The sequence below is a fragment of the Oryzias latipes genome, chromosome 23 (genome assembly GCF_002234675.1).
Source record: "Oryzias latipes chromosome 23, ASM223467v1".
Classification (NCBI taxonomy): domain Eukaryota; kingdom Metazoa; phylum Chordata; class Actinopteri; order Beloniformes; family Adrianichthyidae; genus Oryzias; species Oryzias latipes.
This window is the reverse complement of record NC_019881.2, coordinates 10,316,854-10,388,942: the sequence shown is the minus strand read 5'-3', so window position 1 is coordinate 10,388,942 and position 72,089 is coordinate 10,316,854. Positions and strand designations below refer to the sequence as shown.

The following is a 72,089-nucleotide window of genomic DNA, read 5'->3' as shown; positions in this document are numbered from 1 at the left end:
CATCAGACGAAGGAACAATGGTATCCCCCCAATTGTGTCTTCTTTGCAAACCAGCTGTGTGAAAGAACTGCAGCCAACACAGAAAGCACAGTAAGGCATCACATCTAAAACATGCTTCAGTCTAAAGGGATGTAAAAAAAAACACAAGAACACATTAAAACAGCAGTGAAGAAAATCTTGATAATTCATGCAGTTTAGCATTAGCCTGCATGAGGTTTGGGTTGTGTTGTTTTGCTAATAAAGGAACATTTGCCACCCTACTTTGATGCTCTAAAAAATAGGAATGAGATTCTTCATGGAAAATAAATTTTTTGTTGTTTTTTGTATAGGTTCAACAGTTTCTGAGGAGAAAACCTATAATACAACTTTTCTTTAGCATTTCTAATGTGAGTGATCTCAGAGTTTCTCCAAGTATGCAATAAGCACTAAATTGATGCTGGAAAGTCACATGATCCTGACCTCGACCTCCCAGAGCTATTGTAAGCAATTGTCCCAGACTCAGCATCATCTTACCAGCCAAGACAAGCTGAAGTTCCTGCAAGAACTAACTTTTTCTGCCACCTCCTGCAGGACATGTTGTCCTGAACGTTGACCACTTTTGAGTGTCTTAAAAATATATTCGGCGGCATATATTAGACAAAGGAAAAATCCCAGCCCCTCACTATTTCACCTTTGACTCTGAGAATGGGAAATTTAAGGTTTCTTATTGCTGCAGGTCCTTAGCAAAATACTATCAACATTTGGATCTTTCATTAAGTAAATTAATAGAAAGACGTCATTTTGAAGTTCTTTGTCGGGAAGGTAAGTTTGAGTCTTTCATAAGATTTATTTATTTTTAAAATTAGTTAAAAGATAGGCTCAGAAGCATCAAGATTCACTGCAGTTGTCGTCGACAACAGCATTGATGGACTACTTCTGAGACCAAACGCTTACAGGGACAGAGGCTAAAGCTTCTAATCTGCATGTTTTTTTTTCACACAACTCCTTCTAAAACTGTTACCCATCTGTTCAATCAACCCTTCAAATGGCTCATTTTCAGGTCACACACATGCACTGATAAATATGCGACACAGTTTTGCCTTCAGATGAGCTTTGTTGTAAGTGTCACTCTTTTTTTTCCTGTTTCCAGCGACGTCTTCTCAATTTTTTGTTTCAGCAGCCAGTCAGAAGAATGAAAGCTGCACACTAAGATGCCTTTTCAATATTCATGGCCAGTTTGTTTTGCAAGCGTAGTGAGACTATGCCGTATTTAGCAGGGTGGGGCTGGGATTGTCGGCATCAGCGGCTGAGGGTGGATGAAGGCATTGCGTGAGCCTCAGTGATGGCATGCTTAAAAATAGGCGCATGCCGTCATGCAGAACTGGTGTCTGGAGGATCTGAGGAGGTGAGCAGAGCAGTGTGTGGCACACTCTCTTCACTCTTCTAACTTGTGCATCAAGGCTCCAGCACTCCCAGTTAGAAATGACATCATTCCAACTGGAGGGGGCTGCTGGAGCCCCCGGGGTCTCTGAAAACCAAGAATAGAGCCGAGCTTCTTTATTCACTCTCAAGAAAGCGTGTCTGAAAAAGGCTTGAATAAGACAAATAAAAGATTCTGAAAGAACAGCCTTGAATATTGACAGTCCTCTTCAAAGTCAAATAAAAGCCAATATACAAGCTTATCTCAAAAAACTCATATCCTGAATGAATTCGTGCAAACACACCCGTGAGATCATCTTATCAACAATAAAGTAATTTTCTTTACAAGTTTATCTTTTAAACCTGGAAATTAATGTCCATCAGCTGGCTGCATAGAATAAAATGAAAATCCCTCAGAAAAACGTCTATCAAGACTTTTAATGTGATTTTAACGCACAATAGACCAGTGTTTTTCAACCAATGTGCCGCGGCACACTAGTGTGCCGTGGGAGATGGTCAAGTGTGCCGTGGGAAATAAATTGCCCTCATTAACTGATTTAACAACATTTTCCATCTCCAGGATATCAGCTCTTTGTTCATCCAAACAGGCCCTGATAAAACACTGAGAAATTTGGAATGTGAAAGATCGTAAAATACTTTTTTCTTTGTGTTTATTTGATTCTATTACAGACATTTTGATAAGAATGACGTTACCGCGATTTAGCTGCAAGTAAAGCCGTTTTCTGAAAAGTCCCGCCCCTTTAACTGTCTCCGCCAATCATTCTTAGAATCTGAATCACAAGTCATCAGTCTGACAAATCAGAAGTGGTTAAAGTCTTCACTTCCTTGTTCTTGTTCCTCAGTTCTAACATAAATACAAGCTAAAGCTCGTCTTTAGTGGTGTAGTTTTCCACAGAATCCGGTGTCAGACCGTGGAAAAAGTGAACAAAACAATGAAGCTCAGAGACGCTCTTTCTGCGTTCGGCGGATTATTGAACAGCGTGAGCGTCTCGGCGCACAAATGAGTGTCTCCTCTTAACGTCTTGAAACCACAACGAACACACATCAAACAGTTTTAAATCTTTTAACTTAACTTTTATTACATCTTTTAGAAAAAACAACTGCAGCTTCCAGCTTTTTCTGCCACAATAATCACAAAAATGCATGTGAGATTGTGGAGGGGCTGTAGATCAATACAGACTGAGTTTCTCCTTTTTTTTTGATTTTTGGAGGCTGGTGTGCCGCGGGGTTTTTGTCATTGTGAAAAATGTGCCGTGGCTCAAAAAAGGTTGAAAAACACTGCAATAGACCATCCTCTGTGTTTAGAAAGGAAATGAATAATTAAAGACTGAACAGTTGGAGATGATTTCAGGAAGAGAAGGATTGTTTTCTGCACAAAAATCTCACACTTGTGCGTCCTGCATAATATCCCATGTCTCCACCTGAATGAATATAAAATAAAGGGGGTTTGACTGTAAAAGGACAGTAAATAACCTGGTATGTTGTCATATTTAATCAAGACTAGCTTAATTTATGATGACTTGTGTTGAAAATACTAATAAATAATCCAAATAAAACCAATTTTTTTCTCAATTCGGACAAAAGATGAATAATTGTACTTTTAAGTAAAGAGCACGGGGAGGCCAGCAGAGGAAGTAAACCCTGCATGATGTATCTATGCCTGAGCACTATACGGAAATAGGGTTCAAGAGTGGCGCCAAGAATGAAAAGCAGTCTTCCCTGTGACGCTGTTAGCACCAATCTCCTGATGTCCAGTGAGAAGGCTCTAAAACCCCTCAAATCTCCTCTGGGCTTCTGTGATCACTCAGAATTGTTTTTTAACCTGCAGAGGTGTGTTCAGCACCTGAGACCCAAGAACGTTTGTGCTGCATGAGAACACATAACATGACAGAAGATGTTTTGACAACCTACATATAAGCAAGTCATAGATTATAGTTTAAATTTCCACAAAAGATTTCACCAACATCAGGACATAGGGATGTGGCAATTATTTACATTTACAGCACAAAAAAACTGACATTCAATAAGTTATAGGATGTAACAATCAGGCGGAGGCGCTGGGATCTGTATACAACTCAGTTTATTACAAGGCTGAGACCTGACTCCTCACATAGGGACCGTTTAGTCTGAATATATTTGAAATTCAGCAAGCGTCTTCTCCTTGTTTTAGTACATCAGTGAAGTTTGCATACGGTCACTTTGACTTTTTAAAATGTGTTTTTGAGTTGCAAGAGCAGCTCAGCTGAACTCTTCAAAGGCACATGTGATGGCACGATTTAGTGCTAAATACAACTCTGTTGTGTTGTGTTTGAGATGTTATTCTAAGATAATGACGATGAGTTTGGCTGAAATGTTCAAAGAACATAAGCTACTCCAATGCCAAGGAGACAATACACAGCAGGACAGTATGTCTGAAACTTAGTTACTGAACTATGACAAAGCTGATAAAGAGTTTAGATTAAATCAACAAAGGTTCTCATTCATTCAGGGGAGGTCTTGAAATTAAGAAATGGCAACTGTAATTAAAAGCTTCTTCCTTGAGGCAGCAAAAACATGGATTTATTGGACAGTTGTTCCCACAGACCATAAAAATCATGCAGAATATTCAGCAACCAGCAGTTCAATGTTACGAGGTTGTTGCTAATAAAGTCGTTTAAACGGTGGATTCACATTTATTAATATATTTAGAAAATAACAGTTTTAGTGACTTTTTTCTTTTTGCTATTCATCCGTCGCACCTTAAAAGTTGCACAAAGCTGAAGTTGGCGTTTGATTTTTTTAGCTTCCACTTTGAAAGTTATGGGTTAAGGGAAAATCTAGATCACATTTCAATGGTTCCTACATGAAATCTAGTAAACAAATAAAGTTTAAAGCAGCTGCAGAAAATTTATAGAAATGAAAATAAACTTTATCGTCAAAAGTTAAGAGAGACTATAGAGGCTAAAAAATACAATTCAGACTTAATCTTCATACAGGTCAGTCTTTGAAAATACTATTTGACATTAAACTCGTCAGTGGCCTCAAAATGTTTGGGACCCATAACTCTAAAAACCTGTTCAACATTAAAACACAAAAGGTGTCCAGCCTTAAACCCTAAAGGCTGTGCTCTGCATCATCCAGGAGTGAACAGTTTTCCACAGGTTTCCTCATAATTTTATACTTCAGAAAACAGAACAAGAAACAGTCAAATAAAAAAAGCATTAAAGAGTAGCTTAAATCATTTGAAATATCCAAACAACTGTTATGATTCTCATTAAATCTAATGTTTTTATGCATCCACTGTTATGGCTTGGTTCACAGTTTTCACTAAATGCTTTGTGCCAAAAACATTAGAGGAGATCAGGAGGAGGAAGCTTAACGAAGTTGCAGCCTTAATTACAGTCGTCAAGGTGTCTCTGTGCAAAGAACTTGACCCCCAGTTTCTCTGGTGGGCTGTTCAGATGTAAAAACATGAAAGCTGGGCCACATGCTGGAGAAAATGAGCATAAATGTGACTCTGCGAGACGCTGAGAGGAAAACGTATGCAATCAGTCCGAACTGTTTGATTAAATAAAGAAGAATGAGAGCAGGCCTTGTCATGTAGCTGCCCTCCCCCAGCATGGCTGACCACTCATCTTCCCATCTGACACTGCTTCACTTAACCCCCCCCCCCTCTCCATCAAAAATCTGCTTTACATGTATGAGGTACCCAAAGTGATGAAAGAGGATGAAATATGTGGCAGAGGGACAGCAGCCTTGAGCACACCTACAGTAGCAGCGGGATCAATCGCATATTTCAAAACCCCGCCCATGCTGAATGTTTCCAGCAGATGCGGGCTGTGTGATGCGAAGCTGCAGCTGATGCAGCTTCGCATCAGGAGAGGCTTTATTTCATGTTGTGTTTTCAGCCCATGGCAGTAATGAGGAACACCATTAACATTTTGCTGACGTGTTTCTTTGGCCTGTCTTGCTGAGGATTGTATTGAAGAGCTGCTGCTGCTGCCCTTTTCCACTCTCCCGTGTCCAGCTTCATTTATAACAGCATGCATCCTGCAAAAGCAGGAACAAACGCATGGAAAGGATCCCCATTTAAAGCATAAACTTTAGATTAGATAATAAATTTTGTTAGGTGTTTTGCAGCAACATTGTTTTTTCACTTGAGAAACAGCAATTTATTTTTTTAAATTAGTACTTCTACACAAACACAAACAAGGCTTTGTTCATTGCAATAATCAAAAATTGACTTCATTGCATACCAAAAGATTCCAAAATGAAAGAAAGTTGTTCTTGTTGTTTTAATGTTTTTCATGCACAGCATAACACAGTTTCAGTGGCTATTACAGTACGGGATGCTCTCAGGGAGACAACAGATGATGTGTCCGCTCCACCCCAGTGTTCAGTTGGATTGGCGCTTTCTGCATCTGCAGTCACTTCTCCTTACAGCTACTCAACCCTGGTGCTATCCTAGGCACTTTGACATTGGGAGTTGGGTCATCTAGACCCACTACACAGTGCGCTGAACCTTTCTTCTTCAATGATTTGTGATCTTCACTGGTTTCCATGGATTACATGAAATCTTTCCACCTTTATCCACCTCATGGTAGGGAGCACATGTCAATGCAAGGGTGGGGTCATCCAAGAAAGCACAAGGGTTAATGCAGGTAGACCATGTGCCATTGTTGGAAAATACTTATCAAGACAATCCTTTCAGAACACAATTTTAGCGCTGAAATAAAATCTCGAATCGTTTTCAGGCCTCAGACCAGTTTACTATCAGACTTCATTTTCATGGACTGTTCTGTACAAGGCTGAATTTGGCGTCTGATTCCAGTTACCCCTAACTTTTAAGGGTAACGTTTATTTTCATCCTCTGTAAAATATCTGCAGTGGCTTGAAACTTTATTTGTTCACTAGATTTCATGTAGGAACCCTTAAAATGTGATATAGATGTTCCCTTAACCTGTAACTGTCAAAGCGGAAGCTAAAAAAATCAGACGCCAACTTCAGCTTCGTTTGAACCATTTGAACATCTTTATTAGCAGCATCCTTGTAACATTAGACAGCTGCTTTATAAATATTCTGCATTATCATTATGTAAATAGCGTATACTTGTTATGTTCGTGTTTGAAATGATGAGGCCAAGTTAGCTTCCAGTAAACTCTTTAATTTGTTCACATTCACCATGTCATTTTTTCTTCCATTGTATATCTTTAATAACCTGACTACCAACTGGTAGCTAGTGGTCAATATCCGTTACTGCATACAATCACAACATCTCCCTTTTTCTAAGGCAAAATTCAATAATATAAACTATCAAACATCATTTTTCTCAGTCGTATTCCCATAAAGAATAAACAGTATATACCAGATTGCTTAACCCAAATTAGGCTATATGGCATTAACAACATTAACCAACAGACATTTGTCCTACAAATTAACATGTATCTCAACTTTTTTATTTCTTTTCACTCTTTTGTATTTCTTAATCACAAGTTCAGTCTATCAGGCTTTCTGATTTCTCTGAAAGATTTCCTCAACTCAGGAGTTGGAGTATGTGCGTCAGGGTCATTGTCCATCGCAGGTGTGGGAATTACCTGAGATTCATCACAGGTCACACTGAGCTCACCAACACTCTATTGAGGAGTTTTCAACAGACTGCGACGATTAAGTCTCAGGATTTGTCCCTCATCCGTTCTCACAGTGTATGATCGTGGAGTGACTTCTTGCTGAACAGTTGCTCTTGTACTCCATCCATCAGCATAAAGATGTTTTTTTGTCCTGTCGTAATGGTTTCTGCCTCATCTTCTGCTGCCGTCGCGTATGTTCAACCTTGGCAGTATGACTTTGCTTTGATGTGTCGTTTAGATGGCTCAGTAAGGTGGTTCGAAGTTTCCTCTTCATCAATGGTTCAGCTGGTGACAGACCGCTCTGAAGATGTGATGCTCTGTAGCTCAATAGAGCCAGGTATGGATCAGAGTCACTGTCAGCTGCTTTCTTTAAGAGTTGCTTCAGAATATGAACCTCTTTTTCCACTTTTCCGTTTGACTGTGGATAATGCAGGCTTGACGTTACATGTTTAAAATCGTACAACTCCGCAAACTTCTGCCATTCTTTGCTGTTGAAGCATGAGTCCTTATGGCTCATCACAATGTGTGGAATGCCATGCCTGGCAAAGATTGATTTTGCATGTGTTATGACCCAGGTTGACGATGAGTTTGTTAGTGGCGCCATTGCAGGGAAGTTTGAGTAGTAATCAATTACCACTAAATAGTCTTTGCCTCTAAGATGAAACAAGTCCATTCCTACTTTATGCCATTGTGCTATTGGTAACTCAACTGCCACCATAGGCTCTTTGCTCTGCTTGCTTCTGTGTTTCTGGCATGTTTCACAGCCACTTATAAATGCTTCAATGTCTTTGTTAATTCCAGGCAAGAAAACGGACTCTCTCGCCCTCTTTTTGCACTTTTAAATGCCGAGATGGCCTTCATGTATCCAGTATAACACAGTGTAACATCTCCATTCTCAAAGCCTGCGGAATGACAATCCTGCCCTTTTTAAAAGCAGACCATCCACAACACTAAGCTCACCTCTGACATGGTAAAATTGTGGACATGTACCAACTGGCCATCCCTCATCCACATTCCTCATGACATGCTGTAGCTGCACATCCTTTCCTGTAGCTTCCGCTATTCACCCCAACTTCATGTCCGGACACAGGCAGCGCAGTATGACACTGTATGTCTTCATCAGCTGCACTTAAACTTTGGCCAGCAGGTGTCCAGGATAGACTGTCAGCGAGGATCAGATTTTTTTCAGGAATATAAATCAGCTTCATCATTAACCGCTATTTCCGTGGATACATCTCATACAGGTTATTTTTGATTATGGCAACCAGTGGTCGATGATCAGTCTCAGCTGTGAAAGATGGTAAGCCGTACACATAGTTATGAAAATGCTCCAGACCAAACGCCAGTCCCAAGCATTCTTTTTCGATCTGAGCGTATCTGCATTCAGATTTGGTCAAAGCCCTAAAAGCATAGGCAGCTGTTTTCCAGAGCTCACCCTCAGCCTGGAGTAGAATAGCACCAATGCCATCTTTGGAAGCATCTGAAGACAGTTTTATCTTCTTGGTGTGGTCATAAAATGACAACACCGGTGCGGTGGTCAGCGTGTCCTTAAGTTGCTGTCACTCGCACTCATTTTTAACTGTCCATTTAAAATCACTCTCCTTGTGCAGAAGCTGACGCATGCATGATGTCCTTGATGTTAGATAGAGAATGAATTAATGAATTTGCCTATGAAGTTGACTATCCCCATGATGCGTAACACTCCTGTGTTGTCAGTGGGTCTTGGCATGTTCTGTGTTGCTTGACCTGGTTACACATCAGTATTTCCTCCACACCAAACTCGCCCTTATTTTTGTTGAGTTTTAGTCCATACTTTTAAATACCCTCCATCCACTCTGCAAAGTCTCTCATTGTTTTCTGGAGCTGAGGATCCCCATATGATGATGTCATCAATGTAGACTCGAACTCCTTCCAAATTTTCGATGATCTGCTCCATTGCTTAGTGAAATATTTTAGGTGGAGACTGTATTCCAAAAGGCAGTCTGACAAAGCAGTGACGTCCGAAGGGAATGTTAAATGTGCAGTACCTTGTGCAGTTTTCATCCAGCTTCAGCTGCCAGAAGCCTTGTGAGACATTGAGCTTTGTGAAGTATCTGGCACCTGACATTTCACTGAGGATTTCTTCATGTGTGGGTATTTGATGGTGTTCTTGTTTAATGCTCTCATTTAGATCTTTAGGGTCCAAACATATTCTCAGCTCTCCATTCTTTTTGTTTGTGAGTTGAACCAATCTGTAAGTTCATTGACCTTTTTGATTACTCCTAACCTGATTATTCTGTCGAATTCTTTTAGGCCATCTTTCAATGGAGCAAGAACCCTGCATGCTGTATGCACAACTGGTTGAGCATCGTCCATCAACTGTATTTCATATGTGAAGGGCAAAACACCAAAACTCTTGAACACATCTGATAATTTCTGGACTATTGTTTCCACAGAGTCATTTACTTGACGTTGGGAGGATTCGATATACTCTTTTATACAACTCCCAATTCTTCACAGGCTTTGTCACCTAGAAGAGATTGACGTCCCTCATTCACAACAAAAGAAGAACAGGTGGTGCACTTTTCCTTTTACCGTTACTCTCAGTCTGCATGTGCCAAAACATTTAATTGGCCACCCATTGTAGGCTTTCAGTCCAAAACTTTTCTTATTTATTTGTGGCTTATTTCCCATCGCATTTATGTCAGTCATGTTGATGAGATTTGCTTTTGCACCAGTGTCCAAATTTCACGGTGACTACAATCCCATTTATCATTAGTGTCAGGAACTGGTGGTGGAGGACCCAAAACGCAGGAGACCAGGCATGGTGGCAGAAAATAAAAGATTTAATAACCAAACTGAAACATGACAAAAACCAAGGATTAACAATATAGGTGATACAACAGAGCAGAGCAGATGACCTGACAAGGATGAACTGAAAACCAGACACTTAAATAGGCTGAGGGCAATTAACTAAAATGACAACAGCTGTGGATCATGATGGACTGGGAGACAGTGTGACTGAGGGCAACTCAGAACATGACCAAAAACCACAAAAAACCTTACAGTTAAAAATAGCCCAGCTGCATGGGTTCATATGACCCCAGATCCTCTCCTCCTCTGACTACTGAGTTAGTGTCTGTAGTGAAGAAAGGCTTCGGTCGATGCGGGCAGCCAGTTCCATCAGGAAGATCTTGAGCCGCCAGCTCATCCTTGATGGGGTCGTTGAGTCCATGATAAAAGACATCATACAGCGAACTCCACTCACAATCAGCAGAGAGCATATGAAAGTCTATGGCATTATCGTCGATGGATCTGTTGCCCTGGAGTAAACGAGGCAGCCTCATGTGATGGAACGAGTGTATTGAACACCCGTCTGAGGGCAGCGGCAAATTGTTGGAAGGATTTATTGAAATGTCCGACAGTGTCCAGGATCACCTGAAAAACGTTCTGGGGGAGGCATGCTGGGTTCCGGTGCGCCCTCCTGGGCTGGGTCCGGAAGGCCTGACAGCTTCTGAGGAGATATCAATAAGACATTGAAGTACCTCCTCTATGCCTGCTCTCCAGTCCTGGGTGCCCTTGGGGTCCATTGTGGCCAGCTTGTTCGGTTATGAGTTAAGGCACGCACAGGGTATGAAAAAGTTTATTAGGAGAGTTCCATAAATCAAAAAAGTCCAAAGTCCAATTGAAGACTGCTGTTACGTCCTGCTGAGCTTGTGAGGAAGCGTGACGTCACAGACAGGGGGGGTTCCGTGAGAGGTGAGATAGCCGGCTCCGTGCAGACAGCAGGCTCTGTGCGTGAAAGACGAGAGAGGAGAGAAGCAGACAGCTTTCATGAGCATCAGGAGTAGGGAGGGGCAGGCTCCATGTGAGCATTGGGAGTCGACAGACACAGGCTCCTTGCGTGAGCATCGAGAGTGGAGAGAAGCAGATTCCAAGTGTGTGTGGGGCCAGTAGGAACAGAAACGCTCCTTGCGCTGAAACCTGAGATGCAACTAGGAGAAGAATCACAACTGGTGAGAATGAGCAGACACACCCACCTCATATACCGCGGGACACAACTGAAGCCATTCATTGATCAGGGAACAGGTGAATGGGAGAACGCCGGAAATGGCGAGACAGGGCCAAGTCCTGACAATTAGTGGAGCTAACTAATTTATCTTCTCTAGTGACATAATTTTCATTGTGTGAATTATTTTTTTGTTCACTTTCACAATATACAATTCCAACAAAGAACATGTCACCAAGCTCAGGCTCCTTAAGTAGGTTTACAATTTTTCCTTTCTTCCCCTCTTTTCGTTTGGAGAAACACTGTTTAGCAAAATGATTCTTGCCTTGGCAGTTGGAGCATTGCTTACCAAAAGCTGGGCACTGTCTGGGCTTGTGCTGCGAACCGCATGTCCTGCAGCTGATCTCCTCCAATTGCTGTGCAGGCCGGGTCTGTGTGCGTCTTTTACGCTGATACGTCACCGCTCAGAAAGCTCTAGTACCGTCGCTCGCCAGCGCTGAAGCGACCGCAGACATCTCATTAAACATCTTCACATGCTTGTGGGACAACTCACTGGCCTGGCAGATCTTAATGGCTCCCATGAGCATCAGTTCAGTCTCTCGAAGTAGCCTCTCTCTGACCTCATTATCCTCCACGCTGAAAAGAATCTGCTCCTGGGTCATGGAGTCCTTTAGCATCTCGAAATTGCAGGATGCGATTTTAAACGTAGGTCTGTCAGGAAGCTATCACACGGCTCTTGTCCCCTGTGTGTCCGAAAACTAAAAACGTATGTCTCGTACAGTTTCGTACTATCTCTCGAGAACAGTGAGCGTCAAATATGCCTAGTACAACATCCCATTTTTCATCATCACCAGGTTTGTCAAACACAAACGTTAAATACTTCATTGGCCTGTGGCCCTGCTATCGTTAGCAGTAGCGCTACCTCATTAGCGTCTCTCTTTGTCTCAAGTTCCATCGCTACAACATTCAGCTGGAATTGCTGCTTGAAGGTGCGCCAGTTTTAATCGGCTTTGCCCATCAGTTTCAAGCTTTCCAGTGGTTTCAATATCGGCCTACGTTTTTACTCCTGGTACCATGTTATGTTCATGTTTGAAATGATGAGGCCAAATTAGCTTCCAGTAACTTCTTTAATTAGCCACGTTGTTCACATTCACAATCACAACACTTGTATATTGCTTTCTATCTTCCTCGAAGGCCCAAAGCGCTTAACAGTCACAGTCCCATTCACCCATTCATGCTAACATTCACACACTGGTGGCGGCTCAGCTGCTGAACACTGATGCCAACCTTCCACCTGAGGCAAGAACACTTCGACACATGGGCGGGCAAGACAGGAATCGAACCAGTGATATTCTGATCAGAGGTCAACCACCCTACCGCCCCATGTCACAGTAAATCCATATTTGGAGTAAGAGCTCAAGGTTTTTGTCTGTTAAATGCAGATTTCTTCTATTTTGAAGTCAAATGCTCTTTTTCTGTTTCCTTTCTCAATCTTTTCTGCTAAGAGAAACTTTCTAAATATTTTTTTGACAATTGACAGAAAAACGTGAAACATAAGTTGTTTTTTTTTCCTGTGGCCCGGTGCCAACTGTCCAACAGTATACAGTAGGTATACTGTACCCCATAACAGTAGGTTGGGAACGACTGGGCTTTAGGAATACTTTTGCTCTTGATGTTGTTTTTGGTTGAGCCCAGAACACAGGTTCCTCTGCTGTTTTTCTACCGCCAACGACCAGATGTTCTGGTGAGGGAACTAAGATGTGATGCAGAATGATACTTTCTCTTTTCTTCTTTTCTTTAGATGCAAACTGAGAATTTGACTTATTTGAGCCTAAATGTGATTTAACAAAAGGCAAAAATGAACTAAGAGATAACAAAACATCACCAGGAGCACAAACATAACAACAACTGACTTAGAACCTGGGTGAGGGTCATCCACTTTCCATGAAAACCTGCAGGACTGTATGAATGAAGGAGAAAATGAATGGATAAATGATTCATTCTCCTTTCTTCTAATTTAAAAAGAGGAAGTGCAGCAGAGAAAACGCAGGTTCAATACCGGTCCTGCACAAAGCTCACAGGGAAACACTTCCAGGGCTGTTTTTAAGGAGCAGCTGGTGGTGGAGATGGTCTGATTCCATGTTAGTGCTGCTGATCAACACAAAACCAGTTTATCATTAGCGGAAAAGTAAATCTGGGCATTCATTCTTTTTTCAAAGCCTTTTTGAGTTTCAGTCAACATCAGCTGAAGATCCTTATTATGAATACATGCTGTAGCGCTGGTATGTAACGGAGAGCTTGAAGATTCAGGAATCACTTCTTTGGTTTTTCAAGAATCCAGACCTGCTGAACAATCCAGCAGAGTCAAAGAAAGCAACATGACCTGTGAAGTCCAAGCTCTGCTGGGAATTTTAGAAATAGCAAAGCAGGCAACAGTTTTTACCTTTGCAGCAGCTCCAGACTGATCTTCACTTTGACTCCAGTTAAAATATTGAATGGTTAGTAGTCAACATTTGTGGGATTTGTGTACTTCTATCGCCTGTGTACGTCAGAGGAAAATCAGAGAGAAAACTAATGTCTGATTCCAACCTCGATACAGGTATGTAAAAGAAAAGTTGTGAAGGAAAAGCCTTAAGCATCGCCTTATGCGCTGTGTCGCCAGACTCCAGTTGTCCTCTCAGGAACTCCAAGAGTTGGCACTTCCAGATTCAAGGATGAACAGAGAGGCAGGGCTTGTCTGCCCATCTTTTATTCTTCTAGCAAACTTCACCAGAACATTGACAGTTTAATTTAAATTTATTTATATAGCTCAATATTACAACATAGTTGTCTCAACAAGCTTCTTCATATCGGTAACTACACAAAGGCACATATGCAGAGGGATCCTTTTTGATCCGTTTGCGTTGAAGACTATTTCCTCTCTTTTGTGTTGTCATGATAAACTTCTGGAGGCCCCATCACCAAACTGTATGCAACAGCCACACGTGCTGTGACTGCTATTGTCAGGATTAAAGCACAGACAAATGGCGAAATCTAGAGGAAGTGGATTTATGTCATCTAATGACCTTCTTACATATTTATTTTTATTTCTCTGCTGCCTAATCCGTTTAGATTTGCCTGCATGAAGAGAGAAAAAAATCAATAAGTGCACGGAAATGGGAAAATAACTGTGCTGGTCACCATTAATTATGATCGATGCACATTGATATAACACGACCGCTTGGTAAAAATGCATCAGTGCAGAGAAGAGCCACGCAGCCAGGAGAACAAGGGATGTGCGGTTCAAATGAACCTCTGACTGCTGACAGGAATAGACATTTTCAGAAAAAGAGAACATTCTCTATCAACACATTAAAAGGATGATCACACCCTTCAGGATTGCTCATTCCCCTTTGCTGTAGCTTAAAAAATTAACAAAAATAGAAAAGAAAGAGAGACCACTTAAAAAGTCTTCCCTTAAAAAATGTTGCATTTCTAAGGAGATAGCAGACTGTGGGAGCAGGAGAAAAGTGCGACCTAAAGGATAAAATGCCAGCTGTCATCTGTGGAAATGCCAAAGGAATAAGCAGGTTCAACATCTTAGAGAGGTTTCAGTCCAACGCTGACATTCATTCATCATCGAGCTATTCTCACCAAAGATACATTAGAAAATACAGAACTTAAACTCCCTGCATCTTTGTTTCTCTTCATATATTTTTTAAATGACAGTGTGCATCGGAGATTTAATATTGTTTCAATGATGTTCCAAAGGTCGTGTTACACAGCCACTATGTACATTTTGCGCACTTTCCAGGGATAAAAATTGGTCATACCGTAATATATGTGGAAAAAGTGAGAAAAGTTGTGGTCTTTACGTCAAAATTTCACATATGTATCACGAACGTTAAAACCACGGAAGAAATAATAACAAACCACGCAAAGAACACATAAACTCCCACATGAGCATTACATGAGCTCCGAGCTCATGTAAGAGTGGCCGATTCAGTTTCTACATTCAAAGTAAGACTGAAAACATTCCTCTTTGGACAGGCTTATTATCAGACTAGCTAGTATTCAGAGATTATTTAACTTAATGTTAATGTGTTTAAATTAAAACTTAATAACAATAACTTTTTGTTTTAAAAGGCTGCTAGAAGTTTAAGCTGGGGTGACTATGGTGCACTGGGGTTCTGTCCTCTTTTCTCATCTACTTCTACCCTTCCTCTCCTCTATTCTTGATCATCATTTATCATTTAGTTTTCCATGCCGCTGTTTGGTGCAGTGCGATTCATGTATTGTCACTCTTTCCCTCTCCCCTCCTGGGGAGTGGGAGTGCTTCCAGACTCCAGTTGGCTCATCCGTGCTCCTGTTCCTGACCGTTTACCTCGCTTTTGCTCCTTCACCTGGCTGTGGATCCTGCCTCTGGCTCGTCTCTGGCTCGTCTCTGCTCTGTACCTGACCGAGTACCTCGTCACTGCTCCTGCTCCTGCAGCTGGCTGTGGTTCCTGTCTCAGGCTCGACTCGCGCCCCTGACTGTCCCCCCAACCATGGCTGGATGAAGCTCGTCTGCTGGACTTTATATATGTAGTTGTAGATTTTGATAAGCTAATTATTCTCTAAGAGTTCTGGTAAATCTGTTAAATAAATCTGGTAAATAAATCGCCTGTCCATCCTGGGGGAGGATCCCTCCTTCATGTGGGCACCCCTGAGGTTTCTTTGTTTTCTTTCGGAATCCGTTTTTTTTTTTCCTTACCGCGAAGGGGGGTCTAAGGGCAGGGATGCCAGTATAGCTTAGTCAGTTTGTCAGTTCATTTTAGTATTTTCCTATTGAACTCTTTGTATTCATTCCTTTTGAGTTCATGTTTACTTCGAAGCCCATCGAGACAACTGTTGTTGTGATTTTGGGCTATACAAATAAAATTTAATTGAATTGAATTGAATAAACCTGCGCTTAATTTGAATTGCTTCACTTTCACCCTCTTTGACACTGGGCAGAAATCACATCATGTCAGCACTATGGTCAGCACCCGCCATTGGCAATGCTTTGTTTTAATTAAACACTCAGATTCCCATGACCAGCACCAGTTCTAAGTTAGTTACTAAGCGCCAGCCGAGGCAGTGAACCCCCGGCTGGAGCCAGAGCTAGGGAGATCCACATAACGGGCCCAATGCTCGTCCAGAGTCGTATCCCCGCCCTCCTAGATTGAGGATCCTGTCGTGATTTCTTTTATATCGTTTAATCATGTTTAACATTTGGGGTTTTCTTTTGTTATGACTTAATTTCAATGATAAAAGTAAACCTTTGTCTTTCTTTGATCTGCGACGACACTGCTAGATGACGAGACATCGTGCTTATTGAAATAATCATATGCAACTTGGCAATGATCCAGACACTGGAAAATCGTTTTAAGGATTCAAGACAGAGTGTGTTTGAATGAAAAGATATCTTGGCTGTTTTTTTTCCCACCTGCTTCAAAGAGTGGACACGTGCTTCAAGGAGTGAACCAAATCCCTTCGGGTCTACGCAGAATTCACGTTTTTTCTGTGGCTCCACCTGAATTCAAGTTCATCTAGTTTACCCAGACTCACAGATTCAAAACCAGAGGAGTGGTAAAGATTAATTTCCCGTCTCAGGACGTGCAAGTACTATTTTTCCATTTTTCTAAGTGCACCCCCCCCCCCCTCCATTACTGGAGTCTTTTTTCAGTTTTTTCTATTTTTTTCCCCTGAGATCTCAGAATTTAAGGACTTTTCTCAATACAAATATTTGTATTCAGTTACCGTTTAAGGTGTTGTTGGATCCAACGCTGATTTATTAAGAAATACTGAATATTATTCTATGTTGTGATTGATTGATCTCACGGTTCTTTCATTGTATGTTATTTCTTTCCACACCACACCCATGATTTCATTTTGTTCTCAATTTAAGTGTTGATGTCAGCATTTTTTTTTCCTTCAAAGAATATGTACTGAATAACTTGTGAAAATCTGAATATAGATTATTTTTTCCCTTATACAATTTGATCTGCGTCAAGTGTGTTATTGTGGGTCGGAAGGGTAATTAGTATCTACTACCGCATTCCTCCTGTACAAACCTTGAGTATAAAGAAATAAGTTCACATTACGAGCTTAGTTGACCTCCCACCTAGGGTTATCCAGGTAAGCAGGGTTACAGTGAGATAGTACCTGGGCTCGAGTGAGTGTTTATGTTCTTCTGGGGTGGATGATGTAATGTAAAAAAGAGGGAGAGAACCCAGCCGCCCCCCCATCAAGGCCCCCACCGCAGCAGCAGCGGCAGCCGGGAACCCTTAACACCCGCACAGTACAGCAGATAGAGAAAGACTGCCTGCCGGGCAACAACATCCGCCACCCGTGGGAAAGGCCAGCGGGACCGCCACAGCGGCCCCCAACGCCAGAGAGCAGGGGGGCGCAGGGGGTAGAGAATGCAAGCCCCAGCCCAACCCGTAAAGCAGCCTCCCCACCGCGCCCAAGGGGCCCAAAGAGGGACCCAAAGAGGGGCCCCGCCCCAGGGGGACACCCCAAGGCCCAGACAGGCGACCCACCACCATCCAGGAGTCCTGAGCATCCCCCCCACCCCCAGGCACAAGTCAGGGCCCCCCAGGGAAGACCCGGCACCACGCTCCAGGCAGCCCCCCCAGCCCACGGTTAGTCCAGGAGAGAGCAAGGCAGGGGGGCTCCCCCGCCCAGGAGGAGGATTCCCAAGAGGAGCTAGGGTCCCCAAGGGGTGTTATAAATAAAAAAATAAAAATAAGATAAAATAAAAAAAACACATTTCTAGTCCATTCCTATGGTGAGTTATGATTTTTTTTAAATAACCGAAATGCACAATTCCGCCACTACGGAAGCAAAGAAAAAGCAACACAGGTGAAACAGCATATCTTTGCACGTACAAAAGTGAAACCTAACAGCTCTGCATCTGGGTAAGATGCAGTTTGGTTTCCCGCGAGCTTCACCGCTGTTAAGTTGCTATAAAAATGATCAGTAGGGACACAATAATGACCAAAATGTTGTCAAAAAGAAAAAAAGCACTGAAGTGGAGTGCAGAGCTTCTCAGGAGAAATGGACAGTTTTATTTGTTCACGGAGCTGAATGCAAAACCTGCGTGCTTGGTAAAATATCAACAGGTCACAGTGCTCAAGGAATATATATCAATCAGCACCCCTATGAGACTCACCATAAAGAAAAGTTTCACCGTTTGCAGGGGCAGTTAAGAAAAGAGAAGATTTACCAACTATAAGCTGGACATAAAAAACAACCGTCTGCATTTACTGCTGCTATGACGTTAGAGATGGGGCAGTGACAGCTGCCTTATTGCAAACAAGTTGGTGCAAACATCCAATCCATTTTTAGATGGTGAACTTGTTAAAAAATGCTGATTACACAGTCAGCTCTCTAGTTTCTGCAATGGACGATGTCGAAGTTAACTGGCCACGTGATGTCAGTCTGGTCACTGATGGCGCCCTATCAAAGGTCAGGAAGAAGGCAGGTGTTGCTACTAGTGATGCACGATATTGACTTTTTACAACCGATACTCAATATTTTCCTGTCTGTTGTATTTTTTTTTTATTCCTAAAAAAAAATATTAGTAAATACAAAGTAACAGCGAATGGCTCTTGTGTTTTCAACAAATTTACAGAGTGAGTGCTAGCGCGCTAGCTCACTGCTAGCGCTAGCAATGAGCTAGGACTAGCAATGAGCTTAATGCTTTTTTTAACCTGTATTAGTTGATCCAACTCATTGGTGAGTTTTACTGCAGCAAATCTATGAGAAGTATAATAAAAGCAATAGTAAGAAAAAAACAAAGAGACAGAGATAAAATGCAAATACTGAATGCAGAGCCATGTATGATAAACAGATACAAAAAGAGTTTAGTGTTAAGATGCATGATGGGAATTGCATCTATATATATATATATATATATATATATATATATATATATATATATATATATATATATGGAAGCAAAAAAAGATTACTGAACAACAATACATTCAAAACTCTGCTTCTAATCAGGATTCAGAAACACGTTTATTCTTCATTTATTATGTGCTCGAATCAAATCAAAGAGGTGATGGACAGCTGCTGGTTTTGATGGCCGTGGTTTTGTTGCAGGCTCAGCATTGTCAGAAGTTTGTTAAACTAAAGGATAAGGACATTTTTCTGTTAACTAAAAGCGAGTCAATGTAATTTTGCTAACTTTTATATCACAATTATCCACAAATAAAAACCACAAATTCCAGTTTTCTTAAAGTCCCACTCTGATCATCTTCTTCTGATCATCTCTTTTTTTTTCGGTTCCGGGTGTGTGGCTCTCTGTGGCTATACAACTATCTTCAAACAACTTAAAATGACTCAAAACAACTTAAAAAGTTGATTTTCTCCAAAAAAGAGAGCTGACCATGGCCCCTAAGAAAAGCCATGAATACGAAGAACTTAAAAAGATTCTTGATGATATCCAAGCTACGCTGTATCCCTTTATGGAGAAAGTGAATGCTAAGCTAACGCCGCTTACAGTGCTATTGGAAGAATTCATAAGGCTCCGCGTTATAAACGAGCAACGAGATCACCGGGTCGACACTCTGGAGAAAAGACTGGACGATGTGGAACAACAAGTAAGGAAGAATAATGTCATTCTCACTGGATTACCGATTAAACCCCGGGCAAAGCTACACGCAGCTGGAGCTAGCAGTTCTGAAACGGAGAGCTATGGCAAGACTCTGGATCTCCAAGTGAAATCATTTCTCATGTCTAAAGCAATTTCCCTGGATCGCAATACAATCGAGACCTGCCACCCGCTCCCCAGAAGAAAGGAGACGGATAAACCAGCGATCATCATCAGGTTTGTGAATCAAAAACACAAGCTAGTTCTGATGAATCAAAGGAGGAATCTCAATGGATCGGCTTTTTATCTGAACGACCATCTGACCAGAAGGAATGCTGAAATCGCAAAACATGCCAGGCTACTCAGAAAGCAGAAGCAGATTGAGAACACTTGGGTTAAAGGCTGCAGGATTTACGTCAAACCACTTGGTCCACCGGACCGGTCCAAGGTTCTGGTTGTGAAGACCATGAAGGACTTTGAGAAGTGCTTGATTACGGACGTCTGAACAACATGCAGTAATAAACCAAAGAGCCAAATAATTTCAACAAATATAACGCCTGGATTCGTCATTTCCTACCTAAGTCTGAAGTGACTTGATTATCAACAAAGATCTGACCTGCAGACAACTTGACCTCAACTCTTAGGCGCCGCTGATATCAGCTGAAGAAGGATATGGACCTCTATCGAATGTCTGCAGACATTACAGCGAAGAGAACTATAAACTTTGTTTTAAACCGAGAAGAACAGCTGTTAATCAGCAGAAGAAGGAATACCAGCCTTGGTCTTTCGACAAATATGGACCCTTTTTTACTTTTTATTTTACTTCATAGCATTACTTTATCATAAAAAAAATAAAATAAATAAATAAAAATACAAAAAAATTATTGAAAATCAATTATTGAAAATTGTCAAATTGATTGAATTATAATTATATTACTTCACTTGTTTAAAAAGAATTTTTTTGATAAGCTGATTCATGAATTTTTCCTAATGAAACATAATTTTGTACATATTAACTTTTGATACTTGATCAAATTTTTCTATGAAAATTCCTGAAACAGTGTTATGTCTATTTTACTGATATAGTATTAATTTTTTTTAAATCATATCAATGACTTTTATAAGTAACATTATCTGCATATATTTTGGATACTTCATTGCCATGTTGATTTCTAAAAGTTATTTTTTACACAATAATTTAAGTAATTCATCTTTGTCATCTGCTTTCCAGGAACCGGATATTGATAAATCATGTAATAAAATGGTTACGGTAGAACAGGGGTGGGATTATATAAGTTCGCTTCCTTCCACTCCCTTTCAAGCAATATTTATGAATATGTCTAATTATACTAAGTTTGATTAGTTATTGTATGAAGGTATAACTGATGATTGTATTGTTTTTGTGTATTATTCCTACTTGATTGCTTGAAATAAACCATTTCAAATCAAAAAATAAATTTCAAAGTGGTCTTTTAATTATGATTCTTAGCCAAAATCAATAAAATCTGTGTCGTTTTCTAGGACATAGTTTCTGCAGACAGCAGGAGTTTATCAGAAACTCACCTCTGAGTTGTGGCAAGCCCATCCTGACTTCCCATCATCCCTTTGTTTACATTCTCTCCCACTAGCTTACATCCCCCCACAACCCAAGTAAAAATTAGCGGTGCAAAAGAAATGGTGAGAAATATCAGAGCTATCCAGCTGTACCGTTTAGATCCAGATTCCAGCTCAGACGAGGAAAACAAAGACCTTCATGGATCTTTTTGTCTGCAGGTGGATGCATGGGGTGCAGCAGGAAGCTTGTGGCCCGCCAAATGTAGTTTGTACGTAACAACTACAAGCTTTTCAAATGGAAGTTTTTCATCTGTTCGCAAAGATTTGAATAAAGAAATACTCAGAAATGCAGTTTTGAGTTTAATTTTTCTATGTTCTCCATCATCCGAAAAGTGCTACAAGAACATGTTAGAAACACCAAAAACACCATTTTCGTAGGAGTGGGTCTTTAAGAAGAAAAAACTGAACCCAACTGAAATCCTGATGTGAGGGTAAAAGAGCCAGATAGCTTGTGCCTTTTTCCTAGTTCACTCCATCTTTACTGCCAAGTTGGTGATCAACTGCCTCAGAACTGCAGCAGCTGTGCTGAGAATGAAAAGTGGAGAAGACGGGTGCAGCTGTGGAGCTCAGATAGAGCAGGGAGGAAGGGAAAGGGTGAAGCAAGAGATAGCTGGAGTGACAGTGGAGAGATGAAAACGTCCAAAAAACTGACCTTCAGCTGAAAGAGAAATAATTTTTTCAAGATCTGTGAGGAAAACCCAGAAGATTTTCTTCTTAAATTAAGCTTCATCGGAAACATAGGTTTTGTCAGAATAACAGAATTAAACAGTTTTTCTGACACACATTTATTGCCTCTTTTTGGGACACAAGGTTTAAACGTTATGGTTTTTTGTGGTCAACACCTGCATCTCCACTGTTGGGCGATGACTCGCTGCCCGCTCTGGAAATTCAGTTGGAAATTCAGTGAATTTAGTTCTGCCTTTGGTCCCAGTGTGACCTGCTGAGTCTGAGGAGGACCTTGTTGATGGACAATGTTATGCAATGGCGCCTCTGACTGATGTTCTGCAGCTGTGCAGTGTTATAGGATGATGCTGCAGTTAGAGATATGATGTAGCAGAAACGATTCAAACACAACAAATCAGTAAGAGGTGATAAGAGAGAAACAACTACAGATCACCAGCAGGGGTGCAGCTAGGATGCATCCAGAGCCTCTAGAGCTTTGGGATCAAATCAGAGATTTTGGTTTTTGTTGAATGTTTGTTTCTACATGTCATGTCTCTGTGGTTTGTTTGTTTACCTCTGTGAGTTTGCGTTAAGCCTAAAAAGAGGTCAATCTTGAACGTTTGAGCATTTCTCTGACTTGTAATAAATACAAACAAAGGGAGGAATATCAGACCTCGCTTTGACCAGCATGTCTTTGGAAGATTTCAATAAAAACACTTTTTTTTCTGCCAGTGAAATTCCATTCAAAGGAAAAATAAAATATAAAAATATGAAGAACAAAAATGTTGTCGCTGTCTAAGGACACCAGAAACAAAATTCTTGACTTCATAAAAGCAAATTTTTGCAAAATAAGAAATTTAATTTCTGATATTAGACACATTAAAAACCATTATCTTTGAAATTTTGGGATATTTTCTTGATATCAAGACAAAACTTAAAGACACACGAACATGACAAACTCAGTTGAAATTTCTGGTGAATGAAACACATTTTTATCCATAATAACTGTGTGGACAGCCCAAGCCGCATTGATGGATGACATGAACATTCTATAGAACTTTCTCTAGGCGTGCTCTAGAAACACCAGCAGCTGTGATGCTGGAGGACTCTGACGTTCTGCCTTTCTCTTTAAAAGTATTTCGTTCACATTCGACTCTGCATCAAACACCATCTGATCCCTGCCAGTCAACTCCATGTTCCATTGGTAATCAATGGAGGCTCAGAGGCATCAGTTGATTGGTATGCAAATATTCTCATCGTGTGGCAACTGGACTCCAAAGCTACAGGAGGGCAGGGAACTGGGAGCTGAGGGAGGCTCTGCAGAAAAGCAGAGATGACCCAAAGGGAAGAAGAGGGAGAAAGGTCATGGGACGCTTGCAAAGAAGTTGATACATGTGGAAGCGGCTATGGATGAAGCCATTTTGAGAAATTGTGGTTGGTGATTTTACAGAGCAGCTGTGGATCCAACAATTCCACATGACACCTTCAACTTTTGATCAGTCGTGTGATGCTGCACGGCCTGCACGGCGGGCACCACTAGAGTGCCCGGCGTGCAGTCCCCAGGGCAACCAGTTCCTACCAAGAAGCACATTGTCATCCGCTTGTTGGTCATGTGACCCATTTAATTCGAAAAAAAAGTTTCTATTACAGTTTTGTGAAATATATAAATTTCGACAAACCACCTCCTCCAAGCGCAAAAACGTTTTTAAAATATATTTTCATAGTCAGTGGAGATGCAGCTTTGGACTGACCCTCCAACACCATCAGTGTCTAGGCTCTGGCATTTAATCATTTGTGATCCGAGCTTATCCCACCAGCATGGAAGATGTCATAGGCCCATAAACTAACTGACAAAGACTATGTAAATAATAAAGTGTATTTGCATTTCTAAGATCTCTTCTTATTAAAATTCATTGAACTCCTAAGTGGGTCAAAAATGACCCACTGTGGCGAAACGTTCTTTCATGTTTGTATTAAAAGTGAGATGGAAGCTGATGATGAAGTTAGGGTAAGGATATGAAAAACAGCAAACCCCCTTGTTTGTCTTTACCAGATCAACATCATTTTGCTTTAAGTCAGTGCGGAACTGAGTCTTGTTTGTGCTCGTCCCAGAGTAGCCAGGACTCCGGTCCTGTGGGGGTGCTCAGGTGTCACCATCTACCAGCGACGGCGTGCATGATGCTCCAGACAGTGCTGAGGACCCTTCAGGGCTGCAGTGCTCCTTCATTCAGCCTGTGATGTACTGTCAGTCCTCTTGAACACATTCACCTTTTCTCTGCAACCTCTCTACAGCCTTGAGAGAAGCACACTACACCTCTTCATCAGAAAAATCCTCGCATATGTCTGCATGCAGCTGGAGAGGAGCTTCTGCTCGTTTCTTGCAAGCACTAGACCTTGAACAAAACTGACCTCGCTCGTGGTCATTGTCTGGAAACCTCAGTTTAATCTAATTTTCTTTAAATGGAGACAAACATGTCCCTGGAACAGTGTAAACATGTCCTCAGCGGTGCTACAAGGCTGGCAATTGAGGCCTGATAACCCGTGATTCAGCAGCCGAGGGAACAGCTCAGGAAAGAAAAAGCAAACCGAGGGAGGAAGATTGCTGATGAACACGGTCTGTGTGAAGATCAGGAGGATGCTGACCTGAAGACACAATGAAAGGGATAGAAACAAAGCTGAGGAGAAAAAAATGTGCTTACTGAAGACTGGTGAGCAGCAGAACGTTTGCAAGCAGAAGTCAGGTTTACTCTCCATACATTTGCTCACCTGGGCCCTCATTTATAAACGTTGCGTACTCACAAAAGAAGGCATACGCCACTCTCTACGCAATAATTGATATTTATAAAAAGTAAACTTGACGGGAAAATGTGCGGTCCTTCACGCAAGCTCTGACCCAGGCGTACGCACAAAAACGGGTGAAATGAGAAACGGCAACACCGTCGGCAGATGGAAGAAACACGTGAAAGTGAAAATGACAATACTGCCTCTCGTTTGATCGATCAGCAGTGAAAAAAAAAAAAAATCAAACGAAAATTACAACAGAAATTCAAATGAACACTTATTTGCAAAAAGAAAAGGGAAATATGTTCTGCAATATTGGCATGTTGTGCAATTCATGTCCCGTCGATCAATGTGTTCGTCTGGCGGAGCAGGTGCAATTAGACAGACAGATGGATAGATAGAGAGAGATGCATTAATTGTCCACTGGGGAAAGTTGTTTTCATATTAAAACATTTCTTCATAAGCTACGGAATTATGGTATTCATGCATTTGCCTTTAGTTTGTTTTATTTTTGATAAAAAAAATGTATGGCGTATGTCTCAACCATTCAGAAAGCAACAAGAAATTACATTTGCGCTGAACAATTTCCCATTTCCACGTCGATTATTACCGACATCTGTAGCTTGTCAGATGTAATTAAATGGATGGAAATAAAATGCCCCATCACAATGTGTAAAGACGCAAAATGGTTGATCTTGCGCTCTTAGAAGATGTGGCAAATGGAAGAATTCGGAGTGAACGCATCTTTAGACAGCAAGAAGACTTGCTGGCAAACGAGGACGAGTGGCTTCTGAGCCAGTTCCGACTTCCTCGAGCCGTCCTGTTGGAGCTTTTGGGGGTGTGTCACCCGGTGCATCTGGCGAGTCGGTGTTCCCCCTGCGCCTCAGTCACCACTCCACTTAAAAGGGATTCCCCAATAATTGCCGCCAGTCTCTCATTAAGAGGGGTCAGCTCCGGTGCCCCCCGTGGCAGAAACCCTCTGGGGCTGCAGACGTTTTTTTGCCTCGACTTCGATGTCCGACCATTTCTTTTTTATTTCAGCCACGGTCCGAGGTTGTGAGGCTACAGCATTTACGGCGTCTGCCACGTGCCTTTTTGGCATAATGCCCACACTGTGCCCTCCAAACAACATTCTTCTCCTCTTTTCCACCTCGCCAACGATAACTTCTACTTCACATTGAGTGAAGTTACGTTTTTTTGATTTCCTCTGGGTGTTTGCCATGGTTTCGCAATCAATGAATATTCATTTTGCGGGCGTTTCACGGACTATTTATGGGCAACTATGGGCGTGTCATGAGGCCGCAAAAGCTACGCTGCATTTAGAATTGGTTGTGATTTATTAAGGGAAAGATGCGTAGGATGTGCGTGCGCACGGTTTTATAAATCCTAATATTTGTGTGCGTACGCACATCCTATGATTCATCCGTACGCCACTTCTGACGCAAATCCTACGCAAAGTTTTATAAATGAGGCCCCTTGGCATGCAAGTTCCTTCACCTTCCTGACCTCCATGTTTACATTGCATTTAGCAATCTTTGCACAATCGGTTCCACCTAAATGATCAATGCCCTCGACTCTCATGATCAAACTATATGCACAAGAAAAAGGGGTAAAGGTCCTTCAGTCCCTTGACAGAGCAACTGACACTTCTGTCTAGCCCACCCCAACAAAGAAAAGAGTTTTTAAAGGAAAAGTCACTGAAACACATCTTTAAATCAAAATTATTCTGGATCATTGATGTGTCTCCAAAAACAGTTTATCAATTTCTTTATTTGATCTAAAACACCTTTGAGTTCAAAAATGAACTAAGCCCGTATTCTATTGGACTCCATAAAGTCTTTGATGCATGGATGTTTGCCAGAGCCAGTTTCTACATCATAGCACTTTAATCTGGATTATTTTTTTGCATTTAGAGAAGTCTCACTATAAAAAATGTAGGCTTTCCTTTTGTTTAAACCATTGACACATTCTGTATTTTAGCCACAATTTTCAGTATAGGGGCCATGCAGTTGCAGTAAAGTGGCAGAATGACTATTTACTTATAAATTGGAAGCACCAGAATGTACCTCTCTGATGACCTTTACTTCTGGATTAACATCTGGCTAAAAAAAATCTACAAGAGCAGAAAAATATTGAATCTAGAGAGAATAAAATAACTGCACTTTGTGAAGACATAGAGATAAGTCTGCAGTCCAGTCTTTCACGTCCATATTAGGGACCTGGACTGAGTGACTGTGACGTCACCCATAGAAAATGGTTTACTTACGGCTCCAACAAAGAGAAGACAATTCAGTCGCCTTTATTTTGCAACGCCGCCATGTTTGGGCCAGACAATATCAGTAAGTAGTGATTGGTTCAAGTCAGTCCATTGTTTCTATGGCAACCAATCTGACTCATCGGGAGTGAGCTTGTTGGAACCACACACCCCACCCATTTGAAAGCAGGCTCGGGAGAATCTGTCGATCAAATGTTTTGACATGAGGCCACCTACTTCTATTGAATCATCTGATTGGTCAGTTTATAACTTGAATAACTCACAATAAAGAGAAAATATCATGAAGAAAAGATTAATAAAAATATGTTGAAGAAATGTAAGAATGGGTATTCTGACTTATATGACTGAGTAACAGCTATTTATTTCTCTATAGAAGTCTATTTAAGTTTGGCTACTTGGAGCCAGCAGTACTTCCTGTTTGGAACACCAGGGGTGAGGAGTCACTCAGTCCAGTTCTCAAAGATAGTCTATGGAGAAACCGATGGCGTTTAAAACTAAAGCTTGTGTTCTAAATGATTAGTAAATATTAGTCCTAGATGTGCCAGAGTCAAAGCAAAAATGTAAAAGTTGTAAAAATAATATTTTTAAAATTACATTATAAACACGATAAAAACTGATTTTTTATGGTGATATTTAAATATTTTTCAGTCAGATTAATGAATATAAAGATGATAAGTGGTTAAAACACTATAGGAGTTTTATTTTTATAAGCCACCATATTCTGACCGTCTGAGGCAAACATACCGTGATTCTGATTGTGAAGTTCTTTAATTTTTCCAAAATAAAAATCCTTTTTGAAGAATCAAAACCCAAAAAAATTAAGCAAAGCATATTTTAAAAAAAGCTCTGAAAGAAGCTGAACCATGAACTAGAAATTTATGAAAAGAGCCATATAATCAAAGATGTATATTTATCTAGAAAAAACGTGTTTTTTTTTTCATTTTGTTAGTTATTCAATATAATGTTTGAGTGCACTATATATTTTTAATCAATAATTGGTTATAAGTTCCATCATAGTGAAGATTGCTTGATGGTATTTTCCTGTGAGTATCCTCTAAAAAAAATTTTACATAAACTATACATTTCCCATGAGGTTCTCTGCCCTGATTTCTAATGATTTAATCAAGCAGCAAAATCCAGGATCAAGAAAATACATTTTCCTTTGTAGCATCTCGTTAACGGCCATCACTGAGGTAAAGACAAGATAGCTTAAAGTAGGCATCCGAGACAGGCTGAAGACCAGACTAGGCAAAAGTTTAAAAAAACCAACGTCAATTAAAAGCATAGCTTTCAAAGACATAAAGAAGGACAAAGTCAGGAGGAGAAGAGAAGGAAGGAGCGACTACAAGGAGGAGTCGGCTGAAAGAAGAAAAGAGAACAGAATATTCAAAGCATACACCTGGATGAAGACACCACCGAGAGGAGTTGAAAAGGACTGAGAGTTCTAATAATCTCCATCACAGGTTCTGAGGGAAACACAGGCAAACCGAAGCAGCTCCAGCCTGGAGGCCTTCCAGGTAGAAGCTGAGGTGATAATGAGACAGTCCAGACTGACCAGACTGTAGATCAAGGGAGGAGAAATGCAGGGTCACCTAAAGGAAGAGGACAAGCAACTCAAACGTGAGATCCATAAGAAAAATGCAAAGCCCTTCCTGCTTATTATGTTTGAGTTGATTGAATGAAGAAGATTCAAGATAAATAATCTAAATAAATATTTTGGGGGAAAAACAACAACAAAACAGTAAAAAAAAAAAAAAAAAACTACATCACAAATTTTGGAAGTTTGCTAATGTTATGTAAAAAAGGATCATTCTGGATTTCATGATCATGTTGATCTTCCATCCATGTAACGAGCAGGTCCAGCTCTGCTCAGTTTTAAAATGACAGAAACAATGAGACGTGCTGCTGGAAAGGGCAGAACCCTCTGTGAATCATCATTTTTCCAGCTAAAAGCGGCTCTTCTGAGTCCTGACTGCTCACGCTGCAGCTCATCAAACCTCTTCTGCAGCCTGGACACAACTTTAAGAAAATCCAGTAAAGATACGAGTTTGAAACCAGTGAGGAGTTCGTCTTCATTTATCACTGATAGTTTCCTAATCAAGCTGACCAAAAATAAAAGATCTGGGATCACTCAGAAGGAAGAGTGACCCACCCCAACCGACAAATCAAGCATCTCTGTAGGCAAGGACAGAGGTTGCATGCAAATGCAAACCCTCAGGTTTTCATGAAAATGCGGGACGAATGGTGCTGAGGGAGTGACGGGATGTAATAATGTCTCCTCAGGAGCCCCCAGCTATTCCAGAGTGTGGAGCAATTCCTCAGAGATCAGATTCCATGTGATCTCTGAAGCTCAGCTGGGATGGAGTTTGATCTGTCTGGGCTGGTTCTGCAAAGGCACCAGAAGTGTTTGACTGTAGATGCAGTTGGAGCTGAGATACTCCATGTTTCTGTTGAGGAGAGGAAACTTTTAGAAACTTTATGATGAGAGTTATTCTGATTCCCTGATTTCTGACTCCCACGTGAACCGCCACCTTACCTTGGTGGGGGAGTTTGAGAGCTCAAGTGATCCCAGGAGCTAAGCTCTCTGGGGTTTACGCTCCTGGTAGGGTCTCCCATGGCAGACATTTCCTAGGTGAAGAACCAGACAAAGAGTGGTTCAGAAGCCTCTGATGAGAAGTTCAATCAAGGACCCGTTACAGTTACATCGCCCGGACTGGCGTCACCGGGGCCCCACTCTGGAGCCAGGCCTTGGGTTGGGGCTTTGCAGGCCTTTGGGCTTCCTGGTGACCGGGGCTCTTCCAATGGGCCCCGGTAGGGCTCAGCCGGAATGAGCGACGTGGGACCACTCCCCGTAGGAGACCTCAAAAGGGGCAGGTGCAATGTGGTTTGGATGGCAGTTGAAAGCGGGTGCCTCGGCAGCCCAAACCCCGGTCATGGAACTTGGATTTTGGGACATAAAATGTCACCTCTCTGGGAAGGAAAGAGCCTGAGCTTTTCCGAGAGGTTAAGATATACTGTCCAGATATAGTCGGGCTCACCTCTACACATAGCCTGGGGCTCTGAAACTTAGTCCTTAGAGAGGGGTTGGACTCTCCACCACTCTGGAGTTGCTCATGGTGAGAGGTGGCGGGCTGGTGTAGGCTTACTCGTGAACCCCCATTTCAGCCGCCAAGTGTTGGAATTCACCCTGGTGGACAAGAAGATCATGTCCCTCCGCCTTCGGATGGGGGACAGGTCTCTGACTGTGCTTTCAGCCGAAAAGCAGTTTAGAGTACCTGGCCTTCTTGGTGTCTCTCGAAGGGGTACTGGAAAGTGCCCCAACAGGGGATTCTCCTCTCCTCCTGGGGGACTTCAATGCCCACCTGGGCAATGACAGTGGCTCCTGGAGAAGCGTGATTGGTAAGAATAGCCTCCCTGATCTGAACCCTAGTGGGGTTTTTTATTGGACTTCTTTGCTCGTCATAGTTTGTCCATAATGAACATCATTTTCGAGCACAAGGGTGTCCATCAATTTACGTATCAGGACACCCTTGGTAAGAGGTCAATGATCAACTTTGTAGTTGTTTCAGGCAACCTTCGGCCTTGTGTCTTGGACACTCGGGTAAAGAGAGGGGCACAGCTGTCCACCAATCACTACCTGGTGGTGAGTTGGATTCGCTGGCGGAGAAGGAGGCCAGAAAGACTTGGGAGACCCAAACACAGTGTTAGGGTCTGCTGGGAACGTCTGGCTGAGGCCTCTGTTAGGGAAGTCTTTAACTCCCAGATCCGGGAGAACTTCAAACAAGTATCGAGGGAGGTTGGGGACATTGAGTCCGAATGGACTATGTTTTTCACTTCCATTGTCTCTGCTACTGCTCGAAGCTGTGGTCGCAAGGTCTCTGGTGTCTGTCGTGGCGGTAACCCCCGAACCTGGTGGTGGACACCGCAAGTAAGGGATGCCGTCAAGCTGAAGTAAGAGTCCTACCAGGCCTGGCTAGCTTTTGGGACTCCAGAGGCAGCCGACAGGTACTGGCAGTCTAAGCGAGCTGCAGCCCGAACTATTGCCGAGGCAAAAACTCAGTTCTGGGAGGAGGTCGGTGAGGCCATGCAGAAGGACTAGCCGTTGGCCTAGAAGAGATTCAGGCATACTGTCCAGCACCTCAGGAGGGGAAAGCAGTTCTCTACAGGCACCATTTCCAGCGCAGGTGGGGGGTTGTTGACTTCGACTGGAGACATTGTCGGGCGTTGGAAGGAATACTTCAAGAATCTCCTCAATCCCACTGACATGCCTTCTTTTGAAGAAGCAGAGAATGAGGACTTTGGGGTGAGGCTGTCTATCACCCAAGCTGAAGTCACTGATGTAGTCAATGAGCTTCTCAGTTGCAAGGCTCCGGAAGTGGACGAATTCCGCCCTGAGTACCTCACGTCTCTGGATGTTGTGAGAGTGTCTTGGCTGACACGTCTCTGCAGCTTCGCGTGGCAGTCACGAACTGTACCACTGGATTGGCAGACAGGGGTGTTGGTTCCCCTTTTTAAGAAGGGGGACCAGAGGGTGTGTTCCAACTACCGGGAAATCACACTCCTCAGGCTCCCTGGGAAAGTCAACGCCAGGGTACTGGAGAGGAGAGTCTGTCCAATAGTCGAAGATCAGATCCAGGAACAGTGCGATTACCGTCCTTGTTGTGGAACAGTGGACCAGCTCTACACCCTCTTTCACTGGAAGGTTCGTGGGAGTTTGCTCATCCAGTCTATGTGTGTTTTATGGATTTGGAAAAGGCACATGACCGCGTCCCCCGTGGTATCCTGTAGAGGGTGCTCTGGGAGTATGGGGTCCGGGGAGTCTTACTGGGGGCTCTCCGGTCTCTGTATGACCGGAGCAAGAGCTTGGTTCGCATGTAAGTCAGCCAGGGGCCAGAGGGGTCTAGTTTGGGGACTTCAGGATTTTCTCTCTGCTCTTTGCAGTTGATGTTGTCCTGTTGGCTTCATTAAGGCAGGACCTCCAGCATGTGTTTGGTTTGCGTCTGAGTGTAAAGTGGCTGGGATAAGGGTCAGCAAAATATGAGGCCATATTTCTCGACTGGAGAAAGGTAGTTTGCCATCTCTCGGTGGGTGGAGTTTCCCTGCCCCGAGTGTAGGAGTTTAAATATCTTGGGGTCTTGTTTACGAGTGAGGGAAGACATGAGCATGAGATTGACAGGTGGATCTGAGCAGCATCCGTAGTTATGCGGTGGTATCCGTCCGTTGTGGTGAAGAGAGAGCTGAGCCAAAAAGCAAAGCTCTCAATTTACCGGTTGATCTTCGTTCCAATACTCACCTATGGTCAGGAGCTCTGGGTAATGACCAAAATACTGATTTCCCGAATACAACCGGCTGACCGCCACCCTCCATAGGGTGGCGGGGGGCTCCCTTAGACATAGGGTGAGAAGATCGGTCACCCGCAGAGAGTTCAGAATAGAACTGCTTCTCCTCCACATCGAAAGGAGCCAGTTGAGGTGGCTCAGGCATCTAGTCTGGATGCCTCCTGAAAGCCTCCCTGGGGAGGTGTTCCAGGCATGTCCCACTGGGCGGCATCCCCGGAGAAGAGCCAGGACATGCTGGAGAGACTACGTCTCTCGGCTGGCCTGGGAATGCCTTGGGATCCCCCAGAGGAGCTGGAGGAAGGGGCCGGGGCGAGGGAAGTTGCCGTATAGGCTGAGAAAACCCTAAAGGCAAAGATTTAGAAGAAATCCTCAACATTTTCTCATTAAAAACTTGTCATTAGCAAATTCCGTAGAGTAAAATATAAACTATTGCACCTGCCTTTTAATGCAGCTGAAAAAAAAAACACATTCCATCTGCTACGTAGCAAACCATGTGTCTGAGCTTTCAACTCGTCTTCTATAAAGATCCGACCAGGACCCGCCTGTATTCTGTCTAAAATCTTTCTACCAAGCAAACATTTGTGTCTGCCATTGAAAAAGAATACATCTTGGTCAAATCATTGTTCTCTAATCTTGCAGCCTGGTCCTCAAGCGGATTAGAGCAGCAGTGGACAGGATGGAGATAACAGGCTGCTTAGTTACTAACTTACAGCTCAGATAAGCAGAGATGGCTGCAGCTGCTGCCAGGTGCGTTCAGAAGCGCATCTCCAGTCCACCTTGTCTGCAAGATAAGCAAAGTAGAGCAGAACAAAGCAGATTTTTTGTTTTGCTAATCTTGCAAACAAAGGTGTACATGGATTAATGCATAAACAACATGGAATGAGCGCACAAGTATGAACACAGGAAAACAAAGTGGACCTCCTCATTAGAACCTGCATAATTCTCTAAGATGTGATGTGAAGCGCTGCACCCCCACATCAGCAGAGCTACAGCTCAGCTCTAAGAGCAGATGAAAGCACAGGAGCTCTTGATTAGACTCGAGGATAAGAGGTGAGGCTGCATGCACAGCTGCGTCTGTATGGACCTAAAGCGGACTCCGGAGTATTGACTGAAAATTGGCTTTATTATGATGTCCTGTGGGGATCGGCTCTTCCCAGAAGCTCATAGAAGGGATGGTAAGCTGACAGGAGCATGGAGGGTTTACTGAACGGCTGTCTCTTTTTATCACCGACGTTCGTGTTGTCAGAACTTGTCAGCGTCATGTTCAGCCATGTTAGCCTTTATAACTCCCACTTTTGCCTCTTTTGAATAATCAAAAACTTTGTCTTGCTTTTTATCAAAACAAAAACGAATACATTTCTCTCTTTTTTAGTTGGTAATCTTTTTATTACATAAATTTAGATAAAATACGACGATTGAAATGTTTTCAAGAATGGCAAGACTTTGCATGTGTCTTTCCAACCCTGAATATCATGAAACGTCAGGCTGTGAAAAGCCAAGCAGGTTGCAGGAAGGTGGCACACCGCAGCACTGACTCAGTATTTACACGGTGACATTTGTAAGTTTTTATACTGTTCTGCTTTGGAGTAACACCATGACTTTTTGAATTTGTTAAGATGCTTGTTAAGTTTCTGTGAACTATGACTAAGTCACTTCCAGTTGATTGGGGTTGTTTAGCATTGAAAGAAACATAAACAAAGAATTAAAAAATCTGCCTTGGGTACTGGTGGTTAAGATTGGATTCTTTTCATACAATATAATTTGGCCTCTCAAAAATGTTTTTCTTTTTTCTCAATTCAATTTTCTCAATTCTTTGTTATATCTACAGTTGGTGATGTGGCAGAAACCTTTTGATAGTTATCTTGCTGATCAGCATGTTAAGTATAACAGCTTAGAACTGAATCCCAACAGCCAACAGCTGCGTTTACATGGACACAAGTGATCAGGATAAAAATGCTTAATGTAAACACGCCATTCGAAATACTCTGACCAGATCATACTCATTCGGATCAAAACTTCCTTCCAATTTAGACGGGTGGGTTATGCTGATTGCTGATCTTATTGTGGTGCATGTAAACACTTATTACTTGTGGGTCATCTGCTGCTGGCTTTTACGTCATGCGTAGGTGATGTGCGCTCTGGACCGGCTGGCTGCTCCGCACAAGCGAGATGCCACACTCCAGAGAACCATGTCTCTATATAGAGGAGCGTCTTTGGGACGGTGTATGACTGCGGAAATGCCACTCCGAGCAGTCCTGTGAAACCGTGAAAAACAATCATTGGAATTTGTGTTACCAATCCTAAATAAAAGATAAAAAAATAAAGGCTGATGTTATTTGCATGTAAGACATTCGGCCAAGAAGCCCATTGCTGCATTCCCCGCACATATTGTAAGTGCGTCCAAGGCTAAATATTACCATAACCCTAAAACTAACTCTTCCTCTGGGTCATGTCAAACGGTTGTAAACATTTGTTACAATCGGATGTTCAGATGATCGCAGTTCAATTCAAGACATTATACACATGTGCACCAGCTAGACTTTTGTGTGTCCTATAAGTCATATATTTATGACATTTACACCTTAACACTGTCATTCCTGAGGATCAGGTTCTGTTAAATGGGATGTACAGTAAAAATCATGCACTTTTGTGGCCTTTGGTTTATTTCACATGGAACTGTTGAGAGTAGGTCAACAGTTCAACCAAAGTCTGGCAGTTAAGTAGCTGCTTATCCAGGAACAACATTATGCAACACCAAGAATGACCACATACCCATATAAAGCCCAACTACACCACAGTGCAAATCTGCAGCCTTCTGACCAGAGAATGATGAGAGTTCATACTGACTCATCCACACGCGTACATATGAGACACGCAGTCACACAGAGCTTCCTTGTTTTTAACTTTCCCCCTTTTCTTTGTGTTCATTCACATTCCCAATATAGTAAGCATTTGAATCAGATTACTGGATGTGATTGGCTCAGTGAACCAGATTTGCACTCCTCATCTCTGCAAAAAATAGATTTTTTCCATTTTTCCCCATTTGTGGTGCAAATTCTTGTACTTCTTTTTTTCTTTGCACTTTAGCCCCCTCCCCACCACCAATTGCTGTTGAAATGACCCCGTTTCCCTCTAGGATCAATAAATTTGATCTCATCTCATCTTACGATATTTCTCATTTCACAAGAATTGCTCCACACTCTGGAATGGCTGGGAGCTTCTGAGCAGACGTTATCACATCCCGTCACTTTTCTCAGCACCATCCATCCTGCATCCCTCTATCGTTCTCATTAAAGCCAGAGGGTTTGCATTTCGAAACCTCTCTCCTTGCCTGCAGAGATGCTTGATTTGTTGGGTGGGCTGGGTCCCTCCCCCCACCCCACTCCCCTGGCCAGACAAAGCAATAAATTGAAGAAGTGAACAAGGGTGCTTCTGTGGACAGCAGTATGAAGGACAAGGAGGCAGCAAGAGGCTCATTCAAATCTGAGTTAATCAAGCCCATTGAGGCAACAATTGTTGTATTATTGGGCTGTATAAATAAAACTGAATTAAATTGAAAAGAAAGATGACTTATATTTTAATGACAAAAACAAAGTGTTTCTGCATAAATATCATCCCATTTGATGCAGTGTCAAAGAATATTCAGACAGAATCCTTTAATGTAAAGGCAAAGAGATGTTTTACTAATGTTAAATCTGAAGGTATTTTCCTTTTTTTAAAATAAATTATTAATAAATTAGTATTATTTAAACACTAAAATAAATTAAGTGACTGTTTTCTTAGCTTCTAAAAAAATTGATTTATTTCAGTCATGTCGTAGATAGAGTATTCAAATATAATTATAACTTTTCAAGTTCTCCAGTTTTCTGCAATGTTATTCTTTACATGCAGTACATTAAATGTAGTTATTTAAACCACAAAGACTTAAATTAAAATAAAAAATAGGCAAAAACTTCTGCTGAAGCTTAATAAGGATTCAATCAAAAATTAAAGTGCAAGCGGCACAGTACCCACCTCGCGCTCGCCAATGATTACACCTAAACGTGTTTGATGCGTTTTGGTCATTTCTAAAAGCTGTTACTGAAAAGTTCTGGCCTTATTGGAAGGATCTGCACTGAATTAGATTATAAAAGCTATTTTAATTCAAATCACTTGAACTTTTTCTGCATTTGTGTTGTGCCTTAAAATAAGTTCTGGTGTGAACCTCCAAGTGGTCGAGACAATACTGTAAAGATTCATCCGCTTAGCTTTTTGTTGCCACTGCCTTCTGAAGTTTGTCCAAGCCAAATAAATTAGTACATGGACTTAAAGTGGGGGAAAGAAATATTTAGTCAGCCACCAATTGTTCAAATTTTCACACATATAAAGATGAGAGAGGCCTGTAATTTTATCAGAGGGATGCCTCAACTGTAAGAGACAAAAAAAAGAAAAAAAAAAAATCAAAATATCACATTGGATGTTTTTTAATAATGTTTTTGCAAATTTTAGTGGAAAATAAGTACTTGGTCAATAACAAATATTTAACTCAATACTTTGTTATATACCCTTTGTTGGCAATGCTCCTCTAGAGCAGTGATGTTTTGGGGCCATTGCTGGCCAACATAGACTTTCAACTCCCTCCAAAGATTTTCTATGGGGTTGAGATCTGGACACCGGCTAGGCCACTCTAGCACCTTGAAATGCTTTTTAGGAAGCCACTCCTTCCTTACCCGGGCAGTGTGTTTGAGATTGTTGTCATGCTGAAAGACCCAGCCACGTTTCATCTTCAATACCTTTGCTGATGGAAGGAGGTTTTCACTCAAAATCTGACGATACAAGGCCGCATTCATTCTTTCATTTACACGGATCAGTGGTCCTGGTCCCTTTGCTGCAAAACAGCCCAAAAGCATGATGTTTCCACCCCTATGCTTAACAGTAGGCATGCTGTTCTTTGGATGCAACACAGGTGTCCTTAGACAGCTCTTCGGTCTTGGCCATAGTGGAGTTGTGGACAGGTGTATTTTGTATACGTAGATAACTAATTCAAACAGGTGCCATTAATACAGGTAACAAATGGAGGATAGAGGGTCCTCTTACAGAAGACGTTACAGGTCTGTGAGAACCAGAAATCTTGCTTGTTTGTAGTTGACCAAATACTTATATACAGGAGGAAAACTTCTGTTTGGACTTTTATGTCACGATGTGGGGTGGCTCGAGAGCCGGTAGGACCCAGATGCAGAGGCGGAGGCACACGGTTCAGGGACTGGAGGATTTAATGAACAAAAAGCGCTGCAGAGCAGGATTACAGAACAAACAAAAACTTACTGTGGCGTGGCGTGGCGAGGGACATGGAAACATGAGCGTGGAAAAAACATGAAACATGGCATGACGACAAGAAGACAAAAAACACCATGACTAAACTAATGGACCAGCACAGGAGGAAGGCAGAGACAAGACTTAAATACAGACAGGGCAGACAAGACACAGGTGAACACGATCAGGGCAGATGGGGACCAAAGGAAGTAAAACTCGAGAAACAAGACAAGACAGGAAACCTTTCAAAATAAAACAGAAAACAGAACCAAACAAGGCAGAACAAGTACTAAAACAAAAACAAGACACAACAAACTCAAACCATGACATTTCACCTTGTACATTTTTTGTATCTGCAGAAGAAATTGCATTTCAAGATTTTGATAAAAAGATGACAATAAAAATAAAGAGGACAAGATTTAAAAATAAAATCAAGCTTCCTATTTGTCAGGAAACATTACAGCACTGCTTCCTCTCAGCCAATCTCTGCATGCTGTCATCTGGTTTAAAGTTATTGCTGCAGTAAAAGCACAAAGGTTGCAGCAGTAAGACCAGTTTGTTTTACAGCAGCAGAAGGGTCGTGCTTAAAAGAGGCCAATCTATCAGTCACAGAGAAAGCTGGCCTACTTTAGTCTCCAAAATCCTCAATGTAATCAACTATCCCTGTGAACAGTCGCCTGTCAGGGCGCAAACACATTGTCAATCATTCCCAATGCCTTTCCTTTTAAAAAGCATCATTGCTGAAACACGAACGAACATGAAAGACTCAGTCTGTGTTGCAGCCAGTGTGAATACAGCCTCACGTTGACAAAGGAAACTCCCGTCAGCAAACCAAAAACACAAGATAAATGTAATATGAGCGCTCTGGAAGCACCACCTCAAAGACCCACTCCAATGAAAACGGTGTGTAGACCTGGGCGCTAACTCGCCAGTACCCGCTGGGGCTCATCCTCCCTTTTCCAGAGCGGGAAGGGCAGCGGGGAGGGGGGGTAAGGGAGGAGGGATTGAGGGACGTGTTGGGTGAGGGGGGCTGAAAAGGGTAGTGTAGTGTGGGGGGAGGTAGTGGTGGAGCTGTGGTTGCGTCGTGATCTTTGGGCTGCTTGGTTCAGGCACCGGGGCTGTAAAATTTGCCTTTCTGCAGATCTAGCATAAAGGTTTCACATCCTAAAATCATAACCTATCCAAATTAGCAACTCAGCACTTGTACCCCTTCTCCCCCTTCCTTTTTATTTATTTTTCTTCTACCCCCCCCCCCCTCACACACAGACACACACACACATTCCCCATCTCCCTCCCCTTTAATAAAAAGAATATGTATATATACTTATATACTTAAAACACAAAATGTAACAAATAAATACAAAATAATTTTTTTTTTAAACAGAAAAGGGTTCATACAAATTTAAACCCTGGCTATCCGAAGATTCACAACCCCTATTTGTAACAGTAAACCTTCAGCACTCGTCTGTTTGCTCAGTTGTTGGACAGAACAAGTTAAGAATAAAAGAAAATGGTGATTTTAACATGTTCTTGTAGCATTTTTCTCGTGGTGGGGGACATTTTGTGTAGTACTTTTATAGGAAAAGTGCTTCATATATAAGGTTGGATTTGATTTGACATATTTAAAACAAAAAAAATCAAATTAAAGCCGTGTTTCTGTGTTTATTTTTATTCAAAGTCTGATAAATCAGGAGCAAAAATGCTTGTAACTGTCACAGACAAACTACAGGACACAAGCTCCCTGCTCCACTCCATTCTGATGCACCCACTTACAGACAAAAAGATCCATGAACGTCTTTGTTTTTCTCATCTGAGCTGGAATCTGGATCTGAACTGTACAGCTGGATAGCTCCAATATTGTTTTTGTTGCAACAGTAGTGTTAGGTTGGCGGGGTGAGGAGCTAGTGGGAGAGACTGTAGACAAAGGGATGATGGGAAATAAGTGCAAGCTTTCTACACGCCAACAGTCCCACCCACAACTTAGAGGGGAATTTCTGATGAACTCCTGCCGTTCTGCAGAAACTATGCCCTAGAAAAAAAACCAGTTTTTTTTATGGCTAAAAACTGCATAATCATGGTAAATGGTGAATGGCTTATACTTGGTATGTATTGTAACAGTAAAATATGTCCAACATGTTGCACTCTTGAAAGAGATGAGGAGGCCGCTTGATAGAATTCAGTTGTTTATTAGTCCACCGACATGAAAAGGCAACTGCACTTCCTTTCTCGTTTTTAGCTCACCAGCCACGGACCCTGTTAACGTGCTGGTCTTTCTCAGAAAACTCTCTCTCTTCTCAGAATTTTGCAAGCGCCACCTAGTGGCGTCTTAAAGATGCACAACATGCAAGGTGTTTTGCACAATTAACAAAACAAAACTGTTGTGGGGAGCTTAGCTTCCACATTATCTTGTCCAACTTATAAATAAAAAAATGTCTATTTCCCACACTCTCCCCTCAAAATTGTAATGTCGCCTCGACATTCTAAAATATCTGAGAAAAAAAATGTAAACATCAATTATCAACAGTCCACATATGGAAACAACGTATTACATGAAAGCAGGGTCACACAATGTAGGAGTCAGGAACATTAGTGTAAATCAAGATGCTAACTGGTTACAGTCCACAATACAGCATGTATCTCCTTTTTTTCCATGCTGCATGTCTGTAGAAGATGCCTTTGTGCACGATGACAGTCTCCTACACCAACCACCAACAGAGGGTATCTGCATCTTTCCTGAGAGTAAGGCACTCAACATAGAAATAACCTACCAGTGTAACCCACATGTGGCTCTTTTGCCTGGTAATCAAACATACTAAAATCTTTTTTTTTTCTAAACATAACAAATATTGGTCAATATTAGAATAAGTTTAACATTACAACTATTCATTAACTTAATGTTTTTTTTTCCTTTAACATAGCCTATTTGTTACACTTCATTTTTACACTTAAACATATGAAGTGCTAGGCAGACCTAATTTATCATTGGTAAACACTTGTCTTTTTTTTCTTTGTCGGAAAGGATACTGTTTCACAGAGTTGTAGGGAGGATCTTCCTGGTCACTGGAACTGGACTCAAACGGCACCTCTGCCTGGACCTCATCTTTCTCAGCTGGGTCACCTGGAGCCATTGCATCATCAGGCTCCAGTGCCGGCTGTGGTCCTGCATCTTCATCTGAGTCGCTGTTCTCACTCTCTTGACTTCTTTTGTTGTAGGGGTGAAACACTGGCGCTTCAGCTCTGAGTTGAAGGCGGCTGCGTGTATCCCTTCCAGCTGGCAGTCCGCTAATCGCACGCCAGCACTCTTCATCCTCTTCTTCATCAGCTGAGCTCTCTCGAGTGTTCACCTGATGTTCTTGAGTGTATCTTTTCTTTCTCATTTTTTCTTGTTGAGAGTCTTCTGTGTCCAGCGGGAGAAAGTCACATGGCAAGAGTAAATTTCTGTGCATTACCCGGGTGCGTCCTTTGCCATTTTCAGGTTTAATTTCATACACTGGGGTGTCTTGGTGCTTCCTTTGGGTTACTACATGAACTCGATGTTCCCAGAATGATCTTAGTTTTCCTGGCCCTCCTTTTTCTGTTAGGTTTCTAACAAGCACTCTGGAGCCAGGAAGCAATTCTGCACCATATGTCCTTCTGTCGTACAGGGCTTTTCCTCTCATGGCTTCCTTTTGAGCTGACTTTGAGGCTAGCCTATAAGCTTCAGCCATTTTAGCTCTCCATTTTTCTGCGTAGTCCTGTTGAGATGAACTCTGTTCTCTGGTTTCTAGACCAAACATTAGATCGATTGGGAGCTTTGGGCTGCGGCCGAACAAAAGGTAATAGGGTGCATATCCCGTTGCCTCACTCCTGGTGCAGTTATAGGAATGAACCACCTTGGCAAGAGACGACTTCCAATCAGCCTTGTCTGCTTCTGGCAGGTTTCTGAGCATAGCCAACAAAGTGCGGTTAAACCGCTCCACCTGCCCATTTCCTTGTGGGTGGTAGGGAGTTGTTCTGGACCCCTGGACACCACTATACTCCTGTAACTTTGCAAACAGTTTATTTTGGAACTCTTTTCCCTGATCGTGGTGGAGACGGGTGGGGAACCCAAACCTGAGTGCAAAGTCTCCAAAGATCTTCTCAGCGGCAGTGTGGGCGGCTTTGTTGCGGCAGGGGTAGGCTTGAGCAAAACGTGTAAAATGGTCCATTAAAACCAGAATATACTCATAACCGCCTTTGCATCTTTCCAGATGCAGGAAGTCCACAGAGACTAGCTCAAAGGGGTAGGTGGTGATGATGTTAGTCAAAGGGGCTCTTGTGGGCCTGTTGGGACGCTTGTTTTTTAAACAGCTGCACACCTTTGTGATGTAATGTGTTACATCTTTCTGCATGTTAGCCCAGTAAAATCGCTCTCTGATTAGATTCATGACTCTCTCCACCCCTAAGTGACCCATCTTTTCGTGAAGCTCCTTATAAACTAGCTTGTGATACTTCTGAGGCAACAGCAGCTGGGTGCGGGATGCAGTCTGTCAGTAAATTAGCCCATCCTCACCTTTTTTTAGTTTGTGTTTTTCTCTAAATAATGCTGCAACTTTGCTATTAAGACGTTTTCCACTTTTTGGCCATTGATTTGACTCCACATAGCGCACAACATCTCCTAGGACTGCATCTTCTTCTTGAGCCCTTCTCAAGACTGTTTTTGGAAGTTCAGCAATGGAAGTGACTGCTTGCTCTGTTTCACTGATGAGAGAAGAAATGGTCACTGGACAAAGCCATGGCTCGTTATTTTGAGACTTTACACTGACCGCCTGCACCACACACTGTATTACATCTGGGTGAACATCCTGTATGCATTTGCTCATATACTGCTCCATATCTAGTGGCATTCGTGAGAGGCCATCTGCATCCCTGTTTGCTTTTCCGGGCCGGTACTTAATCACAAACTGAAAATCGGCTAACTCCGCAACCCACCTCTGTGTTGTGGCATTTAACTTCGCCGTGGAGAGCACATAGGTGAGAGGATTATTGTCTGTATAAACTGTAAATGGTGGGGAATAATACAGAAAATCCCTAAACCTCTCACTTATGGCCCATTTCAGTGCAAGGAATTCCAACTTCCCAGAATGGAGGTGATAATTTTTCTCTGGGGCAGTTAGACTTCTGGAGCCGTACGCTATCACCACAAGTTTTCCATTTTGTCGCTGGTATAGCACCGCTCCTAGCCCTTCTTGGGAAGCATCACAGTGGACAATAAATGGCTCCTCAAAGTCTGGGCAACCCAACACTGGAGGCTGGGAGAGAAAGTCAATGAGTTGGCACAAAACTCTCTGATGTTCAGAAGACCAGTTGATTTTGTGTGATGAGGCCAACTACCCAAAGTTACTTTGTTTCTTGGGTTTTTGTTTTATTGTGCCCATTTTGTCATTACTCAGGAGGTCATATAAAGGCTTTGCTATTCGGGAGAAGTTAGGTATATAACTGCGGTAATATGAAACAAAACCTAACAGCTTCCTTAACTCTCCTACTGTTGTGGGCTGATTGTGTTTCAGGGCTTGCACAGGGGCAACATCTGCAGGGTCCATAGTATAGCCTTCTTCTGTGACTAACTTGCCAAGAAAACGTACCTTCTTTTTGAAAACCTCACATTTACGAGGAGTCAACTTCACTCCGTGGCTTTTGTATCGGTGTAGGACGTCTCTTAGATCCCGCAGATGATCATCAAAAGTCTGTGAATGAACAAGATTATCATCGAGGTAAGGCAGACAGATATCATCCCTCAACCCCCACAAACACTCCTCCATTGATCTCTGGAATGCTGCTGGAGCTGAGGACAAACCGAAGGGAATTCTTACCCATTCGAAGAGACCCCAGGGCGTAATAAATGCAGTGAGGGGACGGCTGGATTCTTCCAGGAAGCCCTGGTGATATGCCTTGCCTTGATCGAGGACTGAGAACCAGGCACTTCCCTTCAGACTGTTTAACATGTCCTGTATGCGGGGAATAGGGTGGCGATCGGGTATTGACTTTTTGTTTAGCTCCCTGAAGTCACAGCACAGGCGAAGGCCCCCATCTTTTTTCCGCACACAGACAATGGGACTTGAGTAAGATGACTTTGATTTGGTTATCCAACCCCTGTTTAACAGATCTTCCAAGTATTCTTTTACTTCTTTATGAAGTGGCTTGGGGACAAAAATGTATGTCTTTTTAACAGGGGTGGGGTCGTTCAGTCTTATTTTCAACTGCAGAGAGGGAATTGTACCTACATCATACTCATCACGTGCAAAAGCATCTCTCTCCTCCCTTAAAAGCTGTTTGACTTTGTCTTTCTCGGCTGGAGAAAGGTGATCCAGGGGAACCGGAGGTTCCCAGGCGTCCACCGGCTCCTTTTCAGTGAGGTCTGTTTCTTTGCCTTCTCCGTTTTCCGCCTTTGAGTTTACAGTGTTTGTCCCAACCTGCCCTACCGTAGTGGGTCTCATTTCTGCAGGGTAGATGACCTTGAGTCTTTGCGTTTGCCCAAAAATGGTTTTACCTGGCAGCCGAATGTCATAAGTTGTACTGTTTGTAATTGGAATCGTTACTGCTGCCCGTTTTCCTCTTTTTAACCTTACTACCCCCTTCTGCACCTGTAACCCCTCTGGTAATTGAGTGTGTTGGCTCGGCTCAAACAGTACATCCTGTGCGTCTGTAAGGGTGCCAGTTCGGACAAAACACTTTACTGTTTTAGTTTGGCCAGCAGGAACAGTCACTGTGTCACAACCCAATTTTACAATGCCTTCTCCCAAGCCATCCTCTCCATTTTGCATCACTTTTAAGAAAACTTCAGTCTTTTTACAATCAAAGGAAAAGGCGGTGCTGACTGCATCACTGATTGCATCAGGAGGTTCTATGCCCATCTTAAGGACCTGTTCAATCACATTAAATCCAATTATGGGTTGCTCCGCCACTCCCACTCCGGATGCCACTAACACTGGGACAAGCAGCTCGATTTTCGAACAAGTGTCTGTTGGAAGTTTAAAAGTAACCTCCACCCACCCGGAAAATGGAATTGGTGTCTGGTTTACTGCCCTCCCATCCAACATATCTGGACCAACTAACTCTATTAGATCCCTGACTGTTGTGTTTGGCATGTTGCGTTGTCTCCAAGTCTCATTTATGAGGCAGACCTGCGATCCTGTGTCCCACAAAGCTTTTGTTTCCACATCATTAAGTGAGCAGGAAATCACATATTTTTTTCCAATCAGGTTGAGAAGCTGTGATCTGCGATTTGGGGACAGTAGATTGACACTAATGGTTTCTTTATCCGGAGTTGACTCTGTTTTAGCTGCCAACCTTGCCTCTAATTTCTGAATGCTGTCTGTTACTAGCTGGTAAAGCTCTTGTGTCTCAGCTTGTGTAGGTCTGGTGATGACAGTGCTAGCAGCCATGTTTACTGGCCCTTTACCTTGTGTTTTTCCAGATCTGCAGTCCCGTGACAAATGGCCACTCCTCCCACATTTGAAACAGTGGTCGCATTGCTCTCCATTGTTTGCAGCCTGACAGCTCTTGCACCCTCGTTTCCTGTTGGTTCTGAAATGAAAAGGGGCTCGGGGAGACTCACGAATGGCTTTCTTTATCTCTTCCATTTCCCCTTTAAGCTGTGTTACCATGTCAAGAAGCTCTGATTCCGTGCGTGTTGCATTTGGCATTTCAGGCGTTTTACCTTTTGTCATTGTAGGACATGGTCGGCTACTCACACTGGCCACTGCCGTCTCTGGACCTGCTTGGGCTTCCACTCTGACTTCTTTGACCCTGGGTTCTCTGACGTGCTTTTTGAACTTTTGCTTTCTTTCCCATTCAAGACTAGCAGCTGCATTTATTTTGGCTATCAGGTGCTCATCAGTAACAGCTGGATCCTCCAAGTAGCGCTTTAGTTGATATTTTATATCAGCACTTAACAGTCCAGTTTCCACAGCCCTCAGGAACTTTCTCTGAATCAACTCGGGGCTGTACTGTTCTTCTGCACCAGGCTCTTTTGATGCTAGCAACAGTCTTTCTTTTAATTCAATGGCCCGAAACAAAAAGTTCTGTGGTGACTCATTACATTCTTGGGTGAGATTGATCAAGCAATTGTAAAGATCAGTGGAACTGTCCTCTTTATAATGTCCACGCAGGATTGTCCGCAACTGTGAGAGGGTGAGGTCTGACTTTATCTCCAGCATATCACGCAAGCTGAGACCAGGACTCACTGCTCTGACAACCGCTTCAATGATATCAGCCTCACTGTGATTTTTCTTTAAACCCATGTCAATCTGGTGGATGAGGTTTGAATAAGACAATTTGTCCTTTTGTCCCCGCTCTCCGATCTGGCCATTAATCCGAAACTCTTTTCTAATGCTCACTTCAGGCAGAGTAGGAGCTGGGGGGACCACGTGCTGCGTCAGACTCGGGTGACTTTGTGCTTGGCCTGCCCCTCTCATTGTTAATTTGGCCATTTCTGCTTCAATCCGCTTAGTTGACTCTACGAAACTTTCCTGCAGAACCGCATATTGCTTTTGTAAACTCAAAAGAGCTTCAGCATGATCATGACTTGTGTCTGCGGTTTGAAGCTGCGGTGGCGGGGAAGGCTGCAGCGTGGCTGGCTTAGCCTCATTAGCATAGCTGATTAGCTTTAGCAGAAAAGCGCACGTGGTATCCTCCTCTTCGCTTTCAACAATTTTTTCTACTTCTTCACTTATCAATCTTATCAGCGTGTGCTTTTTGGATAACAGTCCCGGGTCGATCTTCGCAAAAGAGCATACCTTCTGTAGCTGCTCAGGCTGTAGCTGCACCAAGGCTTCACTTAGCTTGTCCTGTAGCTGCTCCAACTCCATCGTGCTCCTTTCCCTTCGGTCCGACTCACAGGCTGTCCATGCACCGCTGAACCATCCTCTGCTACCAAATTTTGTTGCACTCTTGAAAGAGATGAGGAGGCCGCTTGATAGAATTCAGTTGTTTATTAGTCCACCGACATGAAAAGGCAACTGCACTTCCTTTCTCGTTTTTAGCTCACCAGCCACGGACCCTGTTAACGTGCTGGTCTTTCTCAGAAAACTCTCTCTCTTCTCAGAATTTTGCAAGCGCCACCTAGTGGCGTCTTAAAGATGCACAACATGCAAGGTGTTTTGCACAATTAACAAAACAAAACTGTTGTGGGGAGCTTAGCTTCCACATTATCTTGTCCAACTTATAAATAAAAAAATGTCTATTTCCCACAAACACAAGAAGCTATCAGCTCTCATCTGTTTGCTCAGCTGTTGGACAAGACAAGTTAAAATAGAGAAGAAGAAAAAAAGTTAAACCAGTTAACCAATCAGGGACTCAGATTTGGTAGTGAGGTTTGGTGAGCATACTTTTAAAACACTTAGGTTCCCGCGAAGAATTATGTAACACAAAAGTGGGACTTTATTGAAAAGGAAGCACAGACATCTACGCTGCAAATGTCCAATTTAACCTTCATTGTTCAGGAGGATAAAAGTTTTAATTCTGTTCTTGTTTCAGTTATCCAACACTCTCAGATGTTGTCTGGAATGTAGTGGGGTACAGATCACTTCATGCGTTGGGTTCCACTGTGTAGTTTAAGCAAGCTGCGCTTAAGAAAGAGATATTTTCAGGAGTCATGTGAATTACTAAATGAGGGTTGGAGCTGAGCCACATTGATCTCAGATGTAAAGAAGTTTTAGAAAGTAAGTCTGGCTTGGTGATTCCAGGATGTAAGGCTAATTAATCAGAACCATCATTCACTTTGACAAAATAATCTTAGGTCTTCTGTGAGACAAACCAAAATAGAATATCAAAAACAGCAAACCAGAGACTCAGAGGAGTCAGCAAAAGCTACTTTGTATCTCTTTGTTTCTTCTGGCACATCAGGCAGTAGCATCGTCTGACAGAGGAAACCAAAGCAACCCTAAATGAGGATCATTTAGAGTGAAGGAAAAAAGCCAAAACACCCTCAGCAGAGAGAGCCACATGACAGCAAATCCTGACTTTCTATACAAAGACCTCCACCAAATGCACTCCTCCCAAAAATGTCTTCTCGAGGGTGAACAGACACTTGATCAGATCCATTAAACTGCTCCAGGACATGTATGACCCTCTTGACTCTCCACCAGATTCCAAACCATATTTACATACCCAGTACAGTAGATGGATGTATGTCCTACTAAAATCAGATTATCATTTTTCAAAAATAAAAAAACATGAAGGGCTTACCAGAGCTTTGCCCCTTTTTTCTGTGTTCTTGTCCAAAAGCTGTCTTGTAAAGTATTTTGTCCTTAACAGTCTGTCTGTTTATGTTGTAGCTTTATATAACCAACCAAAAATAAGAAGAAAGAGTCTCAGCTCTGGTGATTCGTTTTTCCAGATCCACTTTGGTATGCGGCCTGAAGGACTAGAATGCCTGGAATTTGTGTAACCTTAAGAGGAAAAATTCACAGCGTGTTCTTCTTTTCCTCTGATTTACCATGAAACATTCTTAATAAACTGGTGAATCTATATTCCAATCTTCACCTGCAGCCATGAACTGCAGCTAATGAACAGTTAACATAGATACAGCCGACACAAATGAGCTTCATTTAGCGCAATGGTTCTCAAACTGTGGGGCACGCCTCCTAGTCTTGTCCCAAAGATTATCGCCTCCTAGTCTTGTCCCAAAGAACTTATTATTTCAGACCCGCAAAAAAAATAGCATCTGCTTGCTAATAAAAAATTAGTTGTCATCCATAAAATCAATAGGATTTATTGGGTTCCCTGGATTAAATAAATAAATAAATAGACAGGAGTCTGCTTTAAAGTGAATTTGTTTCCATCATCTCACTCATCATACCTCTGGGTGTTTGACAGACAGAAAAGTCTATTCAAGGTTGTGGAAAACAGACAAAAGATCAAAGGAAACATTACGCATATAAAGGATAAAAATAATGTAATTAAATAATTAAATAAATGTCCTGACAGCATTTTGAATCAATACAAGTACTAAATGAACTCTCGCGACATATCAGCAAAATTATTTTTCTTACACCCCGAGTGATGTGGCTCCCCGTGCTTTCATCTCAGTGGAAACTGATCCAAATGGTTATTAAATAGGTACAGGTTGCCGACCCCTGGTCTAGCACATCCACGTGCATTCCAGGTTTGTATTGTTACATTATCATGTATAAAGTAAAATGTTTTGTTAAAAAAACAATGTTGTTACATAATGAAGAAATAAAGCACTTTATGTTCTTAATTTGTAATTTATTTATTTTTCGTCCTCAAAAATATCGATAAGAGTATTGTTAAAATACCGGATCGATAAGCAGTCTCAATAAGAGTAGTAGTACCGTTAAAACCTTAACGATACCCTACATGTCCTCATTTCAGATGTCTTGGCTTTTCCCTCCAGTGAAAATTTCCCAGTGTGTTCACCTGCCTTCCCTGTAGTGCACACCTGTATGTAATTGTTTAATCAGTCCTCGTGTTTTTAGTCTTCGTCTCCCCTGCACTTGTTACTGGATTGTTTTGTGTGTTTCACAGAGCTAAGAGCATCCTTGTCTACAGAGTTAGTTTGTCGATTTAATCTGAACTTTTCTTTGAAAAATCCTGCATCCTGCCTTTTTGTCCACACTGTATCCTGACACTGATTCAACAAGATTTGAAGAAAGAAATACTCAGGAGTTTAAATTATTTTGTATGTATATGTTTTCCATCATCAGAAAAATGCAATCAGAACATATTAAAAACACCATTTTCTTTTGAGTGTGTCACGAAGGGGGTGGGGGGTGGGGGGTAGAAGAATGACCCAAACGCAGAGATGAGGAGCCAGGAGGTTCCAAGTCAACCAAAGTGTTTAATACTCGAAAAAAAAAAAAACCACTGCAGAGCAGGCAGGCCAAGCTATCAACTCGAACTAGAGATACAAACAGGGAATAAGGATGTATGGAGCAGCACAGGAGGAAGGCAAAGACAGGACTTAAATACACACAGAACAAATAAGACACAGGTGAGAACAATCAGGACAGAAGTAAAACTAGAACTAACACATGGCAAAATAAAACAGGAAACAGAAACTCAAAACACGACAAACCAAAAATAGAAACAAAGGCAAAGAAACTCAACCCGTGACAGAGTGGGTCTTTAAGGGCAGATTGTATGAGGAGAAGACCTGAAGCAGGCCTAGAAAAGTCTGGCTGGTCTTTGCACTCCGCAGGAATAGGGGCATGAAATCCAAAGGAACTCCACATTATTTTATTCATAGACAACAAGACCTTGGAAATCCTCCCTCAGAAGTGTCCGGCCGAAATATTAAATATCCCTTTGGGCTTTTATGCAAGTTGTTAATTTATAGATGGCTAATATTTAGGGACTGAACTTGACTGAATATATTTAATGGAAAAACCCATAAGCAATGAAATGACCATTTAAGAGTTTCAGATGAAGATGTCAGTTGTAGACAAAAGAGCTAAACACAAAAAAAAACCACTAGTTTAAGATGGTTCCTAATATTTACATTTTTTATAAAAATTCTGCTCACAGAAAATCTGATCAACAAGTTCAGTTGGGTATTCTCTGCCAGCAGACATAATTAAGCAAATAGATTTTAATGTGGACTCTGTTCTGGATCTGTTTTCCCTAATATCACTCCCTCTCGCTTGAATGTCTGTAATTCTCTGTGTTTGTGGCTGACAGTTAAACCTTTCCAGACTACAATTAGCTCAGAAGGCAGCAGCCAGGCATCTCTGTGCTGACAGCAAGGAAACAGCACATCCCTCCACTTCTGGAACCATCTCAAGAAGAGATCAGATCTGATAGGTTTCTAATGGCGGTGTAAACTCATCTTTCCAATGCTGAGGTTCCATAAGTCCATGTATAAACATTACTAAACATTTTCTCTTTGCACCCACTCTTCTTCAGCGTCTCCTCCTGCCTCACACACTTTGAGTTTATCTGAATCTAAATCTTTGCTGTTCTACAGGAAAGGAAATAATTTAACTTGAGATCAAGCCAAAAGAGGCTTTGTACATTAATAAATTCGTATTTATGGCTGAGATGTCATTCATTTCTGAATGTAGCTATGTAGAACAAACAGGTGGAAATCAATATTCCCATTCAGCTTACATATGGCCTATATGTCTTATTTAGCACTTCCAGGTTGCTGCCATACGCTTGTTTGGATTCCACCCAAAGAGGCAAGATGTCCACTCGGAAAACGGAAATCTGTTCTCCCCTGCTGTCCTGATGTCTGAGACTGAGCCGATCTCCAGCAGCCCTCAGCAGCGTCCTCTTCTCTGTTCCCGCCAGCCTTTGGCTGTCAATAGCTGCATGCTGTGTGTAGCGTTTTAGCTGTACATTTCCTCCAGTTGAGTCCCAGTCTGATCTCCTAAACGCCCTTATTTGGGAGTAGTTTATTTGCTGTGGCTCTGAGCCAAAGTATAGCAGAAGTTCCTGCTGGCAAGTGCATAAATTCAATGACCGCGTCCCTGTAGTTCAACCTTCATCATGCTCCTGTTTGTTCAGAAGCAACACCTCAACCCAGAGCTTTAGCTCCAGTGTTTCTATTCCTTTAACTACCTTAAGTCATCAAACGTAAAAGCATTTGAAGCCATTCCAGTGGATTCTGAAGCAGAGAAAAGCAGCTTTGTCCTGATATGCAACACTTTACAAAAGTCAAGTCACAGTGATCCAATGAACAAGGACAAATTTACAAACTGTGTCAAAAAGCATGTTATTTAAGAGTCGCTGACAACAGCTCCACTGTTAAAGGGTTACAAAGCAGACTCTGCTTTGGTGTTGAGGCTGAATGTCTCTTAAGCCTTGTTTCCACTAAGCGGTATGGTCCGGTTCGGTCCAGTATTTCCAGCATTTCCATAATAAAAAGGGCCCATTAAGCCAGACCAAATGATACAATTATTGAAGCCTAAACATGGCTATACTTAGTTTGTACATCTCCATCTAGTTTTTCATTCCTTATTCCACTTTAGACCACATAATAATGCTACATCAACTCATTTCTAAATCCCTCCTTAACCTCCTCGTACAGGTAGACCACTGCAGAGTGGACCATCATAGTATAATCAGTCTCACAGAGGGGAATAAATCGGTTTCTATGGAAACACCCATTAGGTACATTCCCCATGAATCCCAGAGCACAGGAGGCGAGCTGCCTAATTTGCCAAAATTCATTCATCATAGTTTTCCATGTGCAATCCGAAGGAGGCCGCCCAGAGCAACAAACTGCAGCCAGCTCTGCAGTTTCAGAAGCTCCGAGCAATTCACATTTAAATTTAGTCTTTCGGCTGACACTCTTATGCAGGGTGACTTAAAAGTGAGAAACAACATTACAGATTCAGTAGACGCTTGGGCACTGAGGGCTACATCTGTTAAAGAAAACAAGGGCAAGTCTAACAGATATTAAAGACAGATCCTGTCAGGACTGTTGGGGAGACTGAGCTGGGTCATTTTTATGAGGATGGCTGAGACTGCAATTAAGAAATCGTAATTTATATAATGAAAAAAAAATTGGCAAGAACATAGTGAACATTTATGATAATTGTTCTGTACATCTGCTTTTATAAACCTTGTCCTATGTCTTTTTAAGTTCAAATGTTTGCTCTGACAGCTGCATGTTTTTTTTATATTATTAAAATGACCATTGCATAATCTTGATCAGCAAGTAAAAAAGCTAAAAATCTTTGCCAATATTAGAAGAAGAATTTTTTTTAGCTCTGTTCTGCTAAATGTAGCTGAGTCAGATAAAGACCTCTTTGAAAATTACAATGGGAAAATGGTTATATTAGTGAAATATTATTAGGTTCAGTGCCAAAAATATGTTTTTGTGCCCACTGTCTATGTCTTTGGTTCATTGTCTTTGCATTTGTCTTTGTTAATTTCATTACTCCCTGTCGTCTCACGACGTCATCAGGAAAGTCTTTAGCAACCGTTGCTAGTGTCGTTAGCTACGTCGTTCATTTCACTATGTCGTGTCATTAGATCTTGTCGTTTTTCGAATTTTGCCAAAGTCGTCAGAAAAGTACATTCTACGGCCGGTAAATTGTAACACAGCACATGTTTATTAAAACATGTTTATTAAAGCCAGTGCTTGCGTTAGCCATGACAAACAGGTTTTTTGTTTTTTTTTAAATAACTAAAAATCTGCAATTCCTTGATTAACCACAAGGGACAGGTTTCAGAGGCTAGTAAAGTAGAATTAACTTCCATTTTCAGAAAGTACATTTTGTATAACAGATATTTAAGTCTGCTTCATCCATGTTCTGTATAAATGTGATATTTTGTTGTTTTGTTAAGGTATTATGTTAGATCACGATAAAAAACCGAAATGAGACATCTCCTCACCTGCGTTGCATCAGTAATTTCTACATTGTGTCAAACTTTACACTAAATTTAAAAGAAATGTTTCTGCTGCAGATGACAAACCCTCAAGGACTTCTCTGTTTCAGTAAGTGCAACATTTTCTGTGAATATGTTTGATTTAGTTTTGATGTAAACAGAGCGGCAGATTGCATCAGACAGTATAGGAAGCACAGATGCGGCATGCCAAATGCCAACAGTCAATGCCAAATTCCAACAGTCATCATTTTTATGGCAATTTTTTTTAGCACAAAGGATTAAAATGTGTTTTTTAGTTTAGTGCTGGAACTTAAACCTGCTTACAGTCAATTAAGCTTGTTTAGTTTAATATTAGTGTTCACATCATGCAAAGTATTGCATGAAGCTCTACGATCTGATGCACTTTAAATCAGTTTAGAAAGAAAAGAAAAAAACTACTCGGTACCAACGCTTCATCCTGATCGTCTGTGTGAGTACGTAATTAAATTCACTCCTGAGGAAAATGTGAGTGTTGGAGAGAAACCGGATCACAGCAGGTGACTGAAAAAGCAAGCAGCTTCTTCACTGGACAGTGGGACTTTAACAGGGGAAACAAAAGCATTGTCAAACAGAGCTTCTGGTTTTATTTAACCCAGGCTGAAATTTGTTTTTGTTACTGATTACCATTGCAGCAACCGTTTAACTCTGAGAAAATATTCATTTATAAAAAATAGGAGCTCAATTTTTGGCGTTGTGCACCAGAAACGGTTTAAATAATTTTTCCATGTAATACATATTTACTTTAGTTTCTGATTTATATTTTAAGGTAGTGTTCCATGAACCCTGGGACCTGCTCAATTGTAACCTTACTTTAAAAATTGACTTTAGTTTGAAATAAATGGAAGAAATTTTGGTATTTTAAATTGCATTTATCATACAAAATCAATGTTTTGAGCTTTCATTTAAGTGTATTATAATGTGAGTTCCTCACTTTAAACAACCCTAAAGTGGTATTTTGATCAGTTTACGCATTTTTGAGTATTCCTCTAAAAACCTGCTCTCTGAGCACCAGCCCCTCTCAATCCACGAAAACAAGGGGGTCCTCACATAGTGACATCACAAAGTGAGGAACCGCCCCTTTCGTGAAGAGTCTGCACTGGCAGCTACGCCCCCAGGCTAACACACACCCACTGTATCCGGGGAGCTAGCGGTGATCGGTTAAATACTTTCATTTTATATGCAAAATTCTAGGTTTAAGGCTTTGAACCATCACTCCAGAATTCACTGGGTGATGTTAGACCAAAGTACGACAGTTTCAAGTTCCTAACAGGGATGAGCATTTCCAAAGTGGACGTTCAATCAGTTGTCACACACCTTGGTATCCAGAAGCACAAATTGGCTAAAAACTCGTCTTAAAATTCATATGGCATTTTTCTATATACAGACAGATTTTCTCATTTTTATAAAATTAAAATAAATAAATGATACAGTGTGGATTTTTAATATATACCATGCAATTGAACATCACGACTCTGACTGTAAATTCAATTATTATATTATGAAATTGCACTAGGGGTGCTAAAAATCCTCATCCTCATCCTTCCTCTCACTCATGGTGCAGAAAGAATTAAACAAAATAAGGTAAAATAACTCAGCAAAACATAGTAAAACAGCTACAACTAAACATATTTAGACAAAAACCTAGACTTGTACTCAAATCCATCCAGACAGGAAAAGGCAATGGTATCCCACAATTCCTTGCGCTGCCGATCTAACAGCAGCACCAAAGTTACACCTACTTAATTTAATTATTTGAATAAAGGTAAAATAAATATCTGATAACTGTGTTATTTTAAGTTGACTGAACCTAAAAAAAGTATTCATCTTAACTAAAGCAAATAATTAAGTTAGGTTAATGTAAAAAAGTTTATCTCTACAAGATCGATACATGGTCTTATCACCCTCTCATGGGGGAAAAAGTATTATCTGATTATCTTCATCCACTAAATCATTTTCAAATGGACACGCCATGCTGCTTCACCTCTCTGAAAACAAACTAACCTTCAACTAAACCTGCTCCAGACCAGGTTATGTTCAGAGCATGAGTTGCAAGCATACCCTGAAACATACATCCATTTTTGGAACCGAAAGCTGAGGATATACGCCCCCTTAGCCTCAAACTTACCGTGGTAACTCACATAACCTGCTTTTTGGAATACCCTCAAAGATGGAGAGTTTTGAGAAAATTGAAGAAAACTGTAGATTTAATGGCACCTGGGCAGATTTTTTGCTTTCAACGAATTTACCAGTATGCTTTATATGTCATGAGGAATTAGCAAAAAACAAAGTCTCAAATGTAGCAAGATATTCCAGAATAAACACGCAGCTTTTACCCAAAAACATCCTGATCCAGATTAGTAAAACAGTTGTTTGTTGACAAAAATCCATCGGAGAAGCGGATAAACAGCAAGTTAATTATAACATATTTGCTAGTTTTGTGGCCTATCTGGAAAAAGTTCTCATCGGACCCCATTAAATTAAAGAGGATTTTTTTTGAAAAATGAAAAAAACAAATAAAATTATGCAATTCACTGCAAACACAGTGTTTTCCAAAGGGTGTTGAGGCTTTCTGTGGTTCAATTTCTGTGGCAAACTAATCCAAATTGCCCTTTGAGTGGTAAAGGTTGCCGACCCCGGTGCTAGTGCAATTCCTTTCTTTGCAGTCAAAGTGTCATTATTTCTGTTCCATCAGTTGTAATGATCACCCAAGAACAACAGTTAAAACTAGAGCTGAGAACAATCGGGCATTTGATAGCTCATTAAGAGCTGGTGAACAAGGTCAAGGTCACTTTGTGGTTCCAGGCGTTTGAGTTTTAAACCAGTCTAGTTTACTGTTTAACCCATCTTACATCTGAAAAGTCAATAGTCAGAATCCTCACTCCCACTCCACTTAGTAGGACATGCTCACTTCAAAGTCACAAGTCAAGAGAAGGTCTGCCTTAGAAACATTTGCAGCCTTCCTCAGACAGCAAATGTTGCCTCTGTGGCTGCTCCTGTGAGACACACATCATTAATACATCATCTGTCATCAATCCAATAAGATGTTCTATCCACTGAACTTTGTTTTCTTTAGAGGTCACCTGATGACCAGGCGTTTTTTTTCCTGTGATGCAGACTCCAAGCTTCCTCAAAGCTGGTTTCATCCTGCAGCATGTAATCGATTATCATGTCCAACAATGACTACAGTGTTGGCAGGGCTGCGTGAGGGTGGATTAAAAAAAGAAAAAAAAGATTCAGACTGCTCAAAACAGTGGGATTTGCATGGGTTTAGCAATTAGCTACAAGAGCTACTTGAAACACAGTGTATGTGCTTACATAGATGCTTACAGAGGGGGGTTTACATGTAAAAGCAGTGAAATCGATTCTGAACCGTCAAATATTAATGTTCTCATGTGATGCATCAGTAAAAAGTTACCGACACAAATCTTAAAAGAGTGTCTTCCAAAAATGAAAAAACATAGGCTGAAAGTCTTGGCCTAAAGCAGCCCAACTAAAGACTTGTTGGAAGCAGGTTTGGCCAATTCTGTAAACTGTTGCACCAAGCTCAGCATGGCTGTTCATGCGTCTGCAGGGCAGAGAAATTACATTTGCTAACCTAAGTAACACCATTGCATGAAGAAAATTAGGCCTCTGCACAGAGGGGGGCAAAGGGGTGGGGCACAATCATTTACATCTAAACTTATGCATTATGAATGAGATAATCATGTGGCGGTTTCAAAGAGGAAGCTCCTCCGAGCAGCAGGAGAGGAGAGTATTAGCTGTTCATTAGCATCCAGGCAGGAAGCCGTGAGCGCATTGATTCAGTATGTGTGCGGCTCAGCGACCCACGTCTGCGGCCTGCGCACATTAAAGAACCGCTGTCTCCGCCATCATAAACTGCTGATGTAGTGAACTCACCTGATTTATGACTTAAGAGGCCGGAGACACACCACATGCACGTAATGGAGACATTATCAGGCGCAAACAAAAAGGTTAAAATGGGGGTAATGAACCGAGAATCTGCAAGTTAAAAGAGCCCTGACTGAACGACGGAAAACTCACCACTTAGCTTAATTTTACTGCAATTTAGCTAGAATGACACCAATGATGAGGGAATAACAGACAGATGCAAACATTTAAGTTAAAGAAAAAACTGTCACTTTCTCCTTCCTTGAAAAGGAGAAAAGCCATGTTACAAGCCTCGTCGCACAGCTGGTACCTACATTTTGCGCATACTGCACAGATAAAAATTGGTCATACGTGATTATACTTGGAAAAAGTTGTGGTCTTTTTTTCACTAATGTTTGACAAATGAACCACATTAAAACCACAAATAAAACATTCAAAGCACACGTAAATCAACGTAGAACATGAACCGTGTTACCACCCTGATTTGTGCGTCAGTTATACACAATTGCATACATTTTAGGCAACATTTACGTAGAAACTATGTAAAATATGCGTAAACTGCATAATTGTCAACCAAACAAAAGTTTTTCACTGTTAAAAACAAATTCACATGAAGACCGGTCAAAATCCTTGACGGACATCTGCACAGATGGACAAATGACGAACACAAGAAACACTAATGATCTACATATATGTATGTTTGTACACATGTATCAAGAAAGACTGAAATTTCATATGTGGAAAATGCGCAAAATGTACATAGCAGCTGTGTGACATGACCTTAAGGCCTTTGTCACAACTGCCCCAATGGGTGGATACAAGCTGTCTGTGGGTAAACAGGTAAATCTGCGTGGGACGAGCAGGTGACCCGTACAGTATTTTCGTAGAGAACCCAGTGATCCCGTAAGGCAACACTTTTCATGCACATTTTTTTCTACAGGCCTGCGGTGACCGGTTGTTGTGAACACTTAAGCAACACTGAAGGGTAGGTAAAAGGGAAGTGCAATAGGTGAGACGCAGGTGTGTCATGCAGATTTTTCTTTTTTTGACCCCTTAATTACTGCGAACAGGAAGCCTGTAAGTGCTGTTCGGGTGATAAGTGGTGCTCGATGGGCATCCCTTGCGTGCAGCCTGACTGTTAGAAATTATGTAATAAGATGATCAGAGCATAGTTTGTTGGGGTATCCTTCAGGATTCTTACAAGCACTTACGTATCACGTGCACACCCCGTGCATGCAGCATTTGTTCGTGGTCAGTAAGGAGCCAGTGCGCACACTTCACTTTTTGACTGCTGCGTAAGGGACTATCACCCAATACATCATAATTGCAACTTACGTTGTCCTTAAAAATACTTCAGGATACATTCACCGCATGCACGGCAACGAGGTGGTCTATTTTTATGAGGCGGTCGCACAGGCCTCAAGGGCACTGCAAGACAGTATGCTCCTCCTGAGATGGAGCCCCTCCTCTCTACAACCCTCCATGAACCCGAACAACCCAAAACCCACAGCACCTGAACAGGTCAATCCCCTTACAGATGCATGTGACTAAAGCTTCAACTACAGATGGTGTGTTGCATAATTAAGTAAGGTCCCATTCACTCCAATGAAAAACAGCTCAATGACCCAATTACATTCTTAAACTTTAATTCCAAATTATTCAATTTATCTCCTCATATACAATTTTAAGTCATTTTTGAGATAAAATTGAGAGAATGGTCTCTAAACTTGCCAGTAAAACTCTTATCCAATAGTCAGCCGCCTCGGTTTGTCCTGCCTAGTTGGCCATTTTTGAAAATGTCCTTTTTCAGTGATAACTGCAGTAAGAATCTCAGAACTGCACCGACCAATGTTGGGATTTATTTTAAGATGAGGTTTGATGTGGATTTTCAGGCCAAAATATGAGAATGGAGCTGAAAACTGTCTTTAAATCAGCTCAATAATAACTAAGAGTCAGTCATGTCTTGCATAGGCACTACTTTACTACCTCATTAAGCTTCTGTCTGCAAGACTGGCATCCTTCTCTCTCTCCTTACCCTCCACTCCACAGTAAAGGAAGTAGCCATAGCCATGTGTTTTCATCCACAATGCTGACCATGATGGAGGCATTGATTTAGCTAATCTGAATGGATGTATTACCATTCATTTGACAAGAAAAAGAAAGTTTGATAAAGACTATTTAAAGACCCACTCCAATTAGAAAAGTGTGTTTTTGGTGTTTTTAACATGTTCTTGTGGCATTTTTCTGATTGAAGCACATTTATTAAGAAAATTAAGACTAAAATTCCAATTCTAAATATTTCTTTATTCAAATTGTGAATCAAAGCAGATGAAAAAATGGCGTATGAAAAAGTCTGTAAGTGTGATGTACAAGTAACAACAGTTGACCACAAGCTCCCCGCTCCACTCCTTTATGTTAAATAGATCCATGAATGTCTTTGTTCTCCTCGTCTGAGCTGGAATCTGGATCTAAGCTGTTCTGCTGGATAGCTCCAATATTGCTCACCATTTTTGTTACACCGCTAATATTAGGTTGGGGTTGTGAGAGGCTATAAGCTAGCAGGAGTGAGTGTAAACAAAGGGATGATGGGAAATGAGCAGAGGCTTTCTTACGATCACAACTCAGAGGTGAATTTCTGATGAGCTTTTGTGGCTTTGCAGAAACTATGTCCTAGAAAGCAACGCAGGTTTTTAGATTTGGCTAAAAATTGCATCATCGTTATCTAGAGGCCCCTGGAAACGCTCTGAAAATAGATCAGAGGAGGATTTTAAGATAAGAAACCCATAAAACATCCCGGATGGAGAAGATCAGAAACAATTCCACTTACTAACTTGCTTTTTTTATAGTTTTTTTTCATATTTTGTCTCTTTTCTTTAGCAGATTTGAACTAAACTAAGTTGATCTTATCTCAGCCCCCACCCACCCACCCCTCTCTATACTGTTTGTTCCTAACAAGACTAAAGAGGACTGACATTAAAACCATCAACTATTTTTTTTTTTTGCTCTTCATCTTCAATAAAACAGTGGTCATTACTCACCAATGAAGCCTAATCTCTATGTCCCAGCACTCGAGGCAGCTGTGCTTCAGTTTGATTACATTCCCTGTGAGGAGATGAGCATGACCTCCTGTTGAAATGCCCCCCCACCTTTGCCCTGTTAAATCCAGCTTGACGGTGGCGTGGGATACGATTGGATCTGGTTATCTCCCTCGTCATGCTGTGTTCTCCCATCTATGGAACTGCAGCTGAAAACAGTCAGCTGATAATCTTCTGACCACAGGAAGATCCAGAACGCCCTAAAAGCTGCTCCCTCAACTCTAAAAATGTCCCTCAACCTTGAAGACGGAGGCTTTTGTTGTCCTGGTTTCCTCTCTTTTTCCTCTCTTTGCACTTCCTGTCTCTTGAACAGAACATGAAGACTTTTTTTAAACTATAAGAAGATCAATTCCTATTTTGTCTCCATTTGTAGATTTGAGTCCCCAACATCCATCCGTTTATCTTTGTACGGGACAGCTCCAGGATTATAGGATCCTCCGGGCAGCTGTGAGGCGTTACAACAGCAGCTCCTCCAGATAAGTTAAAGGGTTGGTCGTAGGGGTGGGGGAGCAAGGGAGAATTGATCTGTTAGAAACTTGGAAGGAGAACACATCCAAGGGAATGATAGCCTTTTGCTTTTCATGTACTCCAGAGGAGATTAGAGCTAAACTCCAACAAGTCGCACAGAAAGAAAACAAATCTCTTTGGGAAAAGAGCGGGATTAAGGAGGAGGAGGAAAAGAAGAGTCAGACAAGGCCAATGCATGAAATCTTTTCTTTCCCCTTTTCATCACTTACATTCCTGTATGTGAAATATGAAAATCCAATTAGAGCTCCATCTCACACAATCCACAGCTCAGTATCAGACCTGGGAGGGGAGATTGAGGAGGTTAAGGACGGCGCTGTGACATTTCTGTTCAAGGAACATGGGGATGGCGTTAATTTAAACTCATGTTAGAGATGAACTTTCTTCAAAGGTCTCCAAACCTTCTTCGCAGGTTTGGTGTTTAAGAAAGACAGGAGGCATTAAGCGAGAAACATGTTTCAAAAAGAAGTGTGACATAAAGGATGGTGATAGAAAAATAAAGAAACTGAAGAAATGAAGAACCTCACACTATCTTCATCCATATAGTGCTACAGGAAAGCAGCTATGGAAGCGAATTAAGGACGACAACTGTAGTCCTAAATCACTAGCATTCATAGTTCAGTTGCAAAGAAAAAAAGAAAAATAATTATAAAAAAACAGAAAAAAATTATAGTGAAAAGTTGGTCAAAAATGTCTAGAAAAACAAAAAAACAATATAAAAAATCATTGAAAGAAAAACAGACTGCAAGCCTCAAAGTTGACCACTATGGAGGGATTTTTGTGTCGGTATTTCAAGCGCATCACTCACTTCTTTTTAAATTATTTTGCTCTGGAAACAGAAAAATGCACAATTTTCACTTGAGTGAAATAAAAATTACAAAAAATGACTTTTAATATTTAAGTATTCGGCATCAGTGTGTGAATGTGTGTGTTAATGGGTGAATGAGACAGTGACTCTAAAGCGATTTGGGCCTTCGAGGAAGTTATAAAACCACTATACAAGTATGCGCCATTTACCATTTACCCTCAACCCTCATGTCCATGTCAGTGACTGGCTGGCTTTGAAATGATGCATGCCCTGTTCTGTTTCAAGTGCAGAAGATAGATATGTTGAAATTTTTGGCCTCACAGTTTAAAATAACTTGTTTGACGCTTAAAACAATGAGTGTTGTGCTTGGAATAATGGCACAAAAATCACGTTTTATTCAGGGCATGGAGCGGAGAGCCTCTTACACGTGGGGAGGGCTACGGATGAAGCCATTTTGGGAAATGGTGGTTGATAATTTTACAGATGAGCTTTGGATCCAACAATTCTACATCACACGCTCAACTTTTGATGAGCAGGTGATGCTGTGGGACCTCTGGTTGCGCCCGCTGTGGAGTAACCAAGGCACCCAGTTCCTACTAAGAAGAGCATTGCCATTCGGTTGTTGGTAACAAGATTTGGGAAATATATAAATTTCGATATACCTCAAAAACCACTTCCTCCAAGCACAAAAGCCTTTTTTGTTTAATGCAAATCCAATTTCCCAATTTCTCAGTCAATGTAAACTCAGCTAATGACATGGACACATTGTGTTTTGTCAACTTTTAATTGGAGCTCAACTTATTGTTTTAATGAGAAGACAAGGTTAGTTTGTAGTTTATTGTGCTTTTGTAGTTATGAAGATAGAATGAAAGTCAAGGAAAATATTAGAACAAAGATCACCCGTGTTTTTTATGCATTGTTTTTGGCTCATAAAAGTAGACATGCACCAGTTTTTTTTCTTTCCCGCCTAAATTAATAAAAACCCCTTTAGTTTCAGATCTGTAAAATGTTCAGAAACTCGTTCAAAATGATGTTTCTATCGTTATTGTGCAGTAAAGCGCTCTAATGCATCGCAGATATTAACATGAAAATCCTCCATGTGCACCTCTGAGCAATACAAAAACTGATGACCTCTGCATTAGTCGGAGGACAGCAAACGGCAGTTTTCATTACGGTTTTATCAACATTCTGTTTTCTGCCATCCTTTTTCTTCTTTCTAAAATATCATCTGGACTTATTTAAATTCCCTTTAAAGTTTTGAGGTCAACCAGATCCTTTAAATTTTGATGAAGTGAATGCTTAGAGGATACAATAGTGATTCATCAATCTAGGGGAAATTTTGGAATGCTTATTTTTAATGCCAGAAATTCTCCTTTTGTAGATTACATTTTCTTTAGTCACCTGTTCTGTCAAAACAGTGGTGGCTCTTTGTTTCTTTTCTGTTAAAGCTGCTGTGTACATTCGATAGTTTAACCAGTGTTTGGACTGGTCCTTCGTTGGACCTGTCTCTAATCTGTGGACATTTTACTTGTTTTGGACTCTTTTATGCAGCATCTGTGGCTCCTTTTCTGACTTTAATTCACTTGGTCCGGAAACGGCTCGTGTCGTCACAACCGCATGCTCAGCTGTCTGGTTCTGCTCCACCCTTCCTCCCTTGTGGCAAGCTGGTGTGTGGACAGTCACCCCTCTCTGTGTTCCCCAAAGAGTCCAGCCCTCGCCTTCGGGGAACTAATGTCAGTCAACCTTGTGAATGTGTTAGCTTTGTACGCTGCCCGTCTTCTTAACATAACAGATATTTTGTTATTCTCTCTCTCTGGTTGGTTTAGGGGTTTCTGGCTGGTTTGTGGGGGCTATGTGATGGGCTCTTTCCAGGGCCCCGTTTTCGAGTCAACCCCTAAGGGTGGACTATCGGAAGTATTCAGGTTTGACGCGACTTATATTAGACCTGTCGGCGCCTCGCAGTTCATCCATTCTGGGCAGCAGCCTAATTCCTCATATTCCCTCCGGTTTTGTTTGTTTTTTGCACTTCGGCTGACCATGTCATCTCAATGATTAATTCCAGCGGACGCAATGCATGGCTGGGGAAGGCGGATTTCGCAGATGTTCTCACTGTTCTGCCTTTCCATCCCTCCCAGTGGCATCTTCTTGGCGTTAGGTGGTGCTTTAAGTGTTATTTATCAGTTTACCTTTTGGCTGTCATAACAGTCCTCATGTTTTCAACTTTATTTGTCAGAAAACCTGTGCTGGACTTTGTGTAATCCTATGGAGTCCCCTTCGTTTTGCATCTTCTGGATGATTTCTCGGTGGTCGATTTTCCTACTTTATCCCCGGTCTTTGCATCTCTGTGGTCGCGACTCATTTTCAAATCTGGGTTTCCACTTTATCTAAGTAAGACGTATGGTCCTCCACCCGTCTGAACTTATTTTCTACCATGGATCTCTGGTTCATTGATGCAAGCCTCTCCTCCCACTATCAAGTCCCTCGCATTCGTGCCGTGCATTGTTTTTTCAATCTTTGGATGTATAAAAAGGGATTTTGTCGCTGTTGGGCCACCTGAATTTTGCTATGTGCATTATTCCCCACAGTCATTTGTTCATCTTGTTTTCTTGTTCTAGGTAGTTCAGAAACAATATCACTGACGCTCTCTAGCTTCAGTTCCAAGAGTTACATTTTGTGTCCGCAACCCAATCGTTAATTTGCCCTGCTTTTAAGCAGATGACACTCGACTAAGAGTATCTCCATTTAGAGACTTGTTGTACTTCGCCTCTAAATGCATGAGGTTCGGCCAGGCTAAAATACTATTAAAACCTGTGATCCCCAATGGATCTCAAATTGTTCTTCCTTTGCCAGTATCCAGACACCCCTTTGCTATTTGATATTTCAGTAGTCTGTGCTTTTGTTGTCCACCTATTTGGGAACCGCTTATATCAAGCATTAAGCATCAAATCCAGCCGAGCTGCCGTCCATTGCTATGTGAGATGTCGAACTTCCTCATCTACGAATCTCCTTGGCCCTTGGATACCCTTCCATTCGCCTGCTCCTTGATGGCCTTCTAAAGGTGCGCCCCTCCGGAAATGACAAAAGGTTACTTTTCTCTTACCATTGGTGCATATACAATTTTGGCGTTAGGATTACGTGAAGGTTCCATATTTCACTGTCGATTCTCTGTTGGATTCTGTGCTTATGATGGCTTTCTATGGTGCGGTGAATACACACATAGAACCCTCTCTTTAAACTCACTACTTGATTTCACTTTATCAGATTTGTTCTGTAAAAGCACCTTTATTGTCATGGTTTGAGACTTTGAAGCAGACCCAGATGCTGGAACCCGGAAGGATAAAAGGAGAGATTTATGGTAAGTATTTTAGATTTATTTGTCTTGCAGGTGGTTTTCCAAAACCACCTGGTTTTCTGAACTTTGGTTTCAGATTGCAGGTGAGTAGCAAGAAGATGTGGCATGGCTGGAGGACTTCTGTGAAGACTGTGAGGGCATGAACAGCTGACGAGGCAAGCGTGGAATGATCGGACCATCCCGGAGGGAATCCCAGGTAGCCCTCGTGGTGATAACATCCATGGAGGAGCAAAGAACTGGCGACGAATACTGGCTGTGGATCTCCTTAATAAGGCAGCAGGGCTAATGATGTGAGTGGCAATAGCTGAGAATCCTCCAGAGCAGAGTGTCTGACGAGGTGAGTGGCAACAGCTGGGAATCCTCCAGAGGAGAGAGGGGCGGGGCTGACAGAGGCACCATGACATTTATTCCCTTTATCTCAAGCATTCTAAAACTGATTAGTTATGCTAAGTTACTTATATATTCATTGCCAAGACTAATACTGCTTTTGTCTTTTTCTATGCATCGCTTCCTGAGCCTGCAACACCTACTCCCCGTCAGCACTTCCACAGTCTCTGCATTTCCAGCAGCTTCCCTGCAGATCGCGCCCCTGCACTTCTTGAATTGGTGCCGCAACGACGACTGCACTCCACGTACCTATTTCTGCACTGAAAGTGATGGGGCGGTGGCCCTCCTCTGCGTTCCAAAGAGACTTCAGACTTAAATCAACCAATTTGTTAGTAGCAGAAGGAAAATCATTTCTTGGATCATGTTTGTTTGAATACTATATTTTGCCAGGTGGAAGCCTCGAAATTAGCATGTTCTTAAGCTCGTATTATTAGTATGCCAAATGGAAGCATCACATTTATGGCTGTTAAGCTCATATCTTAGTACTTCAGATGAAAGCGTTGAATCTATGGATGTTCCTTAAGCTCGTATCATGGTATGCCAGTGGAAGCGTCTGAATTTTTGGATGTTTTATGGCGGTTTCAACTTATAGTTCCCTGCAGCGTCTTTGCGGACATTGGGTCCATGTTCAATTTGCGAGGCTCTTTTTCTCTTCTATCTAGATAGTATGTTCCCTTCGTGGCGTTGTACTCAAACGGGAGCGGCCCAACTGTCAATGGTGCCGGGTCACACATAGCAGTTCCACTAGATAATATGTTCCCTTTGTGGCGCTGTATTCGAACGGGAGTGGACCTATGGTCAATGGTGCCGGGTCACACATAGCAGTCATACTTGTGAGTCTGTTGAATATGGAATGGTTCCGAAACACATTTTATCTGACTTAAACACACATAATACTGATCTTCACATTCCCTTTCTCTTCAAACTCTTGCTGATCTCCTTTTTGGTTTGGGGGGTTGTTTAATACCCAAAGTTTTCTATGAAGATCTTTGTTTTATGCATCTGAATGGAGCCTTATGCCAAACTAAAACAAATATGGAATAAATCTTCTGCCAAACTAAAAGAAATATGGAATAAATCTTCTTTACTGCATGAATTGTCTGACTGAAATTCTGCAGTGTGCATTGTTACTGTCCCACCAACCTAGGTCAGAAACGAATCAAGATTTACAACAAATTTCAGTGAAGACAGTCTTCAACTTTGTTTTTAACTTTGCTTCTTCAGGTAATTTGCAGAACTGTGAAGCTGCTTAGATTTGACCCGAGGTCAATTCCACACAGAGAGTGGAATATATAATTCTAAAAATAATGACTTAATCCTTACTGAGGACAAACATGGATAAAAGTCAACAAACTGAACCTGTGTGTGTCTCCCAACAACCCAGCAAAAGGCAGAAAAACAGCACCGAGGAGTTTCACACCCAAAACATCGCTTCCACAAATAGCATTGTTACCCACTGCTCTGGGCTGACATATACTTAATATGCATACACAAAAAAATTGAGTCTCTTTGACAGCTTTTACTCTCCTGTTTCCTTTCTCCCATTATTTTTAGTTTCTAACAGTTGTTTCTACAGAGATGCAGAGGTGTGAAGACTCACTCCAGTAAACAGCTTCTCAGAGTTTCAGTCCAGCCTGTGAGTTTGGGGTGTACTGACAAGCCATGAACAGGCTCCAGCTCAGTCACAGCAATCTGATAGGAGCTAGGGTTGTGCCGATGGACGATGGGTGAGTGACATCACGATGGAGAGACACCATCGTGATGCCACGCCCCCGCCACGCTGCGAGTCGACACCATAAGACGCGGTTACATGTGCAAATTATCTTGATAAGGATTATTGGTCGGATTAGAATCCAACCGTGTAGATGGGCCCAGAAAAACTTTTTCAGATTATAAAAAACATTCACATGGGTCACACTTTCGGTCGGAATAAATCATTCGCACATGCGCAGTAGTGTTTTTTAAAAACCGGAAGTGAAACTTAGTTCCGCCGAGCGGCTACATACATAGATACGTCAGCTCGGTATTATACAAGATGATCTCCTAAACGTGCTTTTATTAATGTTACGGTTATTATGAAGCGCCTGTTCGCTCATCATTTTAATTTTAATCTGTGTGGTCAGTGCTTTTTCTGTTGAAAAACGGAGCTGGAGGCCAGGATTAGCAGTACGCTAACACGGGCTAACAACATTAGCATGAACATAAAATCCATGCGGGAAACACTGCAACCTGCATCTTGGCTGCACGTAAATATGTGGGAATAACATCAGCCTTTATTTTGTCGGGACACGACTGGAAACACAAATCCACGTGATTGTTTATACGATTTCTAGGAAAGGACTGAGGGGCCTTTCTGCTTCGAAGCTTACACACTGCGTTAGCTAGTGCTCCGAGCTCTGCCCCGACACACACTTTTACCGGGAGACCCGGTTCTCCTAAATTCCGGTTGCTCGTTCACGTAGAGCTGCGGGACGGATCACAGTCCTAAGTCTCCCACACGTAACAAAGCATCCTTACTTCCCCTAAAAAACAAAACTGTAAGTCCGTCTGTTCTGCTAGAGACACGGTCGCTTGCTCCACCGGTCCTCTATCAAGTGCAGGACCGGACCACTTCTTTTCTATTTTGTTTATTTTATTTTTTTTAAAGTCACTTCCCTCAGTTTAGACTGGATCATCGCGGATGAGTCATTATTTGGGAAATAAAATAAATAAAGTAAAATAACAAATAGCAATTATATAAGAACGAAAAATTAAAAATAGCCCCCTCGACGATATCATCGTCCATCCCGATGGTTGACTGCAAACATCGTCAACTGCCAAATTAGGAGATATCGCCCAACCCTAATAGGAGCCAAACACGGAGTGGGCAACGGCAACACCTCAGCAGCTCGTGCAGGCCTGCAGGAGCCAAGGAGGACATTAGCAGCATTATCAAGTGCTGAGAAAACAGGAGAAACATTTCCAGGAACTAGCACTTCTTATCTAAATAAGAAATGATCCAACCACAATTTATGAATTTAATCCCGTAATGTGTGTTGTATTTAAAATCGTCTTTGTAGTTAGGTGAGCTCAGTGAAGCTTTTATTTTACATTAATTCTCCTCCCAAAACACGTCTCTGCCATAAGGAACCGTGTATCAATCTAGTCCAAAATAAGCAATAATACATGTGAGCCCTGGGAGCCAGATCAATGCATGGGCCCAGCCAGCCTCTCAGCCTTTCAGCTGGGGTCCAGCTGATGATTCTGCATGAGGGAGGAGGGTTAAGTGGGATGGACAACCTCTAACTTTGCAGCGCTCGGCATAACGACCATGTGAAGAGATGAACATCCAGCCTTGTGATAGTGGCAACAATTCAGAGGTCAACGCGGCATCCCGCAGTAAGCGGCTTGTGACTGGAGTAGAAAGAAGGGCAGCAGGGCATTCATGCGATTACAATCAATGGCTTTCAGGCTGGAAACATCAACTCTGCCATTGACCTTTGCTTTATCCTTAGTAAAAAAACAAAACAGAGTGTTGAACTTACACTGCCTAAAGATCTGACAGCACGGATTTGATGTCTGGTGTCTGAAAGCACGGATTTGAGATCCAGTGTAAAGGCCAGTTCCAGTTAGGGACGTCCCAATCCGATAATGCGGTCAGATATCGGGCCCGATCACATAGTGTTTCAGACTCTGTTAGAATTGGGTGTTAGGGATCGGATATTTATTTTATTCTCAATATTATAGCAGTTCACTGTTTAAATTATACCAAAAGGTATTCATTCATTCATTCATTCATCCCTTTCTGGGTCACGGGGTTGCCGGAGCCTATCCCGGCCACTTGTGGACGAAGGCAGGGGACACCCTGGACAGTTCGCCAGTCTGTCGCAGGGTAGTATGTCCTCAATCACACACCCATTCGCTATCACACTCACACCTAGGGACAATTTAGATTAACCAATTAACCTATGAAGCATGTTTTTGGACGGTGGGAGGAACCCGGAGACCCCGGAGAGAACCCACACATACACATGGAGAACATGCAAACTCCACACAGAAAGGTCCCCCATTGATGTTCTGGACTTGAACCGGGGGCCTTCTTTCTGTGAGGCAAGAGCGCTAACCACTGTGCCACCGTGCAGCCCACCAAAAGGTAAATAAAATAATAAAATAAGAGGCAATCTGGATTTGTTAATAAATTTAGTCATTTTTAAAATGTGTTACTAAAGTATCGGATAGGGAGTCAGTATCGGCAAATACTCCAAACTAAATTTGGATCGGGAAGCCCCTGGTTTTAAATCAGTTGCATGAAAATTGTGCCAACATAAAACTGATAAACTGGGGATATTTGATCACTATTGGTCCAAACCCAAAACTAAAAGTTAACCTGGAAGGTTCCCCTTAGCCTTCCTCCCAATTGAATTGTTGGTGAAAAGGAGGAAGTTTGTGATGTTAAAACAAGTTATTTGAGATCAACCCCACCTGCAGTGACACCTCCCACCACCACCACATATTTTCAATTCTAATCACAGTTATTAAAAGAGCATCATCGCTGGGAGAGCACTGCAGAGAGGACGAGTCTCTCACTGATTAGCCTCTCCTCTAGTCATAACTCCAACTCCCCACACCTCCACACCTCCACCCTACTCCCAATCTACAGGCTCAACCCCCTCAGATCAGAGCAGAATTTACACCCATCTACTCTGAAAGATGTTTCTGCCCCTCACTGCACCCAAACTCGAGCTGTTAACTGCTACCTACGCCGTTTGTCTTTCATGACACGTCTGGCAGTAATGCAGCTATCCGTCAGCGGCAGCAAGTCTCCAGGTAAATCATCTGGATGGGCCCCAGACATCGCCCCGCCCCTCACACAAAGACAGAGTCAGAATGATGGCTGAGAAGAAGCAAAGTAGAAACAAATTATAGAGACCTGGCAGTTACCATGGTGATGTTGTCTGCTTCCAAAGAGGCAGCCGTCAGTTTGGCACTGTGTGCCAGAAAATGCGCCGTGCACTCTTCCAATATCTGCATTTATTTATTAATTCATTCCTTCATTAATTCATTCATTCATTCATTTTCTAAACCTGTTCTGTCCCTTTTGGGGACACAAGGCTACCGGAGCCTATCCTGTGCAGCTATTTGCATTTATTTGTTGAAAAAGATATTTTGCAAAATCGGTAATTACACAGTTCTGATTTTGATCTGGCCTTTTAGGGATAACCTTTTCCTGAGTCCTATCGGGCAGAGCCGGGCGTCTTGTCCTAAAAGTTCATTTCAAACTCTGACATTTGTCAGTGGACCAGAGAGGCTGCTTCAGCTGAGCGAACCATAAAGGGCACAACCCAAAAGAATCAGTAAATCTTGTCAAGCTCGTTCCTGGTGGTTGTTAATCTCCAGAGAAAGCAGCATTAGAGTGTGGTCTGAGCCTCAGCTGTTTCTTCATTTAAGTGGTCGATCCTATGTTTGCAGACAGAAGCTGAGGCAATCTCTAATGAGGACTTTGAATGCTGGATCTGCTTGCTGCATCTCCATGCTTGACCTGTTTATTTTAATGGCTCATTACAAAAAATATATGTTTTCCATTTTTTAAAGAGGACAGTTGCGCCTAAATAGGATATTTTACTACAGCTAAAGAAACAAAATCTAATGTGGTACAATGAAGAAGAAAAAAAGCAGCTTTAAGAGCACTTGAGGAAAAGCACATTTATTATTTCTATTTGCCTCTGAACTCAGCAAAATGCATCAAAGATGCTGTCTAGCCTCATCCTCCAGTCAATCATCTTCATACTGAAAGGATAAATGTGTGTCGTTTTAAGGACAGCTCTCCATTGGGGTTGGTAGCTCAGGGACAGGATGTCAGCTCCATAAATAGGCAGATCCTGTCACTGTGCCTCCGTCCCCATGTCTGTCTGCTGTGATAGAGCGTGTGCCATGATGAACGAGGCTACCCAGGTGATAGGAAAGCGTCCTTGCTCAAAGTCGCAGCCCTAAGCGAGTTATCACACGTTGGGGAGCTGCCCCCTCATCCCCAAAGCAGGACAGAGAAACTGTTCTTTGCCCAGACCATCATGTTCTGACAGGAAGATGACAACCCATCCATGCTCAGTGGAGCATTTACAGACAGACACAGACGTGATCACATAAAGACTACAGACTGACATCACTCTTAGGGAATTACCAGTCGTCATGGATCTTAGCAGCAGACTGTTAAGTCTGGGAGTGTGCACTAGTCTTTGATAGTGCACAAACAACATCTCACCACTGAGTAAAAAAAAAAAAAATTAACATTTACAACTCATGTTACAAAAGAAATCCAAATTTGTTCACAACATATTGTATCAAACATGAAAAGAATACAAATATAGAAAAACACAACAGATATATTTGTAGGATGCTTAAGTTGAGTTTCTCTTTTAGGGCAACATGTAGACACGTTCCTTTGGTCCAATCCAGTCTTAAGGTAAGTCTTAGTGAACAGATGTATTCAGACTGGAAAAGTCTATTGGTCCGCTTAATTTGGTCCGGATCAAGTCCTGAACCTTGTGTTTGGTCTGCATTCAGAATGGCATCTACTGGAGATTTCTGTTTCAAGCCAAGCTTGTAAACAAAACCACGTGACTTCAGATCGCTTCATTCATTGGCCATGAATTTTAAGGGCGAGGCAAAGAAACGAGAGAAGGAATAATAGAAGTCCTGGGCTTTTCGGTAATCCTTGTCAGAATAGTTCTGTTACCGATACTCAAACTTTATATTTCTTTTATATCCAAACTGTAAGGCTGGATAGCTCTGATATTCCTCACCATTTTTGTTGCACCTGTAATGTTAGCTTGGGGTTGTGAATGGCTGCAAGCTAGCAGGAGAGAGTGTAAACACATGGATAATGGGAAATGGGGGATGAGCTTCCGTGTAAACAGTCCTGGCCACCAGGTGTGGTCCCACAGGTGAGTACATGAATGGAATCTCTAAATTCAGAGTGGGAGACATCTTCAGTGCTTTTGTCCATAATGTGAGCATGTGCTTTTAGTCTTAATGTTAAACTACGTGTTTTGATTTCATATTAATCTTCAGATTTGACATTCTGAGGAGTTTTTTCTTAAGGATCCAGCAGAGAATCAGCAG

General features: G+C 41.8%; 1 protein-coding gene across 3 annotated transcripts; it reads right to left on the bottom strand.

Annotated features, from left to right (window-relative positions):
* Positions 1 to 39,749: 39,749 nt before the first annotated feature.
* LOC111946951 lies at positions 39,750 to 47,171 on the bottom strand. 3 transcript variants are annotated; one of them, XM_023952518.1, is made up of 3 exons: positions 45,000 to 47,171; positions 43,411 to 43,545; positions 39,750 to 43,284 (listed from the first exon to the last, which is right to left on the bottom strand). In XM_023952518.1, exons 1-3 carry the CDS (start codon positions 46,405 to 46,407, stop codon positions 43,277 to 43,279), a joined length of 1,551 nt encoding a protein of 516 aa, XP_023808286.1. In that variant the 5' UTR covers positions 46,408 to 47,171; the 3' UTR covers positions 39,750 to 43,276. The 3 variants fall into 3 exon arrangements, with proteins under 3 accessions (XP_023808286.1, XP_023808284.1, XP_023808285.1); XM_023952516.1 differs by having other exon boundaries at positions 43,411 to 47,170; XM_023952517.1 differs by having other exon boundaries at positions 39,750 to 43,545; positions 45,000 to 47,170.
* Positions 47,172 to 72,089: the final 24,918 nt, after the last annotated feature.

Bases quoted from the DNA above. Each gene is read 5' to 3' on its own strand.
- LOC111946951 (XM_023952516.1), bottom strand. From the start codon at position 46,407: ATGGAGTTGGAGCAGCTACAGGACAAGCTAAGTGAAGCCTTGGTGCAG. The intron at 43,285-43,410 runs GTAAGAATTCCC...GTTCATTCACAG, and splicing joins CCTGGGGTCTCTTCGAATGG to ACTTTTGATGATCATCTGCG.